The 70,746-nt window shown below is 46.5% G+C and overlaps 3 protein-coding genes and 1 long non-coding RNA gene across 4 annotated transcripts; 1 reads left to right on the top strand and 3 right to left on the bottom strand.

Annotated features, from left to right (window-relative positions):
• Positions 1–3,173: 3,173 nt before the first annotated feature.
• LOC144249810 (ral guanine nucleotide dissociation stimulator-like) lies at positions 3,174–9,093 on the bottom strand. The gene is made up of 3 exons (XM_077792011.1): positions 9,052–9,093; positions 5,049–5,236; positions 3,174–3,564 (listed from the first exon to the last, which is right to left on the bottom strand). The coding sequence occupies exons 1-3, from the start codon at positions 9,091–9,093 to the stop codon at positions 3,300–3,302; spliced, it is 495 nt and encodes a 164-aa protein (XP_077648137.1). The 3' UTR covers positions 3,174–3,299.
• Positions 9,094–9,095: 2 nt separating this feature from the next.
• LOC144249809 (nephrocystin-1-like) lies at positions 9,096–30,444 on the bottom strand. The gene is made up of 9 exons (XM_077792010.1): positions 30,373–30,444; positions 29,012–29,095; positions 27,565–27,693; positions 22,293–22,367; positions 19,195–19,277; positions 17,094–17,170; positions 15,787–15,886; positions 10,643–10,805; positions 9,096–9,265 (listed from the first exon to the last, which is right to left on the bottom strand). Exons 2-9 carry the CDS (start codon positions 29,093–29,095, stop codon positions 9,170–9,172), a joined length of 807 nt encoding a protein of 268 aa, XP_077648136.1. The 5' UTR covers positions 30,373–30,444; the 3' UTR covers positions 9,096–9,169.
• Positions 30,445–35,199: 4,755 nt separating this feature from the next.
• Positions 35,200–46,011, bottom strand: LOC144249811 (mitoregulin-like). Its single transcript, XM_077792012.1, has 6 exons — positions 45,701–46,011; positions 45,368–45,621; positions 42,192–42,265; positions 38,382–38,442; positions 37,236–37,360; positions 35,200–35,284 (listed from the first exon to the last, which is right to left on the bottom strand). The coding sequence occupies exon 1, from the start codon at positions 46,009–46,011 to the stop codon at positions 45,841–45,843; it is 171 nt and encodes a 56-aa protein (XP_077648138.1). The 3' UTR covers positions 35,200–35,284; positions 37,236–37,360; positions 38,382–38,442; positions 42,192–42,265; positions 45,368–45,621; positions 45,701–45,840.
• A 45-nt stretch (positions 46,012–46,056) lies between these two features.
• LOC144249748 (uncharacterized) lies at positions 46,057–56,775 on the top strand. Its single transcript, XR_013342288.1, has 3 exons — positions 46,057–46,281; positions 47,707–47,753; positions 56,152–56,775. It is a non-coding gene; the product is annotated as an uncharacterized LOC144249748 (long non-coding RNA).
• Positions 56,776–70,746: the final 13,971 nt, after the last annotated feature.

The raw sequence follows: 70,746 nt of genomic DNA, 5'->3' as shown, positions 1-70,746 counted from the left end.
GGCTTTGGTCTGGATTGCCAGGGCCAAAAACAGACCCAGGAACATGACCACACACAGGAGTGCTGAAAGATAGCCACGAGAGCTCCTGGCCTCCAGAGGCTCAGTGCTGGCTGGGATGTAGGAGGGCACCTCATCCGGCAAGGGTGGTCATTGGGTTACCTGGACATTTAGTGTGCTTGCTCCACATTCCATATCGACTCTGCAGAGAGACTCTCTCAGCTCCTTGTTCAAGGAACATGGAGAACCTCACACTGCTGTCCTCCTCCATAGACGTCAGCATCCCATACAAGGGAACCTGCAACCTAGTTCCTGTCCTATTCTCATCTGTCACCCATACCTGTCCCTGCCCTTCTGGACTGCATGCTGCCACCTGACACACAGACTCCCTCAGACATGGCAGTGGACAAGCTGCTGCACTCGCTCATCTCAGCTCCAGCCCTTCACACTGACCTCTCCCTTCTTGATTCCCATCTATCCTCCTGATCATCCAGAAGCTCCAAATTCAAGAGGGCATGAGTAGTCCATGGTATTGGACCAGTGTCTGCTCCCCACCCAGGTGTAAGCACCACGGGACACCCCTGCTCCCAGGCTTACCAGAACACTCTTGGCCATCTCTGGACTTTGTGTTTCTAAGTGGACACGAATTAAGCAGGTGTCTCCCACCTGCTTGTGGGAAAGCGGCCTGGAGGACTTGCAGGTTGATTCTGAGAACTGTGGGGGATGGAACATCAGCAAACCCAGAAACACAAAGCCACCCCAGACTGTCAGTTGGCTCTATGGGCTTCCAGCAAATATGTCCAGGTGCTGAGGCTTCTTATTTCCTCAGGTCGGAGTGGAATGGCAGCACATGCACAGCTTGAATAAGGTAGGTGTTTACCTCCTTTCCCTTGACCTGGGGGCGTTTCCTCACGATGAAATATTGTACTCCCAGATTCATGGACAGACACACGAGTGAGTGGTCAGAGACCTTGATTTCTGCAGAGCGAAGTGGAGAGAATTGTCAGGTGGCACTCAAGGATTATAGCACAAAACACCCACAACCCCTGAGAGTCTCCGCCAGGCCCATCACACTTTGGTATTTTGGGGCCAAGGCCCACTTTCTCTTGGCTGTCAGTTATCCTGAGCCCACTGTGGATCATGTCTCCCCACTGTCTGATTGTCCTACTTACTCTCATCCTCAGACATCATATACAGCAGCTCAAAGTTGTCCACATCCTCATGCTGCAACAAATTTTGGTCCAAGGCCCTGCGGATGAGGCTTGTCACCGTCTCCTGAAAGGTCACCTGGATCAGGGTGGGACAAATGTCATCAGAGAATGGCTTTTAGAAGAGCTACCCAGAAGACTGTGGTCAAACATTCAGGAGAAATCTCAGCTACACATACAAGGGCACAATCTTGTTATCCTGCTACCTGAGTGTGTCCTCCATATACCACCTGGGTTCTTGCAATGTGCTACTAGAACAATCCTGGTACAAATATCTGCCTGTACCTGCCATCTCCCCTCCCCCCTGGGGAGCCACATTCCACTCATGTCAAAGGACCAAACTGCCTATGCACAGACACACTCTCATCTCACTGAGATGAGAGCAATGGGCCAGGGATCTGCGCACCAAGTGTGATCTGGGATGCAGGCTGCCTTTGTGGGTGGAAGAGGCAGATGCACTGAAAATTTGGGTCCTGACTGCCACGACACAAAACAGACTCAGATACAAGAGTGTGCACTTGAGTGCTTCATGATAGCTTTGAGAGGCCCTGGCCTCTGGAAGCTCGGTGCGGGTCTGGTTGTAATGATGTACTTGACTCAGCACTGGCAGTCACTGAACATGTCTCCTCTGCAGCTGGACACCTGCAGCGTTAGCGTGTCTACTGCACATCCATAGAAATTCTGCCAAGAACCCCTTTAGCTCCGTATTTACATACATGCAAAGCCTAACATTCCGAAGCTTTGGCATGACCCCCCAGGTGATCCCGACCCCAAATTCCTACACCTAGTCATGCTAAGGAGGTTCTCTTCCCTGCCACCAGGAACACATCCCCTCCTACACATGTGACAAGTCACTGCCACCTCCTCTGCTCCAACTTCACTCATTGAGAATACCAAGTTCTAGGCACTGCAGCCTGCACCCTGGACATATCTCTGCCTTCATCTGTCCACAGCACTTCCGTCTGCACTTCTGGCCTGCAAAACCCACAATACACAGGCCCACTCACCACGGAAGCTGGGCATGCTGATGCTCTCCCTCCTCAGGTCAAGCCCTTAAGACGGACCTCTCTCTTCTTTATTTCCCACCATAGCCCTGGGGTTGGCTGTGTCTCCTGCCTTCCACTGTGTGGACACCCAGGAGGCAGCCCTGCTGTCGGGCTTACCGGGATGCGCTTTGTCTCCCTCAGGCTCTGTCCCTCTAGGAGGACGTGAACAACGCGGCTGTCTTCCACCTGCTCGCTGGAGTGAAGCAGTGAGGAGCTGCTACTGGTGACTTTTCTCATGCAGCACTCATTGCTTTGGGTGGCCTGGGGCAATGATCCTGCAGCCACTGCAGAGCTGCTGCTCACAGCTGCTGGGGTCCTGGATGCCACTGCCACAGAAGGTTCCAAGAACTGTGGGGGATGACAACATCAGCAAAGCCCAGCAACTGCACCCCACCCAGCCTGGCAGTTGGCTCTGTGGGCATTCTACAACATCCATCCAGAACCTGAGGTTCTTGTCCCCTTGGAGGATGTGGAGTGGCACCAGGAGTAAAGACTGAAGAAGGTGGCTGTTTACCTCCTTTGGTTTGACCTTCAACGACTTGCTGGCATCTGTTTCTCGAAGAAGAAAGTCGTAATGCACTCCTCCAATCAGGCCGTGATAGACTTTCGCATCAGCAGGGACCCTCAGCTCTGGAAAGGCAGGGGCAGAGGCGTGGTAGGTGACACTCAAGGAATACACTACCCAACATCCCCCACAACTGAGAGCCTCTGCCAGCTCAGGTCTCACACACAGACCTGAGAGCCCCCGAATCCAGCTTCTGTTCCACCAAAGACTCCCCACTGATTAATCCCTGAGGACCCTCTATGCACAGGAGGTCCACTACAGGAACACCTTTCAAGGAAATAGCCCCTTGTACCCCAGTACCTCTTAGTTCACATTGGACCCATCAAAGAGAAACAGCTAGACTTTGTATCTGGATTGGTCCCCAAAGACTCATGTGTTGAAGGTTTTCTCCCCACTGCAGCAATGATCACAGGTGGGTTTGGGGAAAAGCACTTGATGGTGGGTGCCTCCACCTTGACAGTGGACTCATCTACTCATACAGGGCTACACGAATTGGAGGGGTATGGTTTGGAGGTGTGTTGAGGTACTTAGGTACTCACCCCGGTCCGCCTGGCTCTCAGGCTCTGCCTGGCTTGATCTGCCATCTTCAACCTGGGCCAGCAGGTGGTGTGCTTGGTGCTCCAGGTTAAAGCCACTCAGGAGGAGCCACATGTACGGCAGCAGCTGCTGCAGACTCAGAGAGCCTGGAGGCTGATGGGAAGCCTCGGAGTAGAAGTTCACCCAGGTCCCCAGGAAGGAAGATGAGGCACTGTGGGGAGGCAGGTGTGGAGTCAGCAAAACCCTGGCCTTGCCTTCGCCACGGCCTCCAGAGCAAACCTCTGACCCTACCCTCCTGAACCGTCCCTGGTTCTGAACACACCAGTCCACCTCAGGCAAGACACAGTGGCTGTACAGGCAGGGTCAGGACAGGTCGCTACAGGCAAAGAACCTTCAACGAAGGAGCGCTAGATCCATGGTTTGACCAGCTCTCCCCTCCTCTGGGCAGGCCTGACACTCTTCTTCCTCTTGGCTACATGCTCTCCAACCTGGAATGCACCTTCTGGGAGTGTCTGTCCTCCTGCCCACTCTTCTCGGGGCTCAAGAGACACCTCCTCCCCTGGCGTGGGCTGCAATGCTACCTCATTCTCTGTGAGCTCTCACTGAGTTCCCCTGAGTAGCGGTGGACCTCTCTTTTCCCATGAGTGCAGACCACATCTCTGTGGCCCTGGGGGAGGACAGGGAGGTGTGGTGTGGGGGGATCCATTATCCCAGGGCCTTCCCCAGAGGACCCTGACTCCACCTACAACTCCCCGCCTTACCCCTCCTACTGTTGAAGCCCCACACCTTACACTGCAGGCAGAAAACTGAATTGGGGAGAGCAGTCTTTCCTCAGCCTTCCCAAGTCAAATCACCTTGCAGGTCCCTATTCTGGAAACAGGAGCCCACCCTCTTGACCCCAAGCCCATTCCATGTTGAAGTTGGTCCAAGGGTCCACCATAGTCACTGAAGAGGACAACGTGCAGTTATGCCTCATGGAGTCAGGGATGCAGTCACATGGAGGATATGTACTCATGGCACCTGCGGTTTAGGCTGACCCCATGAAAAGGGACACAATGGCAATCATTTGCACCCCATTTTTCACTGAATTATGAAACGTGACTGGAAACGTGTCTTCACACAGTGGGTGCTTTCTCCATGTTCACCAGTGAATGAGCCCAAACTGCTGATTCCCACATATCTCTGGGTGTGGGAGCTGCCATGTCCAAAGCCCCTGTCCAGCTATGTCCCAGCTAGGATGCTCTGTCCCACTATGGAAACTAACATGTCTTTATTAACCCAAAAGTGCTTTTCCCAAGGCCCGAGTTTTGAGACGCCTCTGGCACAGATCTACGTTCTTCACAAAGCCAACATCACACCAGAAAGACCACCTGGCCTCACTGAGTCCACCTGGGAATGAGCTCAGTGCACACCATTGAGCTGTGGTGCCCAGTGTGTGGGGACTGCTCCATGGACCTCTGTGGATCAGCTGGAGTCAGGATGGTTTCTCTGCCTGAGAGGGGAAGTTCACTGCCCTTGCAAGGCTGTGGCAGGCACCTCCAGGACTCGTACCATTCGGGGCTGACATTCCACTATGAGTGTGGTCCTCTATCTCATTAGGTATCACAAACCTTTGGGTCCCTGAGAGGCACATGGCAGCCCCAAGACAGAGGCATGAGGGGGCTACACACTTGGGCTTGGTGGTCTGGTGCTTACCTTGGGAACAAGAGATCCAGCACCTGCTGGGTGGGGATGAAATCCCAGGAGATTAACCCCATGTTGCTGCTGAACTCTAGGTTCCTCCCACAAATGACAGGCAGGAGCTCATTCCTAAGCTGGTCCTGCCTGTAAGGTTCAAGGCTCTGAACCCTGAAGGGCTCCTCCGTGTTCTGATCATTTTCACCCTGGGTTGGGACCAAGAATGGTGGGTTCAAAATGGAAATGGTGACAAACAGAAAAATGACTTGTGCCAATACACTAGAGTCAAAGCACAATGGGACAGTTCCCATCAGTACAAACACACACACACACACACACACACACACACACACACACACACAGAGTCAGAATAGGAGTCCTGGGCCATTCATCAGGGATCAGACTAGAGGGCCTGCTGGGCTCACCTGCCCTGTGCTACTCACTGTTACTCTTGAGCTCCTCTGCGACAATCGCCAGAGGCTCTGGCGTCTAAGATGAAGCCTCACCCAGTGTATCCACAAAAGGGCTAGTTGGCCCCCCTGAGATTCCTGGGAGCCTGAGGCTCGGCATTGTCTGCAACCACAGGAGAACATCCTTCTCCCTCCAGTGGCTCCAACCAAGTGAGCTCGGATGGCTTGGTCAGTGAAGTGGGTGCCTGGATACCAGGGTTCCATGTTCTGTTTCATCCATTGTCAAGGCAATGATGTCATTTCCTGTGCCCATACCTGAGCCTCTTTTCACATAAGACCACTTTCAAAAGCCCTATGGGCTGCTGATTTCTCCTCCATGCCTACCCATCTCAGGTGCGCAGGTGTTCACCAACAACTACCCAAACATCCCCACCAGCATCTGCCCTGCTTGGTGCCACTAGAGTTCCAGCTTGGAGCCTTCAAAAATGCATTCACAACCAGTCCTTCCCTCTCAGCAGCTTTTGGACCCTGGTCCCATCATTGTGCAACTCATGGTGTGCCCAGTCTTTTCTGGAAAGTAGGGTAGCATCTAATCTCTAGGGTTTATTGTGTCTATTGGCCCCTAACACCCTCTATTCTCTCTGAAACCAGAGATGGGACTCACAGGTGGCTAAAGCACAAATGTACAGATGGGACAATCACAAGAAGGGGAGAGACAAAGAATGCACCCTAACTCAATCAGGCCTGTGTCCCACACAGGGACATGGCCAATGTCCGTCCCATCGTGGCTGCAGTTCCCTCTCTACACCATGGCAAGTTGGAGGGGACTGAGATGCAGAGGCTGCTCCCCTCTGCCATACAACTTCCCAAGGCTTCTCCTAAGATTTCAAAAGGGCCAAGTGTGTCTAGTGTTGGGGTCTCACAGAGACTCCGAGGTACCACAGCATCCTGCTGCCCAGAACCGGTTCACCCCTCACCTCAAGGGGGCTCAGCCTCTGGATTCATGGGAATTGAAGTGGGTACAGGTGATGGGATATCACCTCCAAGACTGAGTTATGCCAAGTCCATGACCCCTGTCTGCATCCCTGTCTCCAGCACCACTCCCCCCTCTCTCTTTCCTCCTCAGAGCAAACAAATCCATTTAGCAAGTGTGTCCTGTACTCATTAGAAAAGTGTTGCCTGAAAATTCTTAAGCCAGCCAAAAGTCGTGCGAACTTGTGTGGGAAAAGAGTCTTTGCACAGTGATGAAGCTAAGAGCTCACATGATGGAACACAGCATCAACTGGGACCAAATCCAATATCTGATATTCTTGTAGGAAGAGGAGAGTCTGGACCCAGATACCAGGGAGACTTGGGGATACCAGCTATGTGAGGTTGGAGCCAGGGCGGGATGCCCATATGGGAACCACAGATCATGGGCAGCAATAGGAGAGTGGGCAAGGGCTGGGAGAGTTGGGGAGACAGTCCCCTTGAAACCTGGGAGGGGTTATGGCACTGGGACAGCCCAACACCTACTGTGTTGAGCCTCTGGAGCTCAACGGAAGACACTTCCTCTGTTGTCGGCCACCCAGTTAACAGGGTTTGGTTGCAGCAGCCTAGGACCCAGCTGAAGGTCTGAGCATGTTGGCCATGCAGGTTGGATCTGGACCACAGACACCCTCATCAGAGATTGTAGGGTCTCAGCCCTGAGGCAAGACAGGCACTAAGTCAGGCCAGGTGGGGAAACGGATAGGCACACACTCTGGGGGCTGGTGCCTGTGTTACTGGGAGCACTTCTGACCCCAATTCCCTGATCTGCTGCCAACACAGGCTACAGATAGGGTACAGAAACACAGACCACGGATCTGCCCCACTCAGTGGGCCCAGGCCAACACCACACCCAGCAGCCTCATGCCATACCCAATGAGTCTCGAAGCGGCCCCCTCTTCCCATCCTGAGAGCTCTTCCCTTCCTCATGTGCCAATAGCTCCCTACTGTCACTGGCAATATCTACTCTGTGAGATGTCAACATCCGTGGGTACTGTTCTCTCATCCCAGGACAGTGTGGTCCCACACACCCTGGTGAAATGGGCCACCTGGAGGCTGGACCTGGAGGTTGTTGAGGCTGAATGGCAGCGGTGGTCCTCTGGCACTTAATATTTTTAAGTTAAAAAAAAACAAAAACAAAAACAAAAAACGGGTCTTGGTGCTCAAAAATGTTTGATTTGCATATTCTCATCCCCTAACCCCAATATTTTCATTATTTCCTCACATATGAAATCTTAGTAGCATAAAGGTAATTTCGTATTAAACAAAGTGGATTGAAATAACATTGGTAAAAATAATCAATCACCATACTTTCAATTTTTGTTCTGCTTTCCTATTAGAAACCACTTGGATACAAGAGAACAGAGGACAGACTCATGGAAATGCTTGAAATGACAAGAAGCTCCCACTCAAGCTCAGCATTCAGTCCTGGACAGGGTAAGACCAGGCCACTTTGACATCTGTGCCAAAGAGCCTACCAGACAGAATCCTCTGACTGATCCCTGACTGAGCCATAGGAACTGGCTAGAAAAGCCTTCACATCCTCAATACATTCTTCACGTCAGAATACTTGACAACCATTGATATCCATCTCTCGTTAACTTGCTCCCCAGCCAACCATTCTTCAACAAATTCAAAGGAGTAACTCATGCAAGCACACAGAAAGGGGTGTTCACTACACACATCCATGTGCGAAAAAGACAACTGGTATTTCTTGTTTGGGCTATTTCAAATGAAATCACTTCTGCATGACCTCCACAAACCAAAGGAAAATATTTGTGAAATTCCCACGTAGAAGACAAGATACACTTGCCAAGGAGGCAGTGCCAAGAACTTTGACACTCCAAATGTAGAGTGTGTGTTTAGGAAGCAGTCACAGTTTCCATGAGAGAGTCCCATGAAATCAATTAGGAAGATCCATGCTCTAGCCCTACCATGCAAGTGATGTGACTTGAAAGAGTCACTTAGTCTTAGTAACCATCATCACTAACAACTAAGTCAATGAATAAAGGTCCTCAGGTGCCAAGCTACAAAATGTGGGATGAGCATGGATGAGGATGGGTGGGAGAAGTCTCCAACTCTAACACAATTAGGGAAGGATGTGCTGACCTCAAGTGGCTGGGGGGCTGGGATCCTGCCACAGAGGGGGATTCCAAACCTCACATCCCCTGACCCAGGCCAGAAGACCAGGTAAAGTCCAAGGACCCTGGGGTGGCCCAATGGCAATAAAGGTCAAAAGGAACTAGGGATCTGCCTGGACCCTCAATCCCCTACTCTGAGCAGGGCTGCATGACGAGGCCAGAGGCCATCCACAGCAATCTGCCTTTACAGGAAAACTGAGGGACTGCAGGCTGCCTCTGGCTCACTGAATCAGGGTGGTGTTTTCATAAAGCAAGACCACTTCCTCACATTTGACCAGCAGCTCATGCGCTAACAGCACAATGGCTGGCTTGACTCAGGCCCTGAGAAATGAAATAGAAAATCCATAGCAAACACATCTTTAGCTCTTCCACATCATCAGGGGGTGTGATTCATTTCCGTCAACAAACAGTCTGAAATGGTGTCTAAACATGCTGGGGACTCACCTCTGTGTGGAACTCTTCAGGAAAAAGGGGATCAAATCTCATGAAGCAACTCTTCTCTCTTCTAGCCCATGGGCAATGCAAGGAACCTGCATGATACCAGAGGCTCACTTCTCTCTTCTCATGTCTTCTGGAAAGAATTCGTTAATGCTTCCTGCAAGGTGAAGCAGAAGCCTGCATTCCCAGCTGCACAGAAGTGTCTGAGGGCACTGTCTCCCTTAAAACCCAAGAAGAAAAAACAGGTCATTAAACAGGCATATGGATTAGAGAATGTGATCAATGATCCTCCCTGTAGCCTTCCACATGACTCTCTTCCACATTCACATAGCAATGCTTGGCCATTCTCAAAGACCAGGAGACCATGATGCTCACCACCAGGAAGTCATTAAAGGACTCCAACAGAGCAGCATGGATTGCAGAAGGTGGCACACCAAGGATCTTCAGCTCTGCTGCTACAACACAAGAGCTTAACTTCAGTATTGACTTTCTGCCACCTACCAAGTATGATATTAGTGTCAAGCACAACATGCAGACATGCCAGTAGCAGGTGACACCCCACATCCATTTACAGAAGTGGGCAACATCTGCATTGGAACAAGGAAGTATCTTATCCTTACTGATAAAAATCATAAGAAACAAAGAATAAAATGGATGCAAGACTTCTCCTTTCACTATTATGTAGCTGTTGGAATTCCCTATTAAAAAATACCTCCTCCAAAATAAAAAGTATCTCAGACATGTGTCAATTATTCAATGGATGCCATTTTAAAACTATGGCCTTTATTACAGAATGCCTAAGATCCTAAGGATCTATTTTAGCTCAGCCCATGGTATTGCTTCATTATTTTATTATTTTGTAAGTAATAAAATATAACTTCATGTTGGATGATATATTCAAGCCATGAATATATCATCCAACATTGTTCTTCCCAAAATATTAGCCCAATTTCTGCGCGTGCTCACTTACTGTTTAGGAATTTTACTAATTGTTTGAAGGTTCTAGAGGACCTGTTAGACTCCTAATGGACAAACCATACAACATACTCCAGAGAACGGACGAGTGCCATAAGAAGAAAATAAGGTCAGCCTACAGCAATGGGCAGCTGCCTGCCCTCGGCTGGGAGGAGCCCTGGCCATGGCACCAGGGCTGCTGGGCAGCAGAAGCCTCCACAGCCCTGCAGGGAGCCTGGAGCACAGCTCTGCCTAACCATGCTCAGCCCTGGACAGATGCACATGAGTTCCCATCACAGGCTCGAGTGTGACCGTCCCAGGTGCATGCCTGTCATGCCAGCCACCAGGGAGGCTGAGGAAGAGGAACATTTGAGGTCAGCCTTGGCAATTAGACCTTGTGGCCAAGGGGGAAAAAATTACAAGGGTCTCTGAGGATGGAGCTCAGGTAGGTCACTTGCCTAACAGGCTCAAGGACCTGGGTTCAATCCCCAGAACCACACATACACCAAAAAGTGACCTTGGAACATGGTTTAAAATGATGGGTCAGAAGGAAACAAGAGAGGGCTTTTAAAGCGAGGACTTAAAACAAAATCCACAGGTGCAACAGGAAAAGGAGACACAGAGTCAGTGACACCTGAAATACCTGGGCGGGTCTGTCTTTTAAACCGCCTCCTGCTCCCCAGGTCACACTGGGCTCCTCAGTCGCCCTCCCCTCTCCAGGGAGCCTGCAGGTCAGGCTACCTCTTCTCCTCTGAGGTCCATGGCGCAGGCCACACTGCTGAGGCCACCGCATCCTGAACAGGACCCTACAAATCAAAATCCACCCAGCTGTGAACAGCAGCTCTGCCAAGGAAAAGCCCTCAGGTGAGAACCTGGACAGCGGGGTGGGCGCCGTGGGGACCGCCCTGGTGGCTCCAGGGGACAGGCAACCAGGGACCAAGGCTCCAGGGCGGTGGCAGAGTCCTCCAGGGGTCCCACTCTCCTGTGGGCGAGTAGACCCTGGCTGCTCCCGGCCAGCTCTCCCTCCCCCACCTCTAGGCGGGAGCAGCCTCAGCCCTCTTTGAAGCCACTCAGGTTCCCACGTCTACTCCTGACCTAGGACTTGAAGACTGTCAGCCTCAGTGCCTCGTGCACCCAGCAGTCATGCTGCGACTCCAGAGGCTGTTCTGCCCCAGGCCCCCATGGCCTGTGTTCCAGCTGCTGCTGAGTAACAGTGGTGGCTGTGTTGTGCAGGGGAAGGGTGGAGCCCTCCTTCCTTCCTTCCTTCTCACCCCCTCCTTTGCTGTTTGCTGCCCACCTCCCTGTTCATCTGTCTGGCAGGCACGGCACTCCCACAGTGGGCACGCCTTTCCTTCTGGCACCTTCCCACTCCATGAGGCAATGCTGCTTACCTTTTTTTTTTTTTAATCCCATTAGAGAAACCTCCTGATTTTTCCAAACCTAAGATGGCCAGAAAGTTCTGTGTCACCAAAGGTTAGCTGAGTTGAAGAAGTAAGAACATATCCTCTTGACCTCACACGGGGACCAGCAGTCTCTGGTGGCAGAGGTGCTGTGATTGGGGTGAATGGGCCTCAGGTAGGCCATATCCTATTTATTTTTAGCAATAATATAACAGCATTAAAAGAGAAGAAAAGAATGCATCAAGGAGAGTAACTAAGAACAGAGTAGGGACAAAGAGCATGAGAAGAAGATTAACATTAAACAGGGATGAGAGGTGGGAGGGAAAGGGAGAGAGAAGGGAAATTGCATGGAAATGGAAGCAGACCCTCAGGGTTATACAAAATTACATACAAGAGGAAGTGAGGGGTAAGGGAAAAATAATACAAGGGGGAGAAATGAATTACAGTAGAGGGGGTAGAGAGAGAAGAAGGGAGGGGAGGGGAGGGGAGGGGAGGGGAGGGGAGGGGAGGGGAGGGGAGGGGGGATAGTAGAGGATAGGAAAGGCAGCAGAATACAACAGACACTAGTATGGCAATATGTAAATCAATGGAAGTGTAACTGATGTGATTCTGCAATCTGTATACGGGGTAAAAATGGGAGTTCATAACCCACTTGAATCAAAGTGTGAAATATGATATATCAAGAACTATGTAATGTTTTGAACAACCAACAATAAAAATTAAAGAAATAAAAAAGAATGCATCAAAAAGGCAAAGGGAAGTCCATTTCTAGCACCGCCACACACACGTGCACATAGCTTGCTTCTGCAGGCCAGCACTTCTTGGTGCTCAGAACTCAGAGTTCAAATTCGGAGCTTCCCCTCCCCTAAGGGGCTGAGAACCTGATCACTGCAAATTGAACCCTTTGTACAAGAGCTCCAGAACGAGAAAGGTAATTCATATTTAACCCTGAGAGAAGGCTAAACAATATAGAGCACTAAGTTAGATCTGGAATAGCTCCAGAGTCAGAAAGCCAAGCCTTAGGGAGCCTGAGACACCTGTGTGCTCCCTGCCACATTGACAGCGCCCCCTAGCCTGTCCCAGCCCAGCCAGCTCACTGAACAGTCTGCTGGGCCCCTGTGCAGGACCCTGGAGCTCTCTCCAGAGAGCACGGGTCTGCCCAGCTTCATCCTCATTTTCAAGGTCTCCTGACACCCACAGGCTACACTCATGTAAGACTGTGGGCTGGGGCAGCTAGGGCCCTAGGGGACAATGGGCTCTGAGACAGATACTGGGCTTCCTGCTCTTGGCGCTGCTGCTCCACTGTTCTGTGCTCGCTGGCGTCCTGGAAAGACCCCTCCTGTCTCCTGTGAGCAGAGACGTGGCTGAGCCAAGTTGGAGCTGGTAGGCAGGGCAGGTGGGGCTGGAGGTGGATGCTCCTTGGAAAGAGAGTGTGGCTGCAGGTGCCACACTCGCTCCCTTCTCTCTGTAGGTAGCAGGATGGGTGGCGAGGATGCCCAGTTGGGTCAGTCCTGCCTTTGCCCCTAGGTTCTCAGGCAGGGCAGCCACATCCTAAAGTTCGCATCCAGCCCCTGACCTTGACCTACGTACACAGCAGCCCATGGTCCACGGCTTTGGAAAGGCCTAGGGCCTCTGGCTTCACTGCCATGGCCTGCTGTCGGTGAGCCAGCCTGTCCCTGGGTCACACCAGCAGGGTGCCCAAACCCACCCTTAGCATCACCAGGGGCGCACACGGCAGGATCCCGCCATGTGCAGAGGCAATGCCAGGACAGCCCTCAAGTCTGGGTAAGTGGCAGGGGCGGCAGCAGCAGGGCTCCTGAGAGGCATGCTCTGATACCAAAGGTCTGGGTGCCCGGTGCACTATACTCAAGCAAGAGCCTCAGTCCCTGAGGTTGGGGACAAGGACCCAGGGCCCTTCTTAGTAAGCCAACACACAGAAGAGTGCTCCTAGTTTCATCCACCCCCTGCACCACAGTCAAACCTGACCTTGAGATGGTGAAAGGACCTAAAAGCTAGTATCTGGAGCCACAGAAACTGCCGGAAGCGCTGTGCTGACAGGGCTGCGTGGGTGCCCTGGGCTCCCGGAGGAGCGGCTGGCAGCAGCAGAAGAGGGAGAACTAGGCCCCATGGGATCCGGCTGCCCCTGACAAAGACCGCTACTGTGCTGCTCTCCTCACACTGGGAAAAAAACCACAATTTTCTGAGGAAAGATTTGCCAAAAAAGGGCCACGAACATCCAGGAAAGAAAAAAGAGGCGGGGCAGGTAAGGAGAGAGATGAATCCCCAGGAGCACGTTATTAACAGTTACTGAAAGACTCAACACCGTGTGTGATGACAAGCACCTGTCAGCTCTGGAGAAGGAACAGGGGATATTTAAAGCAAGGCCCTGACCCAGGGGCGGAAGCCACCACTCAGGCTGCTTCCCCTGCTGCTCCCCAACCTGCATCAGGCTCACTGTCTCGTGTCCCCTGTGTGACCTGGAGGAAGGCCCTCTTATCCCTCCAATCTGTTAACAACTGTTTTAAATTCCTCAATCCTACCAGCTGCGTTGCATCTCTTCATTTGAACAAATTTCAGGAAATGGCACCACATATCTATCTGGTGTGCACTGACATTTATTTGGATATAAAATAATTATGATATAGATAATTATAGCCAACACCATTGTGTTTCCCTATAGCCAGGGGCTATAAATATGGACTAAGTGTTTTATATACTTGCTTTCAATTAAACCTCATTACAGCTGGAGGGAATTGATATTGCTATTATCCCCATTTTAAAGAGGCAGCCACTGAAACCCCGAGAGAAGGTTACATGACTACAGGGCATCCAGTGAGAACTGGAAGCTCTGGGATCTCCCCAGGAAAAGGCAAATGAAACCATGGTGAGAAACTGCTGTTCACTTTTTAAACTGGTCTAAACAGAAAAATCATACCATATGCTGCCAAGAACACGGAATCACTGAAACACGTGCACAGTGAGGGTGAGAGGGTCAATGGCACAGGCGTTCAGGGAAGCAGCCAGACCAACACCAGATGTAACAGCAAACCCTTTGCTAGGCAGTCCTACTTGAGATGTAGATAGCCTCACGTCCACACACGCAGAAACGTGTATGCAAATATTTAGAGCAGGGTTATTTATAGTTACCCAAACCTAGAAAAACCCAAATGACCACCAACTAGAGGATGATAAACACATGGTGGCATGTCCATCAAATGCAGCAGTTACCATTTAGAATGAACAGGAACAAATCACTAACACAGGCAACAGCGCGGACGAGCCTCGGATGTATGATGGTCCAAGACGCCAGACTCAGAGGCCGCAGGCCGCAGGCCGCATGAATCCACCTATGTCATCTAGGAAAGGCCAAAGTGCTGGGGAAGAAAACTGAGGAGTGCTTCCCCGAGGCCGGGGCTAGGAGCTGACCACAGAGGGACACAAAAGAACCTTTGAGAGCAAAGGGAATATTCTTTGGATTGTGGTGATTGTCATGTGATCGGTACATTTGTCAAAACTCCAGGAACTGCAACCCCCAAAATCATAAATTTTACTGCATGCAAGTCAAACCTAAATAAAACTAACATTAAAAAAAAAAAAAAAAAAAAAAGTTCATACTGTAGTGACTTGGCCACATCAGTGTTTATAGCAGCTCAATTCACACTAGCCAAGCTATGGAACCAACCTAGGTACCCTTCAACAGATGAATGGATGAAGAAAATGTGGTATCTATACACACAAGAGAGCATTACTTAGCCTAAAGAAGAATGAAACTATAGCATTTGCCAATAAATGGATGGAACTGGAGATTATCATGCTAATTGAAATATGCTAGTCAGTCCCCAAAAACCAAAGGCCAATGTTCTCTCTGATATGCAGATGCTAACGCACAATAAGGGGAGGGGAGGGAAGAAGAAAAGTTCATTGGATTAGACAAAGAATATGAGGGGAAGGGAGAGGGGCTGGAAATAGGAAAGACAGCCAGAATGAGTGGGACGTCACTTTCCTGTGTTCATATATGAACCCCCGACCAGTGGAACTCCACACTATGTACAACCACAAGAATGTGAAGTCGCACACCATGTATGTAGGATATGTCAAAATACATTCTCCTGTCCTATAAAACCAAAAAGAATAAGTAAAAAAAGATTTCCCTGAAGATAGGCCCAGGCATTGGTAAGTCTCATTTGTTCAAAAGTAGCTGAAGGATTTATTACCAAGTCTGTCACTTGAGCTAAGTGGTAAAGAAGAGTAAATGATGCTAAGCTTTATTATTTTTCTATTTCTCTTCTGCTCTTTGGCAAAAATAATTAATGGGGGAAAAAGTAACTGACAAGAGACAGCCAAGCAGGGGGGACCCAAGGCAGATGCCACCTGGAGCGGGACGCACCTGAGCATGCTCCGTGACCTTTGGGTGAGAGACCTCAGTTTCACCAGGAGTTGAGGCTGCCTCCGCATGGTCATCATCTGCTGGAAAACACTGCCTTGCGCTGTCAAAACAGAAACAGACCCATATCCGTCAGCGCTCGGAACGGGCGTTTGGTAAGACTATTAAGTGAGAGGTCAGCACAACTGGTGGTTACAGCAGGCAGGAGGCACCCACATCCCTCCGGCTGTCAGAAGAGACCTGGCGGTGACAGCAACCTGGGGCCTCCCTACAGCACCCCCGGCCACTAGGGCAGATGGCCGCAGCAGCACGCAGGGAAAGGGGGAAGGGCACATGCGGCCCCAGGAAGAAGCACCTGCACCCAAACCCCAACTCCTTCCTGTTCCAAGGAGGAGAGAGCCTGGCACTGGGGCAGCAGCCAGGGTTGGTGTCCTGGACCACACAAGGATGGGAGGGCTGAGGCGTGCGAGGGGGCTCCAGCCGTCAGCCCACAGCTCCCCGAGGGAGGGCCCATCTGTGCTGCCCTCCACTCCCTTCCCTGGTGTCCCCTGGCCAACAGACATACTGACGGGTGCTCCATCTTCCTGGAGGGTGGCTGGAGGGTGAAGTGGCATGCATGTCACGATTTCAATGCCTACACGCCCTGACCCTGAAATGGGCCATCTCTGAGGCAGCCGGCTTCACTCACTCTGTACCTGCCACAGCATCAGCTCAGCGTTCAGCGACAGAACTAACGCAGGGCCCCATTTCTCACGATTTTCAACATTATAGTCTTACACGTGCTACCAAAATAACAATCACTTAGATAAAAATGACTAAGATCACATCACCAAATGGCACATCTTAAAACATGTGAATCCAAGTAGAAACTGTCATGCTTACTGGAATATGGCTGCCTTCTCTGAAGCCTCTGCCATTTGTTTCATCTTTAAGGAAAAGGAGGTGCCACGGTTTGGATCTGAGGTGTTCCCCAAAGGCCCACAAATGAAAGGCCTGGTCACCAGCTTGTGGCACTGAGGGAGAAGGTGTGGGACCTTTAAGAGATGGGGCCTTATGGGAGGAGGCTAGGACACTGGTCAGTTGAAGATACTGGACCCCAACCCTTCCTCTGAGTCCTGGCAACCATGAGATGAACAGGCCTCCTCTGCCATGTGCTCCCACCATGATGTCACAGGCTCAAAGCAACGGCCAAGCAATCATGGACGGAAACCCGCGAAGCAAAATAAACCTCTTTCTTCTGAATTTGATTATCTTAGGTACGTTGTCACAGCGACGGAAAGCTGACAGAAGGCAGCGCACCACTGCAGTACCTCTTCTGGACACTGAAGGGTCCACTTCAACACCTTTTTCATAAGGAGTGCCACCATTCAAGAAGAGCTCGTAAGTTCTGTGAAGGAAAAACACACTATGATGGCTGCGCATGGCGGGCCTTCCGTAGACACCCGAACCAGAAGTGAAACATTTTTAGCACAAATGTATTCATTCTAATTATGTCTCATTGATGAGTGAGAATGACAGTGTTGACCCTTCCATGGGGTGTCATCTCAGCAAAGAGACTCTGTCCCAAGCATCAACACAGGAAATGTACTTATATGAAAATGAGAAAGACTTTTGTTATTAACATGGGCCTGGGGCTGTAGCTCAGTGGTAGAGCACTTGCCTTGCACATGTGAGGCACTGGGTTCGGTCCTCAGCACCACATAAAAATAAACAAATAAAAATAAAGATGTTTTGACTTGAATGACTTGTTAATAGCAAGTAATTACTGTTTTTAAATGTGTTGAATCAATATTTGAAATTAAGCCATTATGAATTTACATGATTTTTAAAATAAAACAGTAACACAGATTGTTGTAAAATGTTGGAATGGGGGCTGGGGTTGTGGCTTGGAGGTAGAGCACTTGCCTAGCATGCGTGAGGCACTGGGTTCGATCCTCAGCACCACATAAAATAAAAAATTAAAATATTGTGTCTACCTATAACTAAAAAATAAATATTTAAGAATGGCATAGACAGGACACGTGAAAAGTGAAAAATTCCTCTGTCCTTCCCCCTAGTTCAGTAAGTCTCCTGCCCTGTCTGTCACCCACCCTGTGACTCCCTGTGCCTCACAATACACATCAGAATGCTTCCCTATGGATCGAGCTCCATCTCCTAGGAAATAACTGGGACCTCACTTTGCCAAGGTGGAATTTTGGATGTTTCCTTATTTTTTAAAGAATCATAAGAAACTTGAGTTTCTGTATTCACTCCTGATAATGGGGCGCCCCTCCTGCTCCGGCTAGGATGAGGCTAGAAACTAGGGTTCAGTGGTAAGGAGGCTGTGCAGGGCATGTTATCCAAGTTAATCCTCACCAGGAGCTTGTGGGGTAGGAATTATTCCCCCAGATTAAAGGTGGGGGGAATTTGGATACTGTGGCGCATACCTCCTGTTATACAGGCAGTGTGGGACCCAGCACCCTGAGTTTCCGTAATGACAAATTTAGAATCTGATCACTATCCTACCTACTGCTTGTCCATCTGTAGCCCTCGGTGAATGTCCTGTTTATATCCTAGACTTAGATCTTTATTTTCCCCATTTAAAAATTCATATGAGCTGGGTGAGGAGGCACATGCCTATGACCCCAGTGACTTGGGAGGCTGAGGCAGACGGATCACAAGTCAAAGCCAGCCTCAGTAACTTAGTAAGGTCCTAAGTAACTCAGCGAGACTCTGTCTCAAAATAAAAAATAAAGAGGGCTGGAGATGTGGCTCAGTGGTTAAGCACCCCTGGGTTCAATCACTGGAACCAATAAATAAATAAATAAAAATTCAGATGATCTTTTACTTACTAATTTTCAAGGGCTCTTTTTACGTTAGGGCTAACTTTGTGGTATGCATGATGATATTTGCTTCTAGCTTGCACTGTGCTTTTAAAGTTTAAATTTGCTTACAGGAGGGCTGGGCCTGAGGTAGAGCACTTGCCTAGCAAGTGCGGGGCCCTGGGTTCAGTCCTCAGTACCACATAAAAATAAATAAAGGTATTGTGTCCAACTACAACTAAAAAATAAATATTAAAAAAACTGCTAGAATTTCAATGTCCTACACAGATTCACAGAGGACCTGGGGACCCTGGACTTAGCTTTTGCACTGTTTTCAGCATGGTGGAATGTGCCAGTACTTCAGGGAACAGTCCCAGCAGGCAGACAGTGCGAGCATATTCTAGAACATGTCCTATGTGTCCTTCTCCCTCTCTGGGTGAGAGTGCGTGTGTTGCTTTCGTACACTACTTTATACAACACTAAAATCAACATTAAAAGCCCTCACCCCAAAAGCTGTTGACATGCCAACAGAACAAACCTGAGTTCCCTGATTCTAAAAAAAGAACTTCTACAAAATCACACAACTGCTAGGAATACACAGCGCACTTACTTTGCTGGTATCGGAACGCCACTGGCATCGAAGAGCCTGAGAAACACCCAGCCGCAACTTAACTCTCCTCTCTCACCCGTTGACTAGGAAATAAAACAAGTCTGAGAAACAACATCTGAACGAGTCAAATTATAAGCACATGCAAGCCCCTGAAAGGAACAAGACCAGTATCCCCGCTTAGGGCTAAGTAGTTCTGCCCCAGAAAATCAAATGAAACGTGGTGGGTCCCACAGTACAGCACAGGTGGCACTTTAAGTGATGCTCACATTTTGTCAAAATTGCCCTTGAAAATCCCTGAAACTAATGACGTGCCAACAGGTGCCTCAGGAGCTGAGCACTTCCTGTGGCATCACCCAGAGGCACATGGGTGCTCCTGGATCAGCAAGCTCTGTCTCCCTGCAGTGGACTATGGGGATTCAGCATGCAAAGGCCTTGACACCTGGAAGTCTGCCCCACTGTCCACTGCCAGAGGCCACTGGGCCTGGCTCCGGGCTGCTCCTCTCCTCGCTCTGACTCATCTGCGACTCCCCTGGGTTTACTTGTCCTAAAGAAACACGGGATGATGCAGTACACAGGGTACCTGTGGTGGCTCTGGGCTACGAGGGGCCGGGTTCCTATACTGCATTTAGATGCTGCTAGGGGGTGGGAGATGGAGGGCTGCTAATATGGCCACGCCTCGGCTCCAGCAGTTCACATGACACCATGCTTCTGGTGTTCCCTGCACAGAACCGCCACTTGGCCAGGTCTCTCAATAAGAATTGCTGACTGCAGGGCCAGGTGCACTGGGTCCCGGGGTTGGAGTGCCACAGTGCTTCTGATCAATTTCTGAAAACCCCTTCTGTTCTGAATTTCTGTTCTCCAGGAGCTCTGGCGTTCACTGGTGCTACACATGTAAGCAGGTCCTGTTCATCTAATTGCCACTGAGAAAGCAGCACTGCATAAGAATCATGAGCACTGCCAGCTCGCTCCACCAGAGATGAAAATCCCACCTAGGGAAACCCTCTAGGACTTCACTCACAGACACACACACTCCAGCACTCCTTTTTTTTTTTTTTTCTTGTATTGGGAACTGATCCCCAGGGGTGCTTCACCACTGAGCCACATCCACATCCCTTTGAATTTTTTATTTAGAGACAGGGTCTCACTAAGTTGCTTAGGTCCTCTCAAAGTTGCTGAGGCTGGCTTTGAACTTGCCATCTTCCTGCTCAGCCTCCTGAGTCGCTGAAATCACAGGCCTGCACCACGGCACCCGGCCTGCCAATTCCCTTTTAACTGGTATATTATAAAGTGACATTTATCTTGCGCCTGACATACATTGCGAATATAAGAAATTCCAAGTTCAAATAATATTCCCAGGTCTGGAGATGAAGAATTGGACCTGATAAAACAGTCGCCATGGAGCAAGCATGGCAAGATGCCAGTGACCCGGAACGATAAAGAAACGTGGGTTACTGACCACAGTGCACAGTGGGAAGGGGCGGTCTGTCCTGTCCAAGGCACAAGGCTTGTGCCTCTGCATTACCACAAAGGACTTTTAAGGAAAGTTAACAGCAGATGGACTGACCCATCCACACCACGGACTTGGTGAACACACTCAGCTCCCTTGTTGAGGGAAACACCTTTCTCTTCACTTACTTTTCTCCGAGCAGGGCTAACATACAACCTGTGCGGCAAACCACCCGGAGGTGCTCGAGGCCCACTTGGCATATGTTATAAGGTTTTTATGCCAATCGCTGTTCATTTTAAACAGAATTGAGTGGCTGGGCACACATGTCTGCTGGGCTTTCCTGATGCCTGCCTGGAACAGGCCCCCTCCCCTTGGGCTCCTCCCACCCCTCTCCCTACACAGCACATCCTCCCTTTCTTGCCTATAAAACCCTACCCAGTCTTTGAGGTCTAGTTTTCTTTTACAAAACCTCCTGAGGCTCAAGGGCTAGAATTAACTTCCCCCTCCTCTGTGTTTCCCAAAGCGCTTGGAGACCCATATCCTCACAGCCTGCCTGATCGGAGTAATCCATAGCGCACCCCCCCCCCCCAAAGGGCGACTCTAAGGATTGAATACAGCAGGGACCCAAGGGCCTGTGCGTGGCTAGAGCATCCTAAGTAGAGAGCATTCTTATTATTTGCAGCTGTGTTTCTTCCCCACTGACATACAAGTAAACCCTCATGCACCAAGGAAGAATGTGGGCACGTAACAGATACCTCAGTTCATTCAGGAAGGTGACAAGCACTTAGTTATTCCTCCCAAAGCTCACCTTTATATCCTGAGAAAGCATGACACACAACTGTGCGTCACAGAACTGTGAAGTGACAGACCCCAAAATATGTGGTGTGTCTCCCTGGAGGCAGCGAGGTCAGGAGGTCAGGAGGCCACGCTCACTTTCAGGCATTGTGCTGTAGTCAAGCAAGGATGCGTGCAGCACCCAGCGAGCTGCGGGCCTCACTCACAGCCAGTGCCCTCTCCATGAACCCCCATTTGTGTTAAGATCTTTATTAGGAGAAGGGTAATTAGGGTGCAGTAACAAAGGGAGTTAGTTGAGGGAGGGAAGTAAACACTCAAGTAATGAAACCTGGGGGTGGAAGTAGGTGAACCACAGACAATTTGTATTATAAAAAGAACAGAGAGACACCTTGGATTCACTAGCATCCATCCCTGCGAGCCTGACTCAGTGGTATAAACCTTAACCTCCTCCCAGTTCTGACAGTCCGGAGTGGACTGGTTCCCTAGGCGTCACCTTTCATTTCATCAGAGGAAAACACAACTGTCATTAGTGCAGTTGTAAGACTCCATTTCTGAAAAACACCTCACTTCCTAAATTTTATCTTCTTGTCTGCATTTTTCATCAAATGGGCATTTCCTAAAATTGAAATCCAATGAATAGGATGATTCATTGGAATTGTAACCTTGGTGAGTCAGAAACACAAATAATTTTAATCAAAGTCCTCCTGGAACAGTAAAGAATCTAAGGGTTCACATGTGGCTCCATGTGTTCTGTGCTAAATGTGACGCTTCCACAGCCTCGTCTTAGGTCTTAACTGCTGATCGCCTAGGAGGAAAGCAGGGTGTTTCCTGTTCTGCTACTCAGCAGATTTCTTACCTGGGGAGAAAAGGCCCAGGTTTTGGGCTTTTGGGGTTGCCACGTGGCCCTCACAGTGTGAATGTTGCTCAGGACCTGAAAGATTTTCCGATTTCAGATCAGGCTGTAGGAAGTTCTTGGAAACATCACCCTTCTGAGTCCCAGATAATTACCAGTGGCTATACTGGTCAGGGCAGAGGGAGAGGAGGGGCTTCCATTTTTTATTTCATGCAGTTCTGTAAGATCTGGGTTTCTTTCTACATCCAATATAGTATGCATCTAACTTTTCAAACAGTGAAAACAATGGTCCCAATACTTATTAATAAAACAATGAAGGAGCTGATAAAACAGATTCAGATTTGTGCCCTTGTGACAGTAATAAACCACATCAAGTGAATACTCATATCTGAGATATGCTTACTAGAAGAGGAAGTGACACTTCAGGTAGAAACCTCAGAAGCCTATAGGATTAAAACAGAAGATCTAACACTTGTGTCATCAGAGTCCCAGAGGAGAGGAGTTTCAAAGGTACTGTAGGAAATAATGCCTGAAAAATCCCCAATTTCAGCCAAAGTCAGAAACCTACAGATTTAAGAAGCTGAGCAAATTCCAAACAGGGGAGATCCAAAAGGGTTTGTGCCAGGTACAACACACTTCTAAAGTAAACAGGAAAAAAAATACACCGAAGGTAGCAAGAGAGAAAAACAGCCAGGTTAAGCCAGGGGAATGACTCAGATGGCAGTGGGTGTCTCGGCAGAAACCAGAGGCCAGGAAGAGGTGGCACCAGGTTGTTTAAGTGGTAGACGAAAAGAACTGTCAATCCAGAGTCCGACATCTAATGGAAAGGTCCTTTAGGAAGGAAGGGAGACAGATACTCAGATAAAGCTAGTTTAAGAGAATCTGTCACCCTGAAAGGATGGTTAAAGGACACTCTCTGTACAGAAAGTACAAGCTAAAGAAGGAATCTTGGAACATCAGGAAGGAGATCAATGAGAACAGTAAAGATCTGACTAAATACTACTAATTTTCTCAGTTGATGGTTGAAGCAAAAACTGTAAGACTGGGTGATGTGGTTTCAGTGTATGTAGAGGAAATGAGCAAGCCAGTTGTGAGTGAATGAGGACAAAGAGAATTAGAGAGAGGGGCAGTCTCTGCCTCTCCCTCCAACCAGAACGCTGCCTGTGGTCACTGTGATTAGCTGGGTGTCTAAAATGACACCTACAGCAAGCACCCAGGAAGCCACCCAGAGAGACCACTCAACACCACGGATAATTCAGAATGGAGTTCTAAGAAACGTCTAAGCCACACGCAAGAAGGAGGAAAGAGAACAGAGGACAACAAGGAGAGAGAACAAAGCCGGGCTCCCTCCGAGCCCTAGAAAATAAAACAAAAAAGAAAAGCAGGCAGCAGACCCAGAGGCTTGAGGCTCCCCCCGACGCTGCAGGTGTAGGTGCACCTGCCCTGCAAGGACGGTGGGTGCTGGGAGGGCGTCCTGGCTTGGCGCTGCCCAGGCTCCACAACAGCGCTTTCCATTTGTAATAGGCTAGATTTGTTAAAGAAGCCTTCAAAAAGCAAATAATGCATTTTTCTAACTATTAAATGTGATGTAAAACTTCTCGATTTCGAACTCTGATAAAAATTAATTTCATAAATGAACTTCTAGGATCTGGATAAAAAATGAATCCCATATTTTCTGTTAAAAAAGTGAAATTCTAGTTTTTGTTTTCGGTTCTCAGGTGAGAACAGGAGAGTACAGCAGGTCCTCTCTTCTTGGTCACTGCTGACACCTCCTGGCGCGTTTGCGGTGGTGCTTTTGTGCACAGTAGCCCTGTGGTCACCCTTACTCCAAGTTCAGGTGGAAGAAAACCACCAGGGCACCGCCACACCCAGTCCTCCCTCAGGCCTCCCTATCTGTGTGCATGTGACCATGGTCTATCCAGGGGTGGATGTCTGAGACCTACTGCCCACTCCACACCTGCTCTCCCTCCACCCTCCACACTCAGCCCACCACCAATCCCGTTGATTCCCGCCTCCTGCATCTCCCCCCACCTCATCTCCACCCAAGCTGTAATCCTCATCACTCTTTTGGTTGCACTTATTATGCTCCATGTGTTGTTCTCCGGGCTTTACTTATATTAACCCAGTTTGCTCACATTGATCCCAGGAGGTACAAGAGGAGGAGCCTGAGAGCAAGGTCGAGGTCCCATGTTGTGCAAATGCCAGCGCCAGGGGCAATCCTAAGCAAGCTGGATCCAGATTTTGCTTCTTCAAGATGATGCCTATTGTCCTCTGCCTGCCATGCTCTGCCATGGCCCTGCCCCCAGTGGTCCACTTGAGTCCCCTCTGGCTGCCCTCTCCTCCCTTTAACTTACCTTTTCTATTTATTCTTCGGAGAGGAGCCAGAGATCTTTCCAGAACATGAATCTCATCATGTCACCTCCTTCAGTGCCCTCTGCTGTTCTTAGGACAGATGCGCACTGCTTCTCACACTGCCTGCCTTCCAGACACTCCCTGTCAGGATTCCACACTGGCGGCCACCCTGCTCCCCCTGGAGTCCCCTCCCCAGAGGGCCTCTGCCTGCAAGTCCCATGGAGGCCTGGGGCTCCTCAGCTCAGGGGGTGAGGCTGTGAGGAGCTCTTCTGCGGCTCCCACCCACTCTGGGAACCCCTCTAACTAGGCTTTAGCTGACATCTACCAGACTGTCTGTTTCACTTCCACTTTGTGATTAGTACAAAATATTTTCTAATTTCCCTTTGACTCATTGATTATTTAGAAATCTGTTAATTTCCAAGCATTTGAAGACTTTGCCCATGGATCTTTCTGTTACTGATATCTAGCTTAATCTCATGTGCTCAAAGGCCATACGGTACATGGCTCTCAACTCTTTTAGACTTGTTGGGGTTTATTTTCTGACCCAGGTCCACCTGTGTAGACTGGAGGATATTCCACATGCACTTACAACATGCATCTTACTGTTTAGAGGTGAAGTGCTGCTCAATACTGATTCTACCTAGTTTGTCAATAGGTTAATCAATTCCAAATATCCTTTCTCATCTTCTGTCTGCTTGTTCTATATTCCTGAGAGAACAGTAGTGAAGGTTCCAATTATAATGGTGGCTTTTCCCATTTCTTTTTTCAGTTCCATCAAGTTTTAGGTCATGTGTTTTGAAGCTCTAACATGGGGTGACTGGGTATGTATCTACTTTGTTTGACATTTTTTCTTTTTAATGCACTGGGGGTTGAACCCAGGGCCTTGCAGATGCCAGGCAAGCGCTCAGCAACAGACCCACTTTCCCAGCCTGACATTAATATCTTGAATAGTGAACCCTCCTCCCTTTAACTTACCTTTTCTATTTAAGGTGGGCTTCTTGTATGGAGCATCTAAGTGGGTCTCTCACTGTAAACTCTTACATTCCCCTAATAATGTATTACATGTTAGGTATATTTTTATATGCCTATTGGTTTCTCATGTTTTCTTTTTTGAAGGGCCTGTTCAAGTTTTTGCTCATTTAAAAAACTGAGTTATCTTTTTATTTCTTAGCATCCTTGACTTGTTCCTAATCTTAGACTAAAAAAAAAAAAAAATTCTACATTTCACTGTCAATGATAGAAATTTAGGTTTTTCTTGTTCTTTATAAATTTGAGGAAGTTCCCACCTGTTCCTAGTTTGTAGGGAATTTCTTAAAACTCGTGAATGGGCACTGGAATTTGTCAATGTTTTTTCTTTGTTTATTGAGATGTTCACATGATTTTTTCTTGTCTACTAATATGATGAAATAACATTACAATTTCGCATGTCCAATGCTGGATGCACAGGTGTGTACATCTGAACATGGGGAGAAATTCCAGCTGGTCGTGACCTACTGTCCTTTCTATAAATTGCTAGATCCAACTTGAGAATGTTGTTTAGGATTTTAGTTTCAATATCCATGAAGGATACTGGTCTTGTAATGTCATCGTTTGGTGTCATATTTTCCTAGATTTAGGAAATACGTTAGGGAATGTTTTCTCCTTTTCTATTCTTTGGAAGAGTTTGAATAAGATGGGTATTATTTCTTCCTTAAATGTTTGCGGGAAGACACTAGAGTGAAGCCATAAGGACTTGGAGTTTTCATTGTAGGAAGTTTTTTAATTGAAGTTGTAATTTCGTTAAAAGAGAAATTCAAATTTTCTATTTCTTCTTATGTCAGTTTCAGTAAATTATGGTTTTTTATAAAATTATCTATTTCATCAGTGTTGTCAGATTTACTGGCATACAATTCCTCATAATATCCCTTATTGTCCTCAGTGTCTGCAGGATCAGTAATGATGTTTCTATTTCAATGGGAGATATTGATAATTTGTTTTCTTTTTTTTTTTTTTTGTACCAGGGATTGAACTCAACCACTGAGCTACATCCCCAGCCCTATTTTTTTTTTTTTTTTTTTTAATTTAGAGACAGGGTCTCACTGTGTTGTTTAGCACCTCACTGTTGCTGAGGCTGGCTTTGAACTTGCGATTCTCCTATCTCAGCCTCCAGAGCTGCTGGGATTACAGGTGTGCATGTGCCACCTCGCCCAGCTTTCTTTCACTCTTTTTAAAGTATCTTGGTCAGTCTTTCTGGGCATCTTTCAATTTTATTAATCTCTTCAAAGAATCAACCTTCACCTCCATTGATTTTCTCTTCTGTCCATCTGTTTTCTATTTCATTAATTTCCACTCTTTGTTATTTCCTCTTTTCTACATTCTTAGGTTTAACTCACTCTTCAATTTCTAGTCTCTTAAGTTCCCAGCTTAGACCACTGATTTTAAACCTTCCCTCTTTCTAGTATATGCAATTAAAGCTACGAATTTCTACCTAAGCACCACTTAAGCTACATCTCAGGAAAGATACATTATTTTTTTAGAAGTCATTCAGACTATCATTTGGTATTAGGTAAAAAGTGGTCTTTTAGGAATCAGGGAAGAGCTGAGCAGAAAAGGATTCCAGGAGACCTCCCGGGAGATGGCCATGCTCCATATCTTGCCTGGGGAGCTGGATATACGTTGCATTTTCAAAAACACAATGCTCTATACCTAGACCTGAACTGTACACAACACTAGAAGACAGGTACCAGTCCCTCTCATAAGTGAAGAAATCTAAGGCCCAGATGGGTTAACTGTGTGTGTACCAACATCACACACTGAAGAGCCAGGGTTAACCCACTGCGGTACCACACACTCACACACACAGTGCACTCCACCTTTAATGTGTGGTACCACACAAGGGCTTCTCCATCATCCTGTGTGAGATGGTTCAACTCAGTGAGCTTACCTTACTGCCATCAAACAGACAGAGGCGAACATGTCTGCTGAGCACCTGGATGCTCATTCCTGGGAGAGGAATCATCTTACAGCTCCACAGGGTGAGGATCAAGGAAACACGACTTGGCCTTGACTTAATCTGAAAGAAAAACACAAAAACCTATTAATAGGAGTACAAATCCATTTCCAAAGCATCATTTGTAAAATACAGCTTAAGAAGATATACATAGAATACAAAAAGGAAAACTTTTACATGGATATACATACACAGAGTTTCAATAGTCTGTTCAAAATCAAGCCCAGTTATTTCAGGTAAATTTTGCATAAAGTTATATTTGAAATATTTGCATTTTTTTCTTAACTACTTAAAAACTTCAATGAAAGACTACTAGTACTAGCAGGTAAAATATATGACCTGACCCTCGAATCACTGTATTCTAGTCTCCAGGCCCATTCCCATACGATGTGTGGAATTGTAGACAGTTACCCTAGCATGACAACCAAGATACCTGGCATTAATGTCACCCAGCTACCTCCTCTTTGGCTCTTAGATGCTTTGACATAGAATGTAATGTTTGGTCTGACTGTTCAAATCTATTTCACAGATAAAAGTCAGATTGTGAATAAATAAACTGGCATTCTGTATTTTTATTTTTAAAGAACAGCTTCAATGAGCTAAACTTTACATTCTGCTTTATGATCACAAGGCTTTTCATTTAAATAATTTATATTGTTGCAAAAGATAAGATAATATCAATAATCTGTCACCTTTTTATTTAAGTAATGAGAGTTGGGTTTTTAGTTCCCGGGCACAAGTTCACGGCATTAACTGTGATCTGCTCAAGCACTGGTGCACCAAGCAGCCCCTCTGCCCACTTGCAATACAGCACCTCCTACTAAGGTGCCAGTTGATGCTCAGGGTGAGAGGATTAGGGGCAAGTAACCTTGAAGCAGCCCTTCCACCCACAGTTAATGGCTCAGGCACACAAGAGCCAGCCTGCCCCTCATGACTCCCCTTCAAAATGAGCTTCTAGACAAAAGTTGCCAAGTACCGGGAAATCCAGGATGAACAGGAATCAGAAAGCCCACTGAGGACGCTCTAGGAGAGCCCTTGCTGTGAAGAGGAGCAGAGGAAGGGAGGCTTCCTCGCTGGGACGGGATGGGCTGGTGGCACTGTGGTGCGCTGCTCACAGTGGTGGCAGGGGAAGGCAGGACAGGCAGGCTAGAGAGCAGGAAAGGGCTGGCAATTAAAGAGAATAGGGAAGGGCTGGAGCCCACAACACAGGTAAACAGATGGTCCTCTCACAGAACTGGAGTCCTTGCTTATGATCACAAGAGGGACAAGGAAAGGACGTGCTCCAAAGAGAAGTGAGACTCGGCATCTTCCTCAACTTGTTTTAGCTACCAGAGAAAAATTAGCCTCCAAGCATGGCTGCAGAGGCCGAGTGCCACCGTACCTTCCTCCAGCAGCTGGGAGAGTGTGGAAGGCCTGAAGCCTGCAGGGATAGCCCCATGCTGGTTAATACATCCACGGCGTTCATCTGCAGAGGAGAGGACAAACAAAAGTGGTCTGCTCGCTTCCATCTATGATTCCTCACCTCCCCACTGTGTCCCTTCAGCACCACAGCAAGCCCAACCCAACGGGAAAACACCACGTGCACATGTCGGGAAAGTGCTGCAACGTGACCCAATTCCTGAGAGGACGTGGCCATCACTGGATCTGCACTCTCACAAGGACTTGGGGCCCACATAGTGCTGGGCGCAGAGCTTTGTGTTTCTAGATCACTGCTTCAAGTACATTCTGACTGTAATGCTCCTGCTCCAGGCCCACCCCAACTGCACTGCCATTCAGCAGATGATACCGCTTTTGACGCCCAAGGAGCTGTCAGGTGCTTTGCATAAGTGCACCCCCAACCACCTGCACCGAGAGCATCTCCTTGGGAGTTAGAAGAGCAGTAAAAGGTCAGGAAGATGCTAACTGAACCGTTCATGGTGATTACTCACGGGGTGGAGAATTTTCATTTTGTCGTGTCATTTTTTTTAAATGACAGGATAACAGATAGTGTCTTACCTTTCTGGGTTTTTCAGACTTTTCAAATAATAACTAAAATCTAATGCCAGCCTTTGCCAAAATGATAAATAATCTGGATAGGATCAATGAGAAAGATTGCGAGCTCTGAAATCACACCATGAATGAGATGATCTACTCTTCTTGTACAGAAGCCCTAATGAGAAATGCTGGTTGCAGCTCAGGCTTGCTAAGGCAGAAAGAGAAGCCTTCTGCCCTGCACCTTCCACACCTGAGCCTGGGTAGATCTAGGCAGTCTCAAAGAGTCTCCATCCTGGTTTGAATCTGAACTCAACCAGAACTATAGGTAATAAAACACTTAAGACATCCCAAATGTCTTAATTGCCAAAAATATTATACGACATCAAATATAAAGTATTATTAATAAGACAGCAGATACCAGCCTCTGAGATAGCTTTTTGAACAGCACTGCGGTGAGTATCAGTTCTGGGGAAATGAAAGAGCAGGTAAGTGCAGGCGCAGCCTCTGCCCCTCACCACACGAATCAGAGAACAAGTACAAACACTCAGTAGATTCTGAAGACCAAACAATCTCTAGGCGAGGCCAAGCTAGAACTAAATGCACTAAAAATAATTGCAAAACTAAAGTAGCCATGACCTTTAGGTCAACAATAATATGAAAAGCTCTCCAGGTATAAGCTGACTCCATTTCAAGAAAATCTTGCATTATTTTAATAGTAAAAATAAATAAAAAGTCGGCAGAAGCTGTTCGCTCTCCCTCACTCTGTACCTCTGATTAGCTTCGGATTCACCCTCCGTCCCCCCCGGTGTCCTCCTCACTGCCCTCTTCACTTGTCGCCTGCTCCTCTTCCTTAGCACAGGGCTGGAAAACTGTTGAAACAGGAAGTGCTTTCCAACTAACACAAAAATCAACCAATAAAAATGCTACGACTTTCAGAAACTTTCAGGCACAGAGGGGAATTTATATGTGACAGGGAAAAAATTTCAACCCATGACTGATAACTACACTATGTGAAACAATGACAAAGACTAAAGTAAACAGCAAATTCATCAAAATAAATCCCAGCTAGAATTTATTCAAATGAAAAAAATTAAAAGTATTACCTTTGATAGGAGAAAATAAATGTGGGGTAAAGCCCTTTGCAGTTATGATACCAAAGTTTAAAAAAATCATAAATGGAAATACTAGCAGATTTCACTAATAAAAAATGCACGCAGCTGAAGGTCAATAAAGAAATCATTAACACCAAGTTCTAAGGGTTAACTTTATAAAAAGCTCTTATAAATCAAGAAAAAGTTTTTTAAAAAATTCATTTGAAAAATGGTCAAAGAAACTGAACTGGTTATCCACAAAGAAGAAATGCAAATGGTCGTAAATCATATGAAAGGATGCTCAGCCTCATTCGGAGTATCACAAGTACAAATAAAATCTATGAGGCTGTTTTGTTGATCACATTGGCAAAGGCTGAGAAAGACTGGTACTGGCCAGCCTCGGCAGATGCATGGGGAAATAAGCCCTCTTGACATTGGAGGCCATAATTTTGCCAAGACAAAATTGGCAAAATAAATCAAGATATAAAGGTATAAACCCTCTGAAGCACTGACAAGCATGTAGGATTTCACCCAAGAGGAACAACCAAGAGTCTACAAAGAGGTACATGCAGACTGATCCAAACAGGCTGCAGGTGGCCACCCTCCACCTCTTCCTCTCTAGCAGAACCGCTGACTCATTGGGCCTGCTGAGATTCCATCTGGCCAGCCAGCCTCCCTTGCAGCTAGGTGTGGCCTGGGGACTAAATATGCTGGTGGTCAAGACATGGCTGAAGTTTTCTAACTTCCAGAAAACTTTTTACCTCCTTAGATAGCAGCTCATATTTCTTGATTCTTTCCTCAATTCCCTTTTGCTGCTCAGAATCATTAAAGGATTTGGCCACTGACTTAACTAAAGAGGTAACCCAGGAAGAGCTGCCTTACTTGGAGCTATGGAGTTCCAGGTGGGGCCTGAACCAGCACCAGAAAGCCATCTCCACACTCCTTCCATGCGTGGGAGAAGACGCAGCTACCTCAGGTGAGCTGCTTTGGGGAGATTTTTTGGTAACTCATAGAAGCTAATTTTAGGTTCTTTGTGGCATAATTGATGGTGATTATAGGTTGCAAACACCCTGAATAAATGTCACCATGAGCTGGAATGCTTGCTGCCTTCCAGAGGACGACCTAGACCCGTCCTGCGTGGTGCATAGCCCTTCGCCACCCGTGGCTACTGAACTCTTCACATTAGCACAGGTTGAGATGTGCTGTCCACGTAAACACACACTGGATTTTGAACCTAATATAAAACAAGTAACTCAATGTCCAAATATAGATCATGTGTTGAAATGATATTTTTGATATATTAGACAATATAAAATATTAAAAATAATTCCCCCTATTTGTTTACTTCTTAATCTGTGTAATGAAAATATATATTTGTGTCTTTTGCTGGCAAAGAATTCCTAAAACTCTTGGAATTTCCTGAATTCTTATTCATAAGAAGTTTTCTTATTCCTAAGAAGTTCAACCATTCTAGTGTGCAGGCTAGTGAGGTGCCTCTAGAGGACCCCCAGACAGCTTCAGGAAGGGATTAGAGGTTGGAACCTTCAGCTCTTCCTTCCAAACTTTAGGGAGGATGGAGGACCTAGAGATTAAATTCATCACCAATGGTCAGTGATTTAGTTAATGAGAATAAACAAACTTCCATAGAAACCCCCGGGAGGCTGGGGCTTGGGTATCTTCCAGGTGGGTGAATACACAAAGGCTTTGGGGAACAGCATGCTTAGGTCCTGCATGCCCCACCTCAACATCTTGCCCTGTGCGTCTTCTTCACTGGTGTTCCTCAGTTGCATCCTTTATAATAAACTGATACATCCAAGTATAGTTGTCCCAGGAATCCCCATGGATACTAAACCTAAGGATGCTCTAGTCACTTATATAAAATGATACAGTATTTGCATATGACCTGTACACATCTTCCCACATACCTTAAATCATATACAAAATACCTATGATCTCTAACACAATGTAAACGCCAAATAAATGATTATTATATTGTATAGTTTAGAAAATAATGACAAGAAAAAGAATTGTACATGTTCAATATAGATGCAACTGTTTTAAGATATTTTTGCTCTGTATCCTCAGATACAGAGGACAGACTGGAAAGTGTTCTCCCAAGTTCTCTGAGTCACCCTAGGGAATCATCAGACCCCTGCAGAAGGAGAGGAGACTTCTGAATTTTTAGCCAATCAGTCAGAAGTACAAGTGGCTGCTGGGACATGTGACTGGCATCTGAACAGAGGGCAGTCTAGTGGGACTGTGCCCTTACTGTGTGACACCTGTGCTAAATCCAGGAGTTAAGGCCAGAATCCAACTGAGTTGCTGGACACTGGCTGGTGCTAAGGAGCTGATAAGGAAAATGACACCCGTGGTATCAGAGAATAACCCCGCCCTCTGTCAGGAACTCAGTGTGGTCACTGGAAGACTCGGAATCCCGTGTGTGGGTTTTCTTATTTCCATCCCACAGAGCTCATCCAGACAGGTGTCTGCACCACGCAGCATGTGCTGTGACTCAGGACCAAGCAGGCATGGACAGTATGCTGATATCTTGGTAAGGGGGTCATGTATTTGTGGAAGTAAACACCAAGTGGACAGTGACCATGTTTTATGATAATAAATGCCTCTTAGTTGTTATAAACACCACCAGCTCACAGAGCCACCTCCTGCTGAGAACGCTCCAGGGCTCACTTTCACCGGAGCTCTTCACAGGCCCCAGGACCTCAATACACAATGTCCTCCCCACGCCCTGTCTCTGTAAAACTAAATTTAAATTTCAAGTCATTCTCTAGTCAACTGATCCAAAAATATAGCTTAATGTTTAACTGGAAATTAGATCTATCTGAAGGAGAAAGCATAAACAACAAAGACTCACCTCCAGGTAGGTTCTGGGAATCAGACCTTCGTTTCCTTTGCTGTCCTGAGCTATCCACCAACCATCAGGCTTCTTCTCAATTACAAGAAGAATTTCTCCTTTCTTAACGCAAAACAAAGTACAAATTTAAAAATAAAGCTCAATAGTCATGAGTAGCATTTCATTACTAATGCTTTATCCTAACTTTTATCAAATGCTTCCTTACTGCCATACCCCAATACCTTTGTGACTATAAATGAATCATTCCTTTGGGTTGCTCAACACACATTCAAATTCTACATGCAAATGGGGACCATTTCCACAAGCATTTATGAGGACCCATACTTATTCTAGCAATTTGATTATTGCAGAAAATATTTTTGAATTTGTAAGTCTCTCTTTGCAAAATTTCTTCCAGGAGTATCGTATAAATCCCTGAAGAAAAATGATTCTATTAAGTTAAGCCCTATTTTGAAACAAAAATAGTTTACCCAATGTTCCTACCTACCTAATCCATGTTTTCAACAATAATTGTCCATTGAAAACAATACTAGTTCATGTACGAATAATCCATCCTTGAAAAACAGTAATTTCCACTACTGAAGACATGTAAAAGCAAAGACTTTCTTAGAATGTACATTATTATTTAGTATTGGTGGCATTTTTCCAGGAAAAGTTAAAAAAAAAAAAAAACCTATGAATTAAAATGTATTAGCTGAGTGCAGTAGCACATGCCTGTAATTTCAGTGACTTGGGAGTCTGAGGCAGGAGGACTGCAAGTTTGGGGCCAGCCTCAGCAACTTGGCGAGGTTCTAAGCAACCTAGCAAGGGGCCCTGTCTCAAAGTAAAAATAAAAAAGGGGTGGGGACATAGCTGTGGTAAAGCACTCCCAAGTTCAATCCCTGGTACCAAACCAAACAAAAAACAATAAATATATTAGTTGTACAATATTCTTGCATATTTTACTATTAATGAGTGTCACACTTTGAAGTTAAACAAAAGATCAAGATTTATATATTCAATAAAAATTTCTTTGAATCATTTCACTAGCAGAAAATTGTTTCAAATCCTTTACAAACCACACCTGCATGGCTGAGGCTGTAGCTCAGGGGTAGATCACCTGCCCGGCTAGGCCAGGTCTGATCCCTGCTCTGCATAAACAAACAAGACCCCACAACTTCATTTTTCTATCCCACCTGCCACTTATCTATGCACAGGCCTAGAATGCACATGCACCCCTTCAAGTCTAAGCCAACAGGAAGAAGTGTGATAGTGCTCCCCCTACCTCAGCTAGAACACTGCCTAACCCACCTGAATAACTTGGTACATATGACATTCAGAAACTAATTATAAAATTTTACCCCTTGTTAAGATTTATCAACACTAAAGCCACATCTTTAGAACAGGTAACTTTAATAATAGACTCTCACATAAATACTGCTTGTAAATCATAATTCCTTATTTAAACAGACTGAGCCTTTAGAAACATTCTCCTTACACTAGGTCCCCGTCTTCTCTACTTACCTTAAATGTAAGGTCCCCAACTTGCTGAGCACTAAAATCTCCAAGAGCAATGTATTTTCTACTTGTTTGTTTAGGAGATTCATTTTCTTGTTCCTCTTCCTCTTCTGATTCTTCTTCCTCTCCACCACTTTCTTCCATTTTGTCATCATCTTCATCTTCTTCATCTTCCTCAGAAGAATCCTCATCTTCCTCTTTGTCAGTAAGCACATCAGTTCTACAAAAAGCATTTGTATGAGGAGATCTCTTGAAAAAACATTCGAGTACAAACCCAGTTGGAGCAGAACCTCTGTACCTTGAAGAACTGTTCCATTTTTGGAACTGGCCAAAAAAAAAAGCAATGAAAGGAAAGTACAACTAATGGTTCCCAAAACCGTGCTGAGCACACGTGACCTGAAGGACTGAGGGTGGACAAGGAGCCGGTTGATATGAGCGAGGCCTGTGCTACAAGAGCACCCCACCCACGGCCTGGGTCCCCCATTCAGGACACACTGCTTGAGTGCTCTCACACAGTGCTTGAAACACAAGTGGGGGTTTTGATTCTGGCTCTCTCTCTTCCGTGGGTGACCTTCTTGTAAGCTCTCCCTTTCTCATAAATAAAGCTGAGATAACAACAGAACCTGACTCCTAAGGCTGTCATGAGGATCAGGTGAGTGACAATCCGTAAAGTGTTTAGAACAATGTCTGCCTGCAGTGAGCTTCCCATCAGAGCCAGTTAGGATGCGGGCTGAGGCGGTGGCTCAGTGGTAGAGCTCTTGAATGTATACCTGGAGTATCTGGATATACCTAGAGCCATTTATCTTCATCACTATTGTATTTCTTTCCTCTTAATCAGTGTTGCTAAGAATTTATCAATTTGATTAATATTTACAGAAAAGTCAATGTTTGGCTTTGCTGATTGCACCTACTGTTTATCTGTTGATGTCACTCTTTTCTGTTCCCATTGTATTTTTTCCTTTCCCTTGGGCTTACCTTGTTCTTTTTCTGGCTTCTTACGTTAACAGCTTCAATAATTGATATTTGGTATCTTTTAAAATTATTCATTGAAGCTATGAATTCCTTTCTAAGCACTACTTTGGCTGCAACCCATGAGTCATACATACTTTTTAAAATATTTTTTTAGTTGTAGTTGCACATAATAAATAAAGGTATTATGTGGTGCTGAGGCTCAAACCCAGCGTCTCACACGTGCTAGGCAAGCACTCTATAGCTGAGCCACAACCCAGCCCCAGAGTCATACATTTTTATCATTTGAAATATTTTCCAATTTCCAGTGCAACACTTTCTTGAATTAATGGGTCACACAGATAAAGTATGTAACTTAATTTGCAGACTTTTAATGATATCTAGTTATTTTTCTGTCACTGAGCTTTAATATAATTCTAAGAGATCAAAAAATATATACAATTTCAATTCTTTGAAATTTATTGAAAATTGCTCTCTGGTCCTATATGGCTCATTTTGGCTAATGTTATATGTTCACTTCAAAAGAATGTATATTATTTATTTGCACAGATTTTATAATTGTTTGTGGTGGAAAAGTTAAGTAAAATATCAGCTATTCTGACATTCTTAATGCTAGAATTCAGTGAAAATTCTAGAATCTTCGAGTCAATATTCTTAGCATTTTTCCCACAGTGTAAAAAGCTGGGGAACAGCATTTGAAGGGTCTAAATAATTGATATTTTGTTGCTCCTTACAAATTGGGTTTGTTTAAAGTCTTTTGTAATTTGTAAGAGAGATTATTAACGTTCTCTCCAGCAGAAAAACAATTATGTGTCTACTTCAAATTTTTAAAAAACATTTATAAGAAAGGAGACCCTGTCAGTAGACACTGCAAGTCATTTTCCTTACCCATCAACACTGACACTCAGGGCATCATCCTAGTTATTTAACACTTGTTTACGTAGCTTCTCGCACCTCTGTTTTGCTTTCCCAGCTACATCTTGAGTAATCTGAGGGCAAAGACTAGGACGTGCACATCCTTACATCTCTCTTGGGATTTTACATGTCCTATCATGTACAATAAAACTGCTCATTATTCAGACCATTGTGGTCATTTCTTCATATCTATGCTGTTATAGCATATATTTACTTCAGAATCAAATGTAAAAATGATAGCAACATAATATCTGAAAGAAAGGAATGAAGGCAAGAAGATGGCATACTCAGTTCTATGTTCTCTGCTTGTGGTCACAGCAAGCGCCTACAGCTGTTGAGTGAGCTTGTCCAGAAAATTCTGCTCCTCCTCCTTTCTCTGATTATAGTTCCCGACAGGTGCAGACTCATCTGCCTAGGAGAGAATATTTCATTGAAAAATGAATTTTAGTTTCCTAATTACATTCATTTTAAAAAAATAACAATAAAAACCACAGTAAGTGCTGTAGGACAAAATAAAGACTAGTGTGAGATTATACTTACCTTAGGGAAATACATCAGAGTTAAAAGAAATGTAGTTAAGTAATTGAGTTGGAATGCAAGCCAAATGAAAACACAAAACCACATGGTTTTGTTTTCGTTTTGTTTCTTGCTGAGCACTGCAGACACTCTAGAGTCAAGTAAGGGACAGGGTCTGACAGGATACTGGCTCCAGAGTCAGAAAGGAGAGGGCTGGTCCCAGGTTCTGCCGCTTACTGACAGAGACATTGTTTCTTCACCTTTGAAGGCTGTTTTCCCATCTGTGAAATGGGTTAACTAGGTTTTCAAACTCGGGGCGAGCCTGCCTCCTGCGTTGAAAAGTTCTGTGTCACTGCAGAAATGCAGAAGAGACTCTCAGATGCAGTAACAAGGATTCAGACACAGGCAGGGGACACTTTCAGGTGACTTCCACTTGCTCCATGAGCCTCTAGCCCTAGACACGTAGATGAAACTCAGGCCCATACAAAAAAAAAAAAAAAAAAAAAAGGTCCTGAAGGGATGGCCAAGGGTACAGCTTGCTCCTCCAATCTGGCAGTCATTGCTGTGAGAGCCACCACCGAGACCAGACTTCCTTCCACTCACCCGGGGCTAGACTTTACCCACAGTGGGATTAAAATCAAAATGGCTCTAAACTGCCCCTCATCTAAGTTATACAATGCACACATTTGAAAGGCAGTGTCTGGGTTTCTGGGTCCTTAATGCTGAAGAGCTCAGCAGGGCTGGAGGTTCTCTTCTGCTCTGAAGCACACCTGGGAGACCATGCCCCCACTCAGCACCTCTGGGTTGGGCTTTATTTCTAATGCAAACCCAGAAACTTACCGACTCCAATTCATTCCTCTTAGTGAAAATATTTATAGAAAAAGTTTGTTTTCTAATATGATTCACATAATACTTACTTTTCTTAGCTTTTGAAGAACATTTTTATTCTCATCTATTGCCTGTTTTAACTGGATACATCTAAATTTTAAAAAAGAAAGAAAATATAATGATTTTTCTGTTGTCACAATTAGAAAGCTATTTAAAAAAAATCATTCAATCACTAAGCAGGCAAGGCCATTGGCTACTGTTAAGAATAATGTTTAAAAATCCACATGTAAAAACCTTTGTACCCATTGCTTTAGATGATCCAAGGGGCGCTCCAAGGCCCTGGGCAGGAAAACCAGGCTCAGAAATGTCAGGGACCTGGGGCCTCAGTCTCCTGAGTCTAAAATGAGGAGGGGCTCTGGGTTCTAAGATGCCTCCCCAGCTCTACAGTTCCCAAGGCCAAGGAACTGGACATGAGACACAACTGACCCCCACCACAGCTGTGTAAGTCTCCCAACAAGCCTGACACCAGGCAGAGAAAATAAGGTTCTAAAAAGAACCACAGTGGGTCCCTGGGAGGGCAGCAGGCAGGGCAGGTGGGCACTTGGACTCCGAGTGGGCACTCGGACTAGTGGCAGTGGCAGTGGCTGCCTCTTCCTGCCACTGCCACTGCCACTACACACCCCTTTTGAACAGGCTCTCGGGACAGGTTCAATGCTTTGGGCATTGAAGGTCTGTCTAGGATGCACATGGGTGCACGTTTAGGGAAATCAATCTTAAAGCCATCAGGGGTCTTTGTATTACTAGGGGAAAGAGCAAAGATTCTCATTAAGTTTACATTTAGTTAAGGCTCTTTTGTAATAAATGTAGTAACTTTTTAAAGTTTATTAACAGAAATCCTGAGCCTGTTAGCTCTCTTCTCTTATCTCACCTTCTGTTTTCCCACTGAACCAGAAAATTCTTCTTAAAATATAATAATAATAATAATAATAATAATAATAAATGATTTGGGGAGAATCATAATTACTGAAGAACTTTCCAGCACACCTATTCCTGCACTGAAGGCTCCTCAGACTAAAGGCTGGTTCCTGACCCCATGATGAGCCCTGTCCACCTGCAAAGAACTTGATTTGCATTCAGCATATGGTGCTAACAAGAAAGACACCAAGATATGCCACAGTGGAAGAACCCGAGAAAGGGCTCTAGAATAACCAACCCAGGCTCACATTCTCAAATAAAAATGAATAGCAAAGGGCCACCAGACTAAATAAAGAAAACCAGCAACATAAGGATAAAATGTAAAATTAATAAATAAATAAATAGGAATCCGAGCACCAAGGAAGCAAGACAATTCAAAGAACAGAAGAAAACTTAAAACAAACCTAAGCATGGAAGGAGAAAATCTGAAAGCAGAAATATGATACTCTAAAAAAAAAAGATTCAAAACAAGAAAAAACACTAGTAAATGAACAACATGATCAGTAAAATAAAACATTCATAGAAGTTATAAAAATTTTTGTTAATGTTTTATTTGGAATGTCTGATGGACTTAATTGTGGCTGCTATACAAAATACTGTCAGTATTTGTTACCCAATCCTCAATTACAATTCCATTTAGGAGGAAAAAAAAAAGTCAAGAGAATCTCCCAGGCGTAAGAAAAAGACAAGCAACAAAAGTATTCATGAGAGGTTTAGAAACCTAGATAATCTATCCAAGATACTCAATACCCGACTCAAAGATGTTTCAGAAAAAATAGATAAATGGAAGTAAAGAAGTGATCTTTAGTAAAATAAAATTTCCCAGAGCTCATGAGAAATATATGAGTTTTCAAAATGAAACTATCCACTTGGTGCTAAACAGATAAAAACAATGCCAAAATATATTGTGCTAAAATTTCAAAACACCAAGGCTGAAAAGTCAACAGGCTTAATTATTAAGGAACGATAATTGGACTTACCAGCATCACTGCATGCAAAGAAAACTGAATAATGCCTTCAAAAGTTTTAGTAGCAATTATTTTAAATTCTATAACCAGCTAACTATTAATCAAACATAAGGGCAAAATGACATTTTCAGACTTGCAAACATCAGTGTGAATTTTTAAGGGACGGTGAAGGGATCATTTTATTCCCAAGCTAACTATGGCTTAAAAATACTTATTATTGCCAGGCGGGGTGTCACACATCTACAATCCCAGCAACTCTAGAGGCTGAGGAGGAGGATTGAAAGTCTGAGGCCAGCCAGGGCAACTTAACAAGACCTTGTCTCAGAAGAAAAAAATAAAAAGGACGAGGGATGTAACCATGTGGCAAAGGGGCCTGGGTTCAATCTCTTCTCCCCATAAACACTTAATATTTTTTATTTTGAGAGAGAGAGAGAATATGAATTTTTAATATTTATTTTTTAGTTTTCGGTGGACACAACATCTTTATTTTATTTTTATGTGGTGCTGAGGATCGAACCCAGCGCACAGCGCATGCCAGGCGAGCACGCTACCGCTTGAACCACATCCCCAGCCCCAATGCTTAATATTTTTTAAAAGAAAATTCAAAACTTAGCTTTCCCCAAGGCTTCAAATATAGTCTGTATATATTATTTTGTTTTTAAATCTAGCAAAGCAAGCACAATTACCTTTATTATTTTCTTCACTATTATTAATTAACTTAATTTGAAATAATTCCTTAAACAATCAATCCTGCCAATAATGGTAAATTAAATTCCATTTGACATTTTAAAAATTATTTATATTTTACTTTGCCTTTAGGCACTTTGAATTCCTGGCTAAATTAAAACTTTTCCAAATACTTCTAATAAATAATTTAAATGAATAGAATGAATCTCATGCTCTTTTCTTTTCTTCCCCATGGTCTTATTACTTAAGTATTTACTATTTATCTCCTGGTGCCCCTTCTCATGTTCTTCTGAATGCTATAAACTCTTCAAATGGCCCCAAATATGCAGATTTACTTAATGATGTTCTGAACTTAATGCAAAAGTGTTAGCAGTCTAGTTCAGTTTAGTTCATTATGTCTATTTAATGTTAAAATTTCCCAGGGATTAAAACCAGAAACTACTTACTCATATAGAGAACACAGTATCTTTTCAAGAAAATTAAAGGTCATTATCCCAAGCAAAGACAAATTGCTTCTAGCAAGATTTCTGATCATTTCTGGGCTAGGGTAATTCTGCGTGAGCCACCACAGTGCATTCTGAGCAGATTTTAGTTGCTGCACAATAGCAACAAGCCCACAACCACTAGGTGTAGCTGGTTCCTTCTAGACCTTCATGACATCACCCTGCAATCCTTCCATTTGGTTGTAATGGACTAAACCCTGCACCTCTGAGATTCTCGTCAAGTGCCCTCCCTTGCTTCAAGGAATTCTGCGTTTCTTAGCCACCTTAAAACATTTTCATAGGCTCCCAACTTTAGTGTCTTAAAGCCAAGTAATGCTAGATGCATTAACTAACTGCTGTGAGCCTTGATTTTCTTATTTATGTTAATAAGTACCTTATGGTATTATTGAAAAAATTTAAGAAAAAGTTTGTGGAGTACAGACTATAATGCCCGGCACATACAGGGTATAAAATAAATGAAGGGTGCTTCTTTTTAATATTTACTATTCTTTATTTGATCTTATCATTTCAAATTAAGACCAGGTAGATATAGATAATGATAGGAAATATTTAAAAGTACATTTTAGAAAATCTTATTCACTGTTACCTCAATATTATCTACCATTATTATTTTGTCTTTCTGGTGAAACATAGATAAATAATAAGAAAAAGCAAGAAAGGAAGGGAAAGAGGGCAAGAAAGTCTCAAACAACTTCTGTGCCTTAAATCCAACTCATTGAGATACAAGCTTAGTCCCAAGAAAACCCAATAATTGAGCATACTTTACCTTTGGTAAATATCTCGACTTTTATAAGATTCTAGAGCTTCTTTCAATCGGCTCTCAGAAAGCAGACTATCAACCTATGGAAAACGGAGACAGTTTAAAACATCATATTAAGTTATGATTCTTACATTTCAGTTATGTCTATTGTCTTAGGAAATAAAAATTTACTTTTCTCCCCTTATGAAATAAACACTTTTAGGCATACAATAAAGTCGAAAGAATTTTAGAGCAAATACCTATATGCCACTACCTCGATTCTACTGTTCACATTTTACCCTACTTATTTGGTCTTTCTATCCATCAACCCACTTTATTTTTAAGCATTTTGAAGTCAACCGCAGTCACCAATACACTGCCCCCTAAATAATGTGCTATAGGTACCACTAAGAGAGCTGAATATTTGATGTAAGACATACAAAGACATGCACAAACCTAAAAGGTATATCTGCTGCATTTTGACAAACATGTGTGTTTATAACTGAAACCTCATAGAAGAACTCCACTGTCCTTTCTAGTAAATTCCATCCCATTCCTCCTGAGACAAACTTGTCTTGATTTTCTTCCACCCTAAATTTTGCCTGCTCTTGAACTTTTATATAAATGAACTTGTACAGTATGAACTCTTGTCTACATGAACCATGTAATGTTATGCTTCCACACTGTTGTATCATAAGTTTATTCCGTATTACCAAATAGTATTCATTGCATCGAATGTTACATGACTTTGTCCTGACTTCCTGTGTTACTAAAGACTACTTGCATCTTTGTCAATGTACCCCTCCAAAAAGGCACACCTTTCCTTGGTTTCTTTTCTGCAGATTATGTGGAAAAGATAAAGTAGATAAAAAAGTAAATTCCACTAGCTTCTTCTCTGTCCTTATTATTTGGCATCCACCTGAGTCATTTACAAAATTCATACACTCAGTGACCCAAATAGGAAGCTGATTCCTTGTCCCATGGATACCATGCTGGAAATTTATTCCACTTTCTTTTTTTTTTAAGAGAGAAAAAAAAAAATTTAATATTTATTTTTTAGTTTTCGGTGGACACACATCTTTATTTTTATGTGGTGCTGAGGATTGAACCCAATGCCCCCAGCGCATGCCAGGTGAGCACATTAGCGCTTGAGCCACATCCCCAGCCCCGTCCACTTTCTTTTCAGGTTTCTTTTGTGGATACAAGAAAGAATGAGCTAATACTATTAAAACGTCCTTTCCAGATATTCAAGGTATCAAGTGGTTCCTGAATCAATTTGTCCCCAAGTTGAATAATTTTGTAATCATCTTTTATTTTTGCTTTACTAACTGCTTTTATACTTTACTTTTGAAAAATTTCCTGGTTCTCTTAATGTCCCACTAAATTTAAAATTAAGTGCAGAACCACAGTAAGTTACCGGTAAGTAAGTCAATACTCCATCAAGTTATATTTTTCATTTCTACCAGGAGACAATTTTGCTTTTGCTGTACCACTGTGATTCCAATACAAAGTCACTTAAATATTTATGTGCCAAATTCTTTGGTACATTTTAAAATTTATTTTTTAAAATTCTTTTTAGGTACCATGGATTGAACTCAGGGGCACATGACCACAGCCCTATTTTGTATTTCATTTAGAGACAGTCTCACTGAGTTGTACAGCACCTCATTTTTGCTGAGGCTGGCTTTGAATTCACCATCCTCCTGCCTCAGCCTCCAGAGCTGCTGGGATTACAGGCCTGCATCACGGTGCCTGGCTTATTTTTAACTGATATAAAATAATTTTATTTAGAGTAAAAATCTTGGCAATAGATCCTTTTTACAAAATAAAATTAGCAAACTGATAAAGAATCTAAAAAAAATGAACCTATTAATTGCTATTTACTTTTTTTTTTTCTCGCAAGGTAATAGACCTGGGATGAAATGGCACACACCTATAATCCAAGCTACTATGGAGGCTAAGGCAGGAGGATCACAAGTTCAAGGCCAGCCTCAACAATTTAGCCAGACTCTGTGTCACAATAAAAAATAAAAAGGGCTAGTGATGTGGCTCAGTGGTGGAGCACTTACATTCCTAGCATGCACAAGGCCCCAGACTTAAACCCAGTACCACAAAAACAAATGAATAATAAAAGAGCTGGGATGTGGCTCAGTGATAGGGCACATCTGGGTTCAATCTCAGTACTGGGGGAAAAAAAAAAAAAAAAGGCATAGGCGTTCTGTGTACTTAAAAATGAGAAAAAACACTACTCCCAGCATTCCACTACAGAGATACCATTTCAGCATGTTTTCTTTTATATCTTTTTCATGTACTATATATAGAAAAACGTCATTAAGATACCTTTTATTCCGTTTTGTTTTTGTTAACTTGTCATTTGATCACAAATATTTTCCCTAACACATTAAGATTTAACAAAAGTTTAGTGATAGTATTATTATATCCCATCAAAAGTTATTCACTGCCCTATTACTTCTCATTAAAGTGTATCATTTTTTCTATTAAGCAACAATGAGACCAGTATTTTTACTATCTTTCAATCTCTGTCCCAACGTTTCATTATTACATAGGGCAGGTTTCTGGAACTCCACTACCCAGCCTGGGTGCATGCACATGGGCTATACCTTGTCACAGTGCTTTCCAGAAAGCTGAACCTGACACCCTGGAGCAGCCAGTCTAGGTGCCAGGCCGGCCACACCTCCCCAAGACTGAGAGTGGCCATTTTCACAGTCTTTGGGAGGGTTCATCTCCTTTGCCACTGGTTTGTCTTTTAAGCTAATTTTCATGCTGACATCACTTGTGTGTCCTCTAGTTAACGTCCCTGCTCGCCCTCCAGGTCCTGCAGTCCTGACACAGTAGGACTCTTCCTGAGGCTTGGGCCCCAAGAGCGGTGGCTCCAGGGACAGGGACCCCGGAGAGCGCGGGGCGGGCGCGGGTAGGGCAGCTCCAGCGCAGCCCTGGGCTGCAGACCCGGCGGCTGGGGGCCGTCAGGGCGGGGGACGCGGTCGGTCGTGCACGGTCGGGAGTTCCGTGGCTGGCCCGGCCCGGCGCAACGCGGGCTGGAGCGGGGTTTGGCGCGGGGAGGTCGCAGGTGCGGAGCGTTTGGGTCGGACGCCGGCTCCCAGGGAGTGGGGTCGCTGGGAGGAAAGCGCCGCGGCGCCCCGCGCCCCCTCGCCTACCCCGGGGTGCGCGCGGCCCCACCGTACCTGCTGCTTCAGGCCAGGTCCAGCTTCTTCTGCGTGGTAGCCAGCTTGTCCTGCAGCCTCCGCTTCCTCCAGTCCAGGTAGCGCCTCCTTAGCCGGTTCGCCTGCCAGCCGAGGAGCACTACGGAGGCGAAAGCCACCAGCACCGACACCTGCAGCGTGCTCTCCACACGTCCGCCATCGCGGCCTCCCGGCGTGCAGCGGGGCCTACGGCGCTGCGCGAGGGTCAAGCATCGCCGCACGTTCACAGCGGACACCTGGCGAAGAGCCCGCAGAGCAGTTGCTTGCGCCCCGCGCCCCCTCGCCCACCCCGGGGTGCGCCCGGCCCCACCGTACCTGCTGCTTCAGCTCCTGACTGCGGCGCCGCACCGCCTGCAGCGGATCCCGCGGCCCGCGCAGCAGCATCTCCTCTGCCACGCCTCCGCGGGCGGGAGGGCGAGGAAGCCGGGCGCGCGCGTGCATCGCGAGGCGGCCACTCAGGCCAGGTCCAGCTTCTTCTGCGTCGTCGCCAGCTTGTCCTGCAGCCTCCGCTTCCTCCAGTCCAGGTAGCGCCTCCTTAGCCGGTTCGCCTGGCAGCCGACGAGCACTCCGGAGGCGAAAGCCACCAGCACCGACACCTGCAGCGTCCTCTCAGACACTTCCGCCATCGCGGTCTCCCGGCGTGCAGCGCGGCCTACGGCGCTGCGCGAGGGTCAAGCAACGCCGCACGTTCACGCGGGCACCGGGCGAAGAGCCGGTGGAGCAGCTGCTGGCGCGGGGTGTCCTGCTACGTGTGTCAGCAACGGACACAGGATCTCTATGCTGCCCAGGCTAGTCTCAAACCCCTGGGCTCTAGTGATCCTTCTGCCTCAGCTTCTCCCCCAGTAGTGACAGGTGTGCAGCAGCACCTGGCTTCGGACTCAGGTTTCAACAGCAAGGTAGGCCTCCTGGGGAAGCAGTACCTGAGTGAGGCACACCAGAGGGAGGAGGGTTCAGCTGGCAGGAGTAGCCAGGGCAAAGGCCCTGGGGCTGGATCACACCTGAGGGATGAGAGCAGGAGAGCAGCGGGCTGCTCCTGGGCCTTGTGGGTGCCCGGAGGCCTGGGACCTAGGTACGTTTCAACATGCCCACTGGGCTCTAGGGGCAGACTTGGAGGCCCAAGGTGCAGCCCTGGACAGGTCGGGTGACTGGGCTGGTCCAGGTAAGCAAGGACAGGGGTGTAGACACTGAGAAGTGAGTGGACCCTGTGTCTGTAAAGGCTGACCCAGGGGCGCAGGAGCTGGGGGAGGGGCTGGGCAGCCGGGGTCTGGGCGGCAGGGCTGCCCAGCCAGCGCTCCTAGGTCTGCCGGGCCTGGCACCCGCGGTGGAGCCCAGGAGAGCGGAATGACCACCACCCCATTTTCCTCTAGCGCTCCCTGGGCTCCACCGAGATGCACCCACACACCCTTAACAGTCTTGCAGCTCTTGGAGAGCCCCTCTGCACCCCTCTGAGCCCTCCACAGTGTCCCATCTATCATTAATAAAATGTTTCCTTGCACTATTAGCTGACATTGGTGTCTTACCAAGTGTAAGCTCAGCACCTCTTTATTTTTGCTCAGCAATAGAATTTGAACCACGTGTGCAACTTAAAATCCTCTGGTAACTCGTTTCTTTCAAAAATAAGTACAAGCAGATAAAATTGTTTTTAATAATATATCTTATCATTTCAACATCAGTTTGGAAATTATTTAAGAGATTTCTGGTTTTTGTATTGTCTTTGAAACTTGGTGTATATCTTTACAATTAACATCAATCATACTGTTTAAACACTGAGTTTTCATTGGAGATATTTGATCTGTATCTAGTTTTATAAAATTTACAGTTGAAAAAGAAGTCTCATTTACTTACACAAAATTTTTTTTCCCTGAAACTGAGTTTACTATGGGTTTTTAAATTAAATTGATCATTAGATTTCTTTAAATTGAAAATGAAGTTCTTAGGGCTGGGGCTGGGGCTGGGGCCCAGTGGAAGTGCTCTTGCCCAGCATGTGGGAGGCACAGGGTTTGATTCTAAGCACTGCATAAAAAATAAATAAAATAAAGGTCTGTCAACAACTAAAAACAAAAGCTTAAAAAGAAAATGAAGTTCTTTTGTCACACTAGCCATGCTATGCCAGTGCTAACAGGAGACAGAATTGTTGAGATGAGGGGCACACACACTTCTAATGATACAGGTCACTGTGATCCCGCGTGTGTCCCACTTCCTGGTGTTCAGGCACTTAAGTGTGCAGATCCAGAGACTTGCTTCTAACTAATAGAATAAAGCAAAGGTGATACGGTGTCACCTCTGATTGCTTTATGTTACATTGAAGACTTTCCTTACAGCTTGATGAAGAGGGTGGAAGTGTTGAAGGAGTTGACATCAAAGAACTGTGAGTGACCCCTGGGAATGGCGGGGTGCTCCAAGCTAACAGCTAGATCCCTTATCCTACAACCACAAATAAACCAACTGTCTGCAACCTGAATGAGCTTGGAAGCACATTTTCCTCACTGGGGCCTCCAGATGAAAACACAGCCTGGCACCTTAGTTGCAGCCTTGTGAAACTTTTAACAGAGGACCTAGCTAAAGACTCCTGGCCCATGGAAAGTGTGAGAGAATAAGGGTGTATTGTTTTAAGTTGCAAAGTTTGCAGCAATGTGTTACATAGTGTGGGAAAAACACTTTCCCACTCTGGTTTTCAGTACCAACTACCTCTTATGCAGACGCTCAGTACTTCAGACATCAGATGTGGGAGAAGCCCCACACACCAACCAGTTCTGCAGTGAACACCAGCAGTTGAATGCCCTCCAATTCTATCTGGAAATAGTGTCAGATACTACAAGTTGAGAAGTCAGAATCACAAGACTCTGACCACACCCCACCCCCTTCAAATTGCCAGTTTCAAGTGGTAGGTTGTCACTTATACTTCCGACAGGTATAAATCAGGAGTTCCCACAACCCTGTCCACGGGTTTGATTTGTTTGCTCACAAAACTCAAGGAAACACTTTACTCATGTTTCCCATTAGTGTCATCTCATCTCTTAGCTCACCCTGTTGTGTTTTCAGGACAGAGCCGACCTCCGCCACCGCCCTGGGTCCAAGCAGTCCTGGCCTCTTACCTGAGAGGCTGCAACAGCCCCCACCGGCTTTCAGAGCTTCTCTTCCTGTCCACCATGTTCTATTCCCCACACAGCAACCAGAGCAGGTGGGCCTGCAGGGAAGAAGTTGGATCATGTCACTGCTCTACTCAAACCCTGGAGTGTAAAAGCCTCTGTGGTGGCCCCGAGGGCTCTGTGTGACCAGCTTCCCTAGCCTTATCTCTCAAGAGCCTGCTCACTGTGACCTGAACTGGTGGAGAATGTTCACAGGGTGGGACCCTGCCCTTCTTCTTCTAGATACTCCCTGGCTCCTTTCCCCATCTCCTATAAGTTTTTTTTTTTTTTTAATCAACTTTCACCTCTTTATGAAGCTATCAGACTAGGTAAAAATCTCAAACTCAAAACTAACTAACTAACTAACTAAACAAGTCACTCACAAACTCAGCCATTCCCACTCTTGGTGTTCCTGATCCCCATGATCCTTTTCTGTCTCCCTCTAGTACTGGCTCCCTTCCACATACAGCATGATTTACTTATTACATTTACAGTGCAGTGCCTCCGGCCCTCCCCCCCCACCTAGAATATAAGCCACTTGAGAGCAAGGATTTTCGTCTCCATTGTGCACCATGAATCCTAAGTGCTTAGAACAGGGACTGGCAGATAACTGACACACAGTGAATATTTGATGTTGATGACAGTAGGGAGTGGCCAGCTGTATCTTCTGGGTGAATGGCTAAATTAAATCAGTCTCTCCTCTCAGGTCCTCTCTCTTTCCCCCCCTGTCCTCCTCTTCCTTCCCTCTTCCTCTTCCTCTTCTTCCTCCCTGCAGTGCTGGGCATGGAACTCAGGACCTCCCACTGACTAGGCATGCATTCTGCCACTGAGCTATGTACCTCCAGCTCAGAACTGAATTTTGAAAGATAAGTAGGTTAATCAGAAGAAAACATGAAATTTCTCCTTAATTAAGTTTTCTCACTTATAAAACAAAGTTTGGTATGATGTGTTAATTTTAAGTCATTTTGGAGTCTTTTTCTGAGACTGTGTACCTGGGCCACTAGTGTTGTTGCAAATTTGAACCTCATTTGGAATTCTGGCCTCATCCCTAAGATGCCTTGGGCTGAAAATAGGCAGATCCTGGACATGGGAGCTTTAGACCTGCAGAGCCAGCCAGACTATGCAATGCCCTTATTTTAACATGAGGAAACTGGGGTCATATTCAGAGAGCTGCTGGGAAGAGACAAAGATCTACAATCTTAAAATCCCTCTTAAGAAGCCAACATGTCCCCAGCTTGAATCTTTGTATTTTTTTCACCTTGGAAAATTGTTTCAGTAGGACATTTTAGTGGATTTGATAATAGTAAACTGGTTTTGAGGTGAATATTAAATTTGGATTAATAATAGGCTGAATAGTCAAATGTCATGAGTTAATAGATTACAGAGTGTCTTTTGAAGGATACATTAATTGCTGCTGTTGAGTTTGCTGTTTGAAGCACTTACCAAGGGAAAAGACATTATCATGTACCATTCTGAACCTTTGCTGCTTATGTAAATTCATTTAAAGTATATAAATGACGTTACCTTCCTCTGCAACTCCCAGGCCCTGAGCAGTAAAGTGGTCACTTTATACTTGAATGTGCCCATAAAAGATGAATCTGTGATCTGATTAAAACAGAGCATTTGCCTTCTATTAATCCAGTCACTGTCGCTAATAACACAGTACCAGAGTGGAGGAGTATAAAGAGGAGAGGTTTGTTTCCTAGGTCTACATCAGGGGCAAGGGCAGCAGCTGAGGATGGTCTTCTGGCTGGCAGCGTCCCGAGCCAGGGCAGAGCTTCACATGGCGAGAACCACGAGTGTAAGGATGGGTATCCTCCGAAATCTCCACTCCCCTCCCTTTATAAAGTCACCTGTATCCAGTCATGGGGACTTCACTGGGGTGAATTTATTCAATCCTAATCACCTCCCAAATATTTCATTTCTAAACACCATAGGTTTTTTTTCATCTTTTTATTTGCATTTTTAAATATATTTTTAATTTATTGGTTCTTTTTAGTCATACATGACAGCAGAATCCATTTTGCTATAATTATATAAGCATTTATTGAGTACATTTTATTCACAGAAAAACAAACTTTAAGCTACAAATCCCAGATTATACAGCGGGAAGAAATTTTCTTAGTTTTCCACACTGATGGAAAGGTTCATACTAAATGAAAAACAGCCCTATAATTATATTCACAACATTTCATGTGATTGTTCATAATACTAATACAATTATATAAGAATCAATATGTTTGAGGTTAAGCATAATAATAATGAAAAATGCAAAATCTAAGAGAAATTACATCAAAGCCTTTGTTATATCAAATAAAAAATTGCAAATTTGTTACTAAGCATAGACAAATGGCAAAATATAATTATATAGTAAAATATATATGTCTTCAAGTTAGACAATGCTACAGTAATGTTGGAGTGGTCGGACTGTAGTTTGAAGTCTGAAGTTTGCAGCTCTGCACATAGATTTTTGGCATTCACCATAGTGTTTGATTGACCTGGTAAAGGCTCTCTTTCCCATTCCCATCAGAGGAGAAATCAAAAGCAATTTGCATTTCTATTGCAGGGACAGCCTTATATTTTCTCTGCCTTGCTTCAGGGTTCTGTCCATTTGTTCAGAGGAACCTTGACAATCTTGAAATCCTGCAAAATAGCATGCTGGTCCATTCATGGCAATGGGCTGGTAACAGGAAATAGTAGGAACTGTGGGTGCCTTTGTAGGACAGGTACAAGTCGGAAGGTCATAGAGACAGCTAAGTTCAGGGCCAAGCTGCATGGTGAGTGTCCAGGTGTCCAGTGGTCTGGGCAGGTCAGGATATCCCTTCTAAAGTGAACGGGAAGTAGCTGTGCTTGGCAATACATCTAGTGGCCGGTCTCTTTGGGTCTGGGGGTTGGGGTGCTGCTCCAGCCTGGCAGCTCATGAGACTGACTGGCGAGCTGCTCTGCCCCTGGTTGTTATCATGGAGCCAACTCTGGCACTGGGAGTATCTGTGGCAGTGACGAGGATGAGATGAGGAGCTTCTGCTGAGCCCCACGTAGAGCACTGCAAGGGAGACCTCCCGTCTTCCTCTGTGGCAAATGCTCTTAGTACAGCACTTCCTGTGTTGCTGGTCAACCCAAGTAGAAGCTACACTCCTGCCTGTGGGATCTCAAGGACTCTGGAGCCTGAGTGGACTGTTGTGAAAGGAATATTACTGATGGCTGATAACTGGGTATATACAGCAGTGCCTCATTTTTAAGAGAGAATAATAAGTGGGAGACTGGGCCTGGGCCTGTTCAAGGGCCCAGGGAGACTGTGTGAGCAACCAGCTCAAAATTCCCTTGGCCTCTCCTCCAGCTCCCTGCCTCTCTCTGAGCCTGCACTTGCATGCTCAGGAGGACCGGGAGAATTTTCTGGAAACATCCCATTCCTGGTTCATGAGTGGACCTGTTTTGGATGACCACCAGGGGACACCTGACACAGAGAAGGTGCTCAACAAGCCAGCTAGCAAGATGGCCCTTCCTGTGGGTGCCAGACGTCCATTCCCTTGCCTCCCTGGCCCTTGCTCAAAATAGGTTCATGTGCAAGGTGGTTGTTTAGCCAGGGATAGAAGGTAATAATAGCCCAAAGGTTTATTTGGGCTCATGGTTCTGGGGGATCCATCCCTAGACCTTGTGACTCCCCCACTACTTCGGGGCTTTGGAGTGCACAATGGAACAAACTGCTGACATCATGAGCTAGGAAGCAAAGAAAAAGAGAGGATGGGCATGAGGTCCCAGAATGTACCTTGGGGTGCTCCCTCAGTGACCTAGGCCCTACTTCCTAAAGGCCTGTAGGACCTCCCCATAGCATCACCCTGCAGACCCAGCTTCCAACTCATGGACCTGTAGGATACACTCTTCCAAACCAAAGCAGTGTTGGAACTTAAGGGAGACTCTCTCTACCAGGTACCAAAGCACTGCAAGTAGAATATCCCTGCCTATTCTGGGCTCCTCTTGCTGCCAAACAACATGCACAGGGAGGGGTGCTATGTTGTCTATGCTAGTAGTCCCAATGGCCAAGGGAAGATCTGCTCTACAGTGGGGCAGGGAGAGCCAGGTCTGGAGTCTTGGAGGTGCATTGGACATCTCTTATTATATTTCTATGTCCCACTGTACAAGTTTATGGAAAAATACTATAGCAACCCAAGTAAGACGGGACTGCCAGTGGAGTTCCCGTAGGAGAGGAAGGTGGGATCACTCTGCCAGCTAAAGATTCCTGTTTAGCAAAGGCTGAGGGGATCATGGAGCAGGTGAAGGGATGTCATTACCCCGTAGGTCCTGGGACCAGCTACAGAAGCAGGGTTTCTGCAGTCATGCTGCTGTTACTTCATTGTTGCCTGCAGTCCCACTACTTTATATAGAGGATGTCGCTGGTGGCTCCCTTTCTGTTTCAGGTGGGAGTGTGACTGTAACAAACTACCATAGGTAGGGTAGCTTATAAACAATGGAAATTTATAAGGACACCAGTTGCATTCCTGAAAGCCCCACCCTCATGTCGCTGAGGCTTCACCTCTTAAGACCATCATATGGGGGGTTAGGGATCCACACATGAATCTGGGGGACACAAGCATTCAGACCATACCAATGACCAAGCTGACATTAGCTTCCAGTGATATGGTAGCTCTTTCCCACCCATATTAAAGAGTGAATATTGAGGGGCGAAGGTGCAGACTGGGTGGGATTAGACTCTCCACATCTTTCGTCCTTCCATCGGCCCCAGGAGGCTGACCTCTGTGGATTCTGTTCCACTGGCAATCTTGCCTTCTGGCTGGCATCTGGGTTCTCCCATTGAAGAGACCCACCCAGAAATGGGGAGGAAAGCGAGGGTGGGGTCTTATTCCCTGCCTGCCCTTCTAGGGTGTCATCTCCAGCTGGTCTTGTCCCTCTCCTCTCAGGGATGGCTTCATAGGTGTAGGACTGGCACAGCTACACAGGGTCCCACATTCAGAACGGCCCTGGCTCTGCAGTGGCCATCTTGAAATTCTTAATAATTTGTTTTGAATTTGCATTTTAAAGGGAAGTTCAATCGGGATAGTGGAGCATGTGCCAGGACCTGGAGCCTTGCCTCAGGAGAGGCCCATCTCCCAAGGTGGGCTCTCAGCCACCTGCTTTCCCACTGAGTGTCCTGGCCTCACCTAGCCTTCCCTTCTCCCCTGGTGCAGCAACTGCTGCCATGCTACCCCCCAGGTATGGTGTGGGTGCATGGGGGGTTAGGGTAGGGTGCCCACACCTGGGGCATGGCTGTGGCCGTCCTCCACCATCCCACAAGTCGGCAGCACCCTGGCCATTTCCATAGGCACCTCTTGAAGGGTTGCGCCTTTTCCCCAGCTCATGCGGGTGCCTGGTGGATCCTGGGGTGAAGGTTTTAATTCCTGGGGGGTTGCTTTTCCTGCCATGTTGGCTGGGGTGGCAGCACTTGGGAATGGAGGATGCCTGGCTCCACTTGCTCGCCTCCTGCTGGGGCATGACACATCCACCCACTCCTGTGGCTGGAGGCAGCAGAACCCTGCAGTGGGGAGGAAGGGTCTGCCAAGATCCAGAGCAGATGCCTGCGAGGGTCTGTAACCTCTCTGGAGGGAGTGCGACTCTAAATAGTCAATGAAAAGCAACATGACAGAGAGAGAGAAGGAGAACTGAAAACACGAGAGAGGAAGAGGGGAAGCAGGAGGACCCCCTGTAGACACTGTAATACCTCTCAGTGACCGTGCCTTTTGGACAGAGGGCTTTGCCTTCTTACTCTGCTCTGGCCCCTCTGAAGGCAGACATGTCTCCATCCTCCCTGCTCCCCCGGAAGCAGCTGCGTCTCCCTCTCCCTTTGGCCTGGGGAGGGGGCTGAGGATGGTGCCAGATCAGCCTGGCTAGCCCTAAAGATTATTCTAGAGCCCCTATCCTTTTATAAGTCATCCTTTAATTAAACCCGCCTCAGATCCTCCTAGTTTAATTGTTTACTTTTCCCCTACCGGACCAGAGTGACACATCCTTCCACTTCCATCCCCAAACACCTGGTCTTTCTCCTGTATTTCACTTCGAGTTCAGAGGTCCAGCTTAGAGCCTGGTGTCTGTCAGTTTGCACACCTTTTCTGAGCACCCAAGGCACATCCAGGAGACTGACAGACAAGTAAGTGGCTGGGAGAGAGTAAGGCACCAGGTATAGATGGATCTGGGTACTGTGTGGGACCTGTGGACCAGGTGGGCAGCACTAACCCGATGGCTACAGGACCATCCGCTGTCCAGAGACAGCACTGGGGCGGGGGTTGTTCACACTGTGGAGGAAGATTCTCAGCTGGGCAGAGAAGCTTGCACAAACTTCTATGGCTGCATCAAAGGTCTTTATCACTGGAAAACCACCATGGCTCTTTCAAAAACAGCCTACCTGGAGCAAGTCCATTCACCTAGCTACAATCCTGGATCTATGAAATACAATTACTCCTCATTCCTCCAGATTCTGTGAATTTGACAACCTGCTAAAACGTATGTGCAACTCCAAAACCAATACCCAGAGTACTCAATTCTCATAGCGCTTTTCAAGGAATTTGCAGACATCTGCAGAACTGCCAAGCCTTGGGTCCTTTCACATGCACACCCCCAGCTGAGGTCATTCAAAGTGGTACTGTGACTTTTTGCTTCAGTTCTCACTTGCTACAAACAAGTGTCCTTTTCTATTGAGTCCACGATTTTTTTTTTTGCATATTTGCATTTTTTTTTCTTAGAGATTTTTCTGTTTCAAGTGGCCCCAAGCAAGCACTGAAGTGCTGTGTAGTGTTCCTAAGAGCAAGATCTGGGACTTACCTGTGGGGAAAATATGCTAGGTAAGCTTCACTGGGGCATGAGATACAGTGCTGTCAGCTGTGAGTTAAGTGAGGGAAACAGAAGTGCACATTGAACAGGGCTGCAGCCTGACCAGTGGATGAAAATGTGATCATAGCCCATAGGAACCTACCCGAGGGGCGGCAGTCAACATGGCTAATTCAGTGGTCAGGGACTTTAGGACAAGAATACCAAGCATCAACAGTACTCCGACTTTTTTAGAATCAAAACTCTTCTTAAAATCTACATTCTGGGGAGAATAATGGTTTCAAGTGCAGTTAGATCACAGTGGGGCGATCGTGGTTTACAACAGCGTATCACAAATTTATAAGGAACTAGAAGAGAGGAGATTAGAGGTTCCTGACACTAAGAAATGGTGAATGTTTAAGAGGAGGGCGATGCTAATCACGTTGTACGTGGTGTGTGTATGATCACCACTCCACACACTTGCATGTAATAATAAAATCCATGTCTAGAGGAATTTTTCACGCCTTTTTTGTTTTATTACTGGGGATTGAACTCAGGGGCACTCGACCCTTGAGCCACGTCCCCAGCCCTATTTTGTATTTTATTTAGAGACAGGGTCTCCCAGAATTGCTTAGCACCCTACTGTAGCTGAGGCTGGCTTTGAACTCGCGATCCTCCTGCCTCAGCCTCCCAAGCTGCTGAGGTTACAGGTCTGTGCCACTGCACCTGGCTTCCCTCTTCTTTTTCTTCTGTTTCCCTCCTTCCCATGTTTCCTTCCTTCTCTCACTCCATCTCCTTCCCTCCCTCCCTCACTTTCTTTTTTTCTTTCTCTCTTCTTCACAGTGATTGTTTAGGTGTAGAGACCTTGTCAAGTTCACTTTCGGCCTGGGTACATCATAGGTGCTACGGGGAGACAGAGGCACGTGGTTTTTCTTCCCAATGATGTCAGGAGTCGCGGTGGCCCTGGCCCTCACCCATGAGCTCAGCAGGAACTGCACAAGGTCATGCTCTACTGCTTCATTTCTTCTTCACTTCTCACCTGGAATACAGCAGTAAGGAGAAACCTCCTGCCGTCCACCCAGTGGTATCCTGAATATAGTTTCATTAAATGAGATTAAAGTTGGGGTAGATGTTGGGTCTTCTCCTCATTTACCAGTTCTCCAAATAATGAATTGGTTTCCAGGCCCCCTCTGGCTGAACTCTTTATGTCATTAGGAACTCACAGAGTTCAGCTTACTTCATGTTTCAGCCTGTGGCTATGATTGCCCTTGTTGGTGCTCCAACGATGTCATCTCTGGCCAGTGAAGCTGGTCCCTGAATCCTTCCATACATGACCAGTCCTCTCAGGTCAGTCCCCTTGCTCTCTGGCATGACAAGATGTCCCAGGCTCATATGTGTACAGTGGGTCCCTGACTTAATGATGCTGTGAATTAACATTTTTTTTCTCAGCTTAACCACTGAGCAATACACCCAGCCCTTTTTTAAAAAAATGCTTAGTTTTGAGACAGGGTCTCATTAAGTTGCTTAGGGCCTCATTAAGTTGCTGAGTCTGGCTGGCTTTGACTTTGCAATCCTCCTACCTCGGCCTCCGTAGCTGCTGGAATTACAGGCATGTCACCACTCCAGGCTAACAATCTTTTGACTGTGGGATGATGTGAGTGTATATCCATACAGCCACTCTGCTTTTCATTTTCTGTACAGTATTCAATAAATTATGTGACATACCTGACACTTCATTATAAAACAGACTTCACATTAGATTACTTTTCCCAGCTGTAGACTAATGTAAGTCCTCTGAACATGCTTAAGATAGGCAAGGCTAGGCTATGATATTCCATAGGTGAGGTTATTAAATGCACTTTTGACTTAAAAATGTGTGAGTGTGTGTGTGTGTGTGTGAGTGTGTGTGTGTGTGTGTGTGTGCGCGCGCGCGTGCGCGCACACTGTGGAACAAACCCAGGGCCTCATGTATGCGGGGTGAGTGCTGTATCCTGAGTCATACCCCAGCCCCACATTTTCCACTTGTGATGGATTTATTAGGCTGTGACCCATTGCAAGTCAAGGAGTAGAGTATTTCCGTCTCTGGAATAAGCCATTTCTCCTTTTAGTAATGTGGACTATTTAAAAACTGCATCTGCACATGGGAGATGCCTCATTCTCTTATTCCCCAAGATGACCTTATTTTTTTCCCCCGAGATGACCTTTAAAAAGGTTTCTAGTATCACCTTCCTTCGTGTCTTTATTATGACTGTTTACATATTCAAGCCCCTCCAGGTAAACAGAAATATGATGTTATGACATGTACAGGTCTTTTCCAACCAGGTCTTTTCCAACTTTCTCTTTTCTTTTTTTTTAATTTTTTTCTTTTTTTATTATTAGTTGTTCAAAACATTACAAAGCTCTTAACATATCATATTTCATTCATTTGATTTCATTTGATTTAAGCAGATTATGAACTCCCATTTTTACCCCGTATACATATTGCAGATTCACATGGGTTACACATCCACGTTTTTACATACTGCCATACTAGTGTCTGTTGTATTCTGCTGCCCTTCCTCTCCTCTACTATCCCCCCTCCCCTCCCCTCCCCTTCCCTCCCATCTTCGCTCTCCACCCCATCTACTGTAATTCATTTCTCTCGTTTTTTCCCTTTCCCCTCACTTCCTCTTATATATAATTTTGTATAACAATGAGGGTCTCCTTCCTTTACCATGCAATTTCCCTTCTCTCTCTCTTTCCCTCCCCCCTCTCGTCCCTGTTTAATGGTGATCATCTTCTCATGCTCTTCCTCCCTATTCTGTTCTTAGTTGCTCTCTTTATATCGAAGATGACATTTGGCATTTGTTTTTTAGGGATTGGCTAGCTTCACTTAGCATAATCTGCTCTAGTGCCATCCATTTCCCTGCAAATTCCATGATTTTGTCATTTTTTAGTGCAGATTAATATTCCATTGTGTACAAATGCCACATTTTTTTTATCCATTCATCTATTGAAGGGCATCTGGGTTGGTTCCACAGTCTAGCTATTGTGAATTGTGCTGCTATGAACATCGTCTTTCTCTTTTCACTAAATAGTTCCTTTCAGCAGTTTGGCTAAGTGTCCCAGCAACCTGTGTATTCAAGGTTTGGTCCTCAGGGTAGCACTATTGGGATGTGGTAGAGGATTTCAGAGGGAGAATTAATAGAGGTCTTTGGGTCTCTGGGGGCACACACTTGCAGGGGATTTGGGAACCGTGCCCCCTCATCTTCTCTTTTGCTTCTTGGACACGAGGTAAACAGTTTTTCTCGGCCACGTGGTCCCCATCATTGCCACCCAGCAATTCCACTAAGAAGCCTAAATATACTGGGTCTTCCCAAACATGAACTAGAGCCTTCAAAACTGAGCCCCAAATAACCATTTTCTCTTTATAAGTTAATTATCTCATGTATTTTGGTATAGGGATGGACAGCTGAGTAACATACTGGCCATCGCCTCATGGTCTATAGGTATATGCCCCATTTTTTTTTCTAGCTGGCTTATTCTACTAGTCCCCTCTTAGTGAATATTTAGATTGTTTTATCCTTTTGAGAATAAATAGTAAAAGAAGAGAATTTGCAAAAAGAAAACAAGTATAAGTACAAGTATGTGGTGAAGAACTAACCCTGGCCAAAGAGAGATCTAGCCTCTGCCCTCAGTCACCGGGAGATCCTCTGGACTGGGAACATCCTGCTGGGCAGAAACATGGAGTTTGCCTGGGGGCTCTGGGCTATGGAGTATTAGTTCCAACCTCTAGAGGAACCAAACCAAAGGTATTAGCCCAGAGATAGGCGGCAGTCTATGGGTTAGCCACGCAGCCTGTGACCAAGTCCCAAGAAAACCTCTGGGCACTGAAGCCTTGGGTAAACCTCCTTGATGCAGGGTCTTGCTGAGTTGCTTAGGACTTTGCTAAACTGCTAAGGCTGGCCTTGACCCATGATCCTCCTGCCTCAGGCTCCCGAGCCACGGGGATTACAGGCGTGCACCACTGCACCCAGCCAGGAACACATGCTTTTAAAGTCTACTTTCATAGGCACAAGAGAGGAAGAGAGAAGGACATCTCTCCCCTTCAACCCGCTGCTTCTTTTTAGTCAGTTTGAGCAAACTTCAGTCATGTACTTGCCTTATGGAAAGTTCCTTGTGAAGACTAACCAAGATCAAGGAGGAACCTCCTGTGGACAGAGGTGCCGGGTTTCTGTTCTCATGACTAAAAGGCTCAGGGGTCACTCTAGTTTAACTGGGCTGCACGAAATAACCACACAAGAGACACAAATACCTATTTCTTTGGGGTTGCTGTGACAGCTCCTCTGACCTTAAGGGTCCGCAGAAAGAGAGAGAGAGCACGCGCTGACCCCTTTTATTGAGGAGAAGCTATTCAAGTGAGGCAAGGGGTCAGGTTTCAGGGGGCTGAGTATCTTCATGATGTCCACTGTCAGCAGGTTGACTGACACCTGGGTAGGCCATACCCAAGGGCACAGTAAGAGGAGGGGACACACACAAGGCACTTCCATGGAAGATTCTATCCTAAACAGGGCAAGGGTTTATATTACAAAGGAACAGGTGAGCATAGCTTCACCCATGGGGCTGTAGCAAGACACACCCATTTCTGTGACTAAGTGCCTCAGCACCCAGCTGGGGAGTGTAACTCAGTTACCTGTAAGGTTGGCCTCCCACACAGAGGGGTGAAAGTCTGACCTGAGCCTGGGATGCAGGGTAGAAGGCTATCCACAGTGGGTGCAGGTAGGATATTTGTTTTACAGAAGCATGTGTGCCTGCTTGTGTACGTGCAGATAAGGAGCTGTAGGGAAGGCTGTCCATCAAAATGTGCTCACAGTGGCTCGATCTTTGATTAGTTGTTTTAACTCTTCACACTGAACACATTTACAAAAAAAAAAAAAAAAAAGCCATTTTAAAAGACACTACCATAAAGCAACCATTCTATAAGTTGTCACTTAAGATAGAAATGGAATATTTGGCCTTTCTCAAGAGCAGGCAGGCAGTTTTATATAATCCATTCACTCAACAGTTACGAAGGTGAGTCTTGGATACATCCTGTAGACAGCTCCGTGGCCAGCAGCCAGGGTGAATTTTCTTTACCATTCTAGGTCAGGTGCTGGGGATTCAAAGATAGAGCCTGCCTGTCTTCTTCCTCTGACAGATGCTGTGGCCTGAGGGGTGGGGGGGGACTACATCTGCAAAGTGCCATGTGGCTGTCTTCATGAAGAGTCAGGACAGAGAGGACGTGATCCGCTGGCCTTGAGAAGTTGAGGAGGGCTCAGAGGGGATGTGAGGTGGGGCCTTGGCGGGAACAATCAAAGGTGGGGCTGCAGATGTGGGATTTGGCCGCCCTCGGGGAGCTGAGGCCACACAGTTGGCTCTGCGGGCCAGCCTTGTGACTGGAGCATGATGTGAGCTCTGAGGCGCAGGCCAGCGTTCTGCCAGGTTTCCACCTTAACACACTGAGGAGACTGAAGTTCTTTCTCACACAGCTTGTATTGCCAGAGGTCCGTGAGGCGAGGCCGCATCCTCTGAGTGGGGTCTCACAGGCGCCCATAAATGCACGGGCTGAGCCTTGCTCCTTCCTGGAGGTCTGGGGCTGCCCCTGCAGGTGGAGGTAACAGCTTTCCAACCTGCCCAGGGTCCTTGGTGGGCTTGGAAAGGTTCACCTCCCCTCCGTCCTCTGCTGACATTAAGAGCCCTTGGGATTCCATGGGGCCAACCCAGGTCATCTAGGGTGACCTCCCTATTTTTAAAGTCACTTGATTAGGAACCTGAATTACATCTGTAAACTTCTCATTTGTCTGAAAAGAAATAGATTATACACTTCCAGGGATAAGGGATAGAATCCTTGGGGCTGTAATTCTGCCCATCTTTCTCTGACCTTGACTTGCCAGCCATCAGGACCTAGCAGATTCCTGCTGAACCATCCAGAAGGACAGTATGTGCCTAAAGGTGACAGAGCCAGTCACAGCCTCTCCAGGCCTCGCCCTTCTGTTGGAGGTGACCAGGGATTTGGTTGGTACGGGTGTCCAGCAACACTTGCCCTTGCTGGCCCTTGGTGGCATGGAAGGATTTATCATTATTTTAAATTCATAGCCAACATTAAAAGAAAAAAACTCAGGAACAGGATCATGAAAATTCAGATTTCTCCTCGTCTTGGTGGCACATGCCTATAATCCCAGCAGCTCCTGAGGTTGACGCAGGAGAATCAAAAGTTCAAAGCCAGCCTCAGCAAAAGCGAAGCTCTAAGCAACTTAGTGAGACCCTGTCTCTAAATAAAATACAAAACAGGGCTGGGGATGTGGCTCAGTGGCTGAGTGCCCCTGAGTTCAATCCCTAGTACACAAAAAATAAATAAACAAATTCACATTTCCATTTTCTCTTGAAAATTTAGCATTTCTGGCAACCCAGAGTTCCAGGTCAGGATGGTACTGGGAAGCCCCAGGAAAAGAAAGGAGGACCCACATCTCTTTCCCTGGGGGTATCCCCCATAGGAGGCCGCACCCCATCTCTGGGGGACTCCACCAGGGCAGGACTGAACCAATATTTACCAGCGCCCAGCAGCAGCCGCCCCTGCGCATATATTAGCTCATTTAATTCTCCAAAGAAGCTCTGGAGGAAGGTTCCCTTCATATTCCGCTGATCCCAAAGCAGAGCACACACAATGTCGCGCTGGGGCGCACAGTCTGCACACTGGGCCAAGGGCTGCTGACCAGGCCACCCGCGCGGTCCCCGCAGCCCCGCATGCGGTCCACCCCGCCCCGCCCCGGCCAGCGTGTCCTGGAAGGGGCCTCCAGAGCTCTCGCTGCTGGTTGGAGCAGCAACCGAGGCCTGCCGCCAGCCTGCTGGGGGCAGAGTCCGCTGGCGCGGTCCCGATGCTGGAGCATCCCTTTCTGGTGCCCCATAGCCGTGATGCCCCGGACAGGCCCAGCCGCGGGGGGTGAGTCGCTTACGTCTGGAGCCCCGCGATGAGCCTCTCGCCCAAAAGGTAAGGGGCGCAGTCCCCCGTGCCCGAGGGCGCCCTGATCCCAGCGCATCGGGTCGCCCTCCCCGTGCCAGACGCCTCCCCAGAGAAAAGCCCCGGGAGAAAACAAACCCGGCTAAAAGCCAGCACCAGCTGCTGCGAACAAGGGCCCCTGTGGAGACCTGGGACTGGGAGCCCCTCTGCTCCGGGCGCTTTCTCTGTCCTCTGCGCCCAGAGAGCCCAGGCTGCTCTGGAGAGCTGCGAAGCCGGAAAGCGCACAGTGGGCTGGAGGGCAGCCCTGCCAGTTGGTGGTCACTTGGAGCTGTCAAGCCTGTGCCACAGGAGAGGCCTCCCATCCGCAGGGACTGAGCTGGATTGCGTGGAGACCTGATTCCAGGTCTTGCTGGCCTGGCTCCAGAGCTGCGCACTGCACTCTGTACCCGCAGGAAAACAACCAAGGTTCCCAGTGCAGGATGGGGTTTGCAGCCCTGGCTCTTCCTGGGCCTGCGGGACCCAGCTCCAGGGTGGGCTCTGTGTGTTTGCTGTGACAGACAGGCTCCTCTGGATGACTTGGAGCTTCCAAGCATCTGCTCTTAGGCTGCGTCCTTTGGAGGGATAAGAAACAGAGGGTGGAGAGAGAGGCAAGAACCCCTGTTCTGATGGAGCAGTTTCCAGATCATGGGCTGGTCTCCTCCTTGAGCCTCTGTAAGGTGGGATTGGTAAATCGCAGTCACCTTGTGGGATGACCACGCAGGTTGGGTCCAGCCCAGTGTCTGGCACACAGTGACGCTGGTCATTTCCTTCAGGCCATGCAAGTGTGTAGGAGGTCAGAGTGTCTTAGTCCTGCTTCCCATCTTTCCTGGGCTGGCCCTGTCATTCAACTCTGGGCTGAATGGCATCCCCTGCTCCCTTGCTTCCCAGTGGGCTAGTCGCCTGCTGGAGAGAGTCCACAGGGCCCTTATGTGTGGGGTGGAACATTGGGCTTCCCATCTGGCCTGCTGTTCTCCCACAGAAGTCAGGCCCCTTCCAACAGGTGCATTCTACTAAGTCCTCTCTGTGAGTGAGTGAGTGAATGAATGAGTGATCAGGCAAAGGACAGGAGGAGGAGATGGTTTCTTGGTTCCCAGTCTTGCCCTTGGTCCCAGCATCTACAAAATGACAGGCTTCGTTGTGATCATGAGAGCCTTCAGTGGAGAGAAAATCATTTTAGCCAGAGATGCTCGATGCCCTCCCTCTGTGTGTTTCATATTTCTTTGTCTAAATAAGAGACACATGCAAATGACTAATACTTTGAGAGATCAAGAAATACAGCTGGGCATGGTGGCACTGGCCTGAAATCGCAGTGGCTGGGGAGGCTGAGGCAGGAGGATCTCAAGTTCAAAGCCAGCCTCAGCAACTTAGCAAATAGAAGAAGAACAGAAAATAAGTCAGAGTCCTGGCTGACTCCAGTGTGAGCCATTTTGTTTAATGCATGTCTACAGAAGCCAGAGATTTGGTGACTCCAGGTCTTTAAGAGACCTCCTCCAGGCAGCAGGCACTAAGGGTAATGCACCTGGTACCAACAGACAGTCCTCAGCAGAGCCCCATATTTTCTGAGGCGGCAGAACATCTAGATATGGGGAGGTGGGTGGCCAGTTGACTGGGTTTATCTTTTGTAAGTTAGCTTTGGGTCACAGAACAGGAAACTGCATAGTCCCTGAAAAATGCATCAGCATCCCTCCCTTTCAGACTTGAAATACAAATATCCCAATGCTAGGGATTCCTAACCTCACTGTTGGTCAGACTCATTGGGAAGTTTTTAGGAAGGTACTTTGTTCAGCTTTGCCCCTGAGATTCTGATTTTACTGGTGAGGATGTGGCTCATGCCACCAGTAACTTTAAGGCTGCTGGGGGATTCTGAGGTGCAGCCAGGGCTGAGAGCCTGTGCCCCAAGCTGTTTCTTGTCAACTGTCCTCTGTGGTCACCTCTTGATATTTTGTGTGCTTCTATTTGAATGTTCTCACTCTTCAACTTTTTCATGCAGGTCTGTGATTACTCTGTCTTCAAGCTCTTGGGTCCCTGGTGTTACCTTATAGCCATTTGCAGAAAAGTTCGTGTCAGGGGAAGATGGCAGTTACCAGAAGCCTGCAGAGGGCTGGCCAGGGCTCCCTGGGCTCAACAGAGAGCAGTGTTGGTTTAATCTGCAGTGCCCTCAAGAGCAACATAAAACCAGCCAGCTAGGTGGGAATGATTCAGTGACAGAGGGGACAGCGCTTGTGATGACATGGAGGACATGTCCCTTGCCCTAAGAAAAGCACAGTCACCCACCTCCAGCTGTGTCATGGGGTTGATCATCGATTGCAAAAATGCTCACCAAGTCTTCTAATCCTTGAATGCAGGCCCCTTGGCAAGATGACTTTGCAATTCCTTTCCATACAGTTAGGATCCATTTCTCCAGCCCTTGAACATGAAGTGGGCCATGGGACTTGCTTTGGCCAATGGGACATTAGCAGATGTCCACAAGCAGAGGTGTGTGAAGCCCATGAGTGTTGGTGCTTGCTCTCTCAATGATCTGGATGCACATGGCCAAGAGATGTGAGCAAGATCCTCCTAGAACACCCAGTGCTCATGACCTTCAGAATCAGCTAAGTTGACTCCAAAAGGACTGCCCAGCTGACCCGCAAAACATGGGAAAATATGAAGTTCAGGTGATGAAGTATTGGGGCGAACAGCAATAACTAACCATAACACAGCCCCACCTCACCAGATGTTATCCATCTTTTAAATAGAAATCATAATTTCAAACTTTTGTGTAAGATCCAGTTTTGAAAAAAAATTGAATTAGTAGCCAACATCCTAAACACATTCTACAGGCCAAACAAAACATACCTTTAGACTGCACTTGGCCTGTGGGTTGTTGGTTTGCAAGTGGCTATGCTGAGGGACACGAGGTGTTTGTCCTAATGCCTGTTTGCAGTCACTCACTCACTCACCCTTCTTGCCAGAGTGGCCGGTGCCCTCCACCTGTGGCTGCTGTCTGTACAGGATGTGCACTGTACAGGCACTGCCCCAGCTTCTCCAGGTGGTCTTTCCATGTGGAAATGTGGGATCGCTCGTCCTCCAGGAGAGACTGCAGTGTGAGATGGAGTCCAAGGAAGGACAGTGGGAGGGCAGCGCCTGAGCATGAGATCAGGTGTGGAGGGGGGGCCCGCGGTGGGCAGTGGACAAGGAATCCCATCTGTTTTTTCCAAAGAATGTTGTTCCTGGAGGGAAAGCCAGGGAGAGAAAGCTGGAGAGAGGGGATTGTGGGGCCCCTAAAGGCCAAGCCAAGGATTTCCCACTTGGTTATCTGGGAAAGGAGAGTAGCTCTAAGGGAAGAGAAGTCACTGGCAGCTTTCGCACAGGGGGCCCTGGGAAACGGGGGCCTGCTCTGTTTATCCACGTGCAGGATGAGTTTATGGCAGGAGTGGAGTCAGGCAAGACGGGGCAAGACTGTTTGTAGTGACAGACGGAGTGTTGGCATTGGGAGGAAAAACCCGAGTGGAAGAATGTAAGTTAAGACGTGTGGGGACTTCTCTTGACCTTGAGATAGGGCTAGTTTTGCTGATTTTCTTATCTATATCATCAAGACATGTTAGTGTGTTTTCAAAGCACTTCCATCAGCAGCTTCCGATTCCCGGCTCCTGTCGCCTGCCTGCCTGACGGAATCTGGGGCTCGAGGTGGTCACTCCTAAGGCAGGGGAGACTGAAGAGGGTTTCTGCTGGGCGTTTGGAAGGAACGTCCTTGCTCTCCCCTGAGAACCTCTGGAGTCATCTGTCCCTCCTTTCTGTGCTCTCCCCTCCCTTCTAAGGCTTACAAAGTTGGGTCAGGAGGGGAGGGAGGAAACACAACTGTTTAAAATCCAGTTTTCAATCTCGAGGAGAAGAGGAAACCTCACAGCTATGAGAAGAGGAGACAAGGGAGTCGGGGAGGTGTATCCCTCACGGTGCAGTGAGAACCAACTGCAGGAGGGAAGCTGCAGGGAAAGGCCAGTGTAGACCTTGTTTCCCACTGTCACTGGACCGTCAAGTCACATTTGAACTTTAAAAAGCGGATCCCAGGTCCCGCCTCCTGTGGGTTCTGACATGGCTGGTGTGGGGTGTTCTTGGCACCAGGGTCTTTGAAAGCTCCCCAGGGAGTGGACCCCTGCCGTGGGGACTGAGAACCCCTGTGTCCACTAGGGCCCTCTGTGGGCTGGTGCAGCCTGTATGAGGTGCCTCCAGGGGAGCATCTGTATTTGGTGGTTGCCATTTTCACGGTAGATACTGACAGTGGTTCCCAAAGGCTATCATTTGGATCAAGAATGTTCCCCAAAGTCCCATATATTAAAGGCTCCATCCTCAGCCTGTGACTCTCTTGGCAGGTAGTGGAATGTTTCAGAGGTGGGCTCCAGTGGGGGATCTGAGGTCATTAAGGGTGTGCCTTTGAAGGGCATGTTGGGACCCTGGTCCCTTCCTGGCTTTCTCTTTCTACTTCCCAGCTGCTGTGAGGTGAGAGGGTAGCTCTGCCATGCACTGCCTGCCATATTGTGCTGCCTCACTACAGGTCTAAAGCAACAGGGTCAATCAAATGTGAACTGGATATGGAATCTGTGAGCCAAATAAACTTTTTCCTCTTTATAAATGAGCAACCTCAGGTCTTACAGTGGCAGAAAGCCAACTAATACACCATATGAACTTGAATATAAAGTGTTGGAATGGGGTGTCTAAGATAGGTCACATTCTTGGGTTGGATGAAAAGAATTTGTTTTCTGGGAAGACACAAATGGCTTTAGTACAAGTAAGCGTGCTTACTACAGTTCATCTGCTGAGAACAACATTTCCCAATGAAATGGGCAGGAGAAAGAAGTTGCACAGTAACGGGAAGGAGGGAAGTAGGCCCAGAAGGCAGAGTAGAGGAGATTGCAAGTGGAGACAGATGTCAGAAATGTGCCTCCTCTTAAGGCAGGGAAAGCCTCGAGAGCACTTCTGTGGGCTGTCCTGGAGCAGGCTTGTTGTTACAGAGCCTGAGCAGATCTTGACAACCAGGGGTGTCCGGATGGCCAGGGGCACTGGAGGGAAACCTGTGCTGGTCTCATTAAGGTCTATGGTCTGGATGATGTCTCAGGGAGATAACCCCCTGGCCTGGCTCCCAGGGATGGTGGGAGTGGTTTTCCCCATCCTCCCTCTGGAGGGCCTGTGAATGGTCTACATGAAGCTTAGGAGTGTCAAAGGGCTCCTGTCTCAGGGTCCAGTCATAAGGATGTTAATAGCTTCATTTTTTAAATTTCTTTTCCTGGGTGTCCATCAAATCCAGGCTTTGTACACGCTGAGCCCACACTCTACACCAAACCCTGCGTCATCTTCTCAAACCAGGAACAGCAGCAACTTTAAAAAGATATTGCTGTAAATACTTTTTTAAAAAGTCAGAATTCTTTGCTGCCCCAGTATGATCTTTCTGAGGTTTAATAGGCCTTTATTTTTTTTAAACATGTATTTATTTTTTTCTTTTTCTTTTTTAGGCATAAAAGACAGTAGAATCTATTTTAACATTTATATAAGGTAAAGAATTTTCTTAAAGTTGATGTGCATGCACTGAAAAAAGCTAGAAACAAATCAACTCTTATTGATACAAGTTGTTTTTACCTAAAACAGAATTCTAAGAGTATACTGGGAAACTCTTTATTGCTCAATATTAAAGATGCTTGATGGAAAAAGAATTGATATTAATAGTTTTTCTATTAATATTTTATTAGATATGTTAAAGAAAAATGTATAATGTGTCAAAAACATATATAGTGCATCTTAGGTTTTGGTAACGTGCCCTGGTGAAGTGTCCGCCTGCCCTGGAATGCGTGAGACTCCAAAAGCCATCCATTCTTACAGCAGTGAATCCATCTCTAAGGATATGGTTCTGCATCAACTTTTAATTCAAGCATTTCTTTTCTGTTTGGATAATTTTTAACAGCTTTATAGAACTATGACTGACCATCTGCATACAGTTGGGAATCTTTTGACCCTATGAATACGTGATGCATTTTTAAGATTAACTTGCCTGACCAGTAAGAGACACCCATTCCAAACAGGCAGGAAGATGGCTTCTGTTTACAGTGGATAGCTCAGGCAGTCAATTAGCTTCTCAGACTATTTTTCTTTCTGAAGTCTATGGAAAGGGCTAAATAGCTGGTCAGTGTGTGTATGTTCTTATCTCATCGATGGAGAATCAGAATGTGAATCATCACACAGGGAGGCAGCAGTCCTGGTCCTAAGGAAAGGCAAACAAATTCTCTAGAAGCCCCTTTGGCTGGTCGGTATTAGACACTGTTTAAAATCTCATCACCCTTAGTGACAAGCAGGAGAACGTGCACGCACGTGTGTATGTGTTTGGGCGTGCGCATGCGCATGCTTACCTGCATGTCTTCTTTCCCATACCATTTGGAAGCCTGTGGGATATCTATGTCTTCTTTCATCAAGAAGTAATGCACTTTTTTAATCCTACAAAAACACTCATAGGGCCCCAAGATATTTATGTGTGCACGTGTGATATTCTTGTGTGTGTGTGTGTGTGTGTGTGTGTGTGTATAATATACAAAAGAATGTTGAGCTGAGCACATTGGCACACACCTGTAATCCCAGCACTTGGAGGCTGGGGTAGGAGGATTGCAAGTTCAAAGCCAGCCTCAGCAACTTAGCAAGCCCCTGTCTCAAGGCTGGGGGAGGGGAGGGGGACTGGGGATGTTGCTGAGTGGTTAAGCTCCCTGAGTTCCGTCGTACCCACCCCCATAAGAATATGTAATGCAACTATGTTTGAATAGAAAAAAAAATGAGTACTATCTGAATGATAAGTTGCTTGTTAAGAAGAATACAACTCTGTGTCCTGACAGGGGGATAAAGTCCAGAATATATTGGCTGAAAAGTGTCCACCATGAGTTACATGAAAGCCTTGTGACTGGTTTTCAGTTCCATGTATGTATAGAGATCTACCTTAAGTAGATTTGGAAGACATGGATAATTCACTTGTCAGATTTCACCTCAAAAATCCCTTCAATCACCCACCAAGTGGCTTAAATATAATTTTGGGTTTCTATACTTGGGTTTGTGTGCATATACTCATATGTATTTTTGGACAGATGGAACCTTTATTTATGTGTAAATATGCCACATAAGCCATGTACATATTCTGTTCAGTGCTTTCTTATTTTCCTTCCTCAAATGAGAACCTGTATTTGAGTTCTAGAAAATGCAGTGTGCACGTGGCCAGCTCTGCTGCAGGATCCTTGGTCCCAGAGGACCCACCAGGAAAGGCACCTATGGCTCTGCTGATGGTGGCAACCTCTAGGGAGCCAGGCTGGAGGTGGAGGGGCAGGGCTCCCCTCTGTGCCTGATGCATTCCCACAAGGAAAAAGCAGTTTAGTTCCTGTGCTGACGTTTTCTCCCTTCCAGAACCTTCTCTTGGAGCTGCCTATGTTTCTGATGCCCAGTACAACAGGAACGTTCCATTCCAAACTTCCCCTCAGGCTATCAGGTAATTTAATCATCTAGCTGTCCCACTTGTCCACCTTAAGTTCTAGAGGTTGAGACAAACCTGGAGGCATTCTTTCTACAGAAACTTTTCAGAGGGGTCTAGGTACTGCACATAATTTGGGTAAAACCCAAGAGTGTTGTGTTCTGCGGTGCTGGGAGCCGACCAAGAGACGGGGCTGTGCTAGGCAAGCGCTCCACCACGGAGCTGCAGCCCAGCCCCAGAGCCTGGTGGTTTGGGTTAAGTTCTAAGAGCACAGTGTCCCACGTGCAGGGAGCATCCAGTCAGTTAAGAGCAGATCGGGGGTAATGGACACCACCAAGGCCAGGAGATGGAGTGCCCAAGCTGGACGCACATGGCCACCTTTCTTTCTAGCCAGCGTTACCTGGAGTGCAAAAGAGGGCTTCTCTTTTCCCTTCTGTCACCTCCTAATGCTACCCACACATTCACTGCTTTCCTGGGAATCCAGCCTTTTCTATCTCCCCCTAAAGTTTCAACTAAGACCAAGCCCTTGGCTAGAGTAAGGAAAAACCCACTCTTACATCAGCGCTCGGTGTCAGTGTCTCCAAAAGCAACAAACACCTCATATGCCCAGACTGCAAGCAGGAGTGGGGAACTGTCCCACCCTGCAGGGATCTGGCGTGTGGCAGCCACATCTGTCCTGAGTATACCGCGTTGAGACAGGCTGTGCACATTATCACATTGGACTCAGCTACGCCCACATGGCATTAGGTCACTTTAACTGAGGGTTCACCTTGTCAGTCTCTGGTTCAGAGTGTTCTCTTATTACTGTCACAACAACTCCGTGAAGAAGGTGCTAAAGCTGGCTCGAGACTGTCCATCAAGTGTGCTTTGAGATATGATCATCATCTTGATGTTTTCTGTTAGTGTTTTATAGTTTGAGCTCAAGTAATATCACCCCTGCTCCTGAGAACCT

The sequence above is a fragment of the Urocitellus parryii genome, chromosome 12, assembly GCF_045843805.1.
Source record: "Urocitellus parryii isolate mUroPar1 chromosome 12, mUroPar1.hap1, whole genome shotgun sequence".
Lineage (NCBI taxonomy): Eukaryota > Metazoa > Chordata > Mammalia > Rodentia > Sciuridae > Urocitellus > Urocitellus parryii.
The sequence above is the reverse complement of the archived record's forward strand: the minus strand, read 5'-3'. Positions and strand labels throughout refer to the sequence as shown.

Excerpts from the sequence above, each read along its gene's own strand:
- LOC144249810 (XM_077792011.1), bottom strand. The coding sequence starts at position 9,093 with ATGAGATTTGATCCCCTTTTTCCTGAAGAGTTCCACACAGAG. Across the intron at positions 5,237-9,051 it reads CTGAAGAGTTCCACACAGAG|GGTGAAAATGATCAGAACAC; the intron begins GTGAGTCCCCAG and ends GTCCCAACCCAG. Across the intron at positions 3,565-5,048 it reads CTGGATCTCTTGTTCCCAAG|TGCCTCATCTTCCTTCCTGG; the intron begins GTAAGCACCAGA and ends GCCTCCCCACAG.
- LOC144249811 (XM_077792012.1), bottom strand. The coding sequence starts at position 46,011 with ATGGCGGAAGTGTCTGAGAGGACGCTGCAGGTGTCGGTGCTGGTGGCT.
- LOC144249809 (XM_077792010.1), bottom strand. The coding sequence starts at position 29,095 with ATGAACGCCGTGGATGTATTAACCAGCATGGGGCTATCCCTGCAGGCT. Across the intron at positions 27,694-29,011 it reads CTCCCAGCTGCTGGAGGAAG|ATTAAGTCAAGGCCAAGTCG; the intron begins GTACGGTGGCAC and ends TTTTTCTTTCAG. Across the intron at positions 15,887-17,093 it reads CCCTTCAGTGTCCAGAAGAG|CGCAAGGCAGTGTTTTCCAG; the intron begins GTACTGCAGTGG and ends CTGTTTTGACAG.